The sequence below is a fragment of the Syngnathus typhle genome, linkage group LG11 (assembly GCF_033458585.1).
Source record: "Syngnathus typhle isolate RoL2023-S1 ecotype Sweden linkage group LG11, RoL_Styp_1.0, whole genome shotgun sequence".
In the NCBI taxonomy this organism is placed as follows: domain Eukaryota; kingdom Metazoa; phylum Chordata; class Actinopteri; order Syngnathiformes; family Syngnathidae; genus Syngnathus; species Syngnathus typhle.
The window spans coordinates 7,665,001-7,721,937 of NC_083748.1; the positions used below are offsets into that span (position 1 = coordinate 7,665,001).

At 43.2% G+C, this 56,937-nt stretch overlaps 4 protein-coding genes across 10 annotated transcripts; 3 read left to right on the plus strand and 1 right to left on the minus strand.

The window, feature by feature from the left end:
- Positions 1–1,152: 1,152 nt before the first annotated feature.
- On the plus strand, positions 1,153–3,130 carry myog (myogenin). The gene is made up of 3 exons (XM_061292169.1): positions 1,153–1,862; positions 2,166–2,265; positions 2,412–3,130. Exons 1-3 carry the CDS (start codon positions 1,347–1,349, stop codon positions 2,528–2,530), a joined length of 735 nt encoding a protein of 244 aa, XP_061148153.1. The 5' UTR covers positions 1,153–1,346; the 3' UTR covers positions 2,531–3,130.
- A 2,182-nt stretch (positions 3,131–5,312) lies between these two features.
- Positions 5,313–36,450, minus strand: ppfia4 (PTPRF interacting protein alpha 4). The gene is made up of 29 exons (XM_061292211.1): positions 35,987–36,450; positions 35,533–35,800; positions 18,003–18,104; positions 17,644–17,808; positions 17,396–17,470; positions 17,166–17,237; positions 16,301–16,522; positions 15,737–15,871; positions 15,338–15,472; positions 15,014–15,097; positions 14,331–14,462; positions 14,183–14,245; positions 13,928–14,025; positions 13,674–13,803; positions 13,129–13,325; positions 12,838–13,066; positions 12,733–12,768; positions 12,525–12,646; positions 12,234–12,355; positions 12,086–12,167; positions 11,907–11,988; positions 11,624–11,824; positions 10,774–10,836; positions 9,367–9,542; positions 9,076–9,173; positions 7,909–8,084; positions 7,423–7,491; positions 7,156–7,342; positions 5,313–6,540 (listed from the first exon to the last, which is right to left on the minus strand). The coding sequence occupies exons 2-29, from the start codon at positions 35,788–35,790 to the stop codon at positions 6,497–6,499; spliced, it is 3,555 nt and encodes a 1,184-aa protein (XP_061148195.1). The 5' UTR covers positions 35,791–35,800; positions 35,987–36,450; the 3' UTR covers positions 5,313–6,496.
- A 639-nt stretch (positions 36,451–37,089) lies between these two features.
- tmem183a (transmembrane protein 183A) lies at positions 37,090–39,913 on the plus strand. Its single transcript, XM_061290945.1, has 8 exons — positions 37,090–37,310; positions 37,629–37,718; positions 37,794–37,964; positions 38,039–38,198; positions 38,301–38,481; positions 38,635–38,715; positions 38,789–38,941; positions 39,142–39,913. The coding sequence occupies exons 1-8, from the start codon at positions 37,247–37,249 to the stop codon at positions 39,319–39,321; spliced, it is 1,080 nt and encodes a 359-aa protein (XP_061146929.1). The 5' UTR covers positions 37,090–37,246; the 3' UTR covers positions 39,322–39,913.
- An 824-nt stretch (positions 39,914–40,737) lies between these two features.
- On the plus strand, positions 40,738–56,694 carry tfeb (transcription factor EB). Of its 7 annotated transcripts, none has more exons than XM_061290939.1 (12): positions 40,738–40,966; positions 46,678–46,749; positions 49,127–49,231; positions 49,362–49,529; positions 49,709–49,807; positions 49,897–50,085; positions 50,708–50,797; positions 53,162–53,279; positions 53,404–53,460; positions 53,828–53,903; positions 54,176–54,332; positions 54,397–56,694. In XM_061290939.1, the coding sequence occupies exons 3-12, from the start codon at positions 49,202–49,204 to the stop codon at positions 54,964–54,966; spliced, it is 1,554 nt and encodes a 517-aa protein (XP_061146923.1). In that variant the 5' UTR covers positions 40,738–40,966; positions 46,678–46,749; positions 49,127–49,201; the 3' UTR covers positions 54,967–56,694. The 7 variants fall into 7 exon arrangements, with proteins under 7 accessions (XP_061146923.1, XP_061146925.1, XP_061146921.1 ...); XM_061290937.1 differs by lacking the exon at positions 40,738–40,966 and adding an exon at positions 44,989–45,303; XM_061290943.1 differs by lacking the exon at positions 40,738–40,966 and adding an exon at positions 44,990–45,303 and having other exon boundaries at positions 54,185–54,332.
- The last annotated feature ends 243 nt before the right edge of the window (positions 56,695–56,937 follow it).

The following is a 56,937-nucleotide window of genomic DNA, read 5'->3' on the forward strand; positions in this document are numbered from 1 at the left end:
AAGTTTTTATACTTTGTTACTTTCCACCACAAATCACGCCTCTGCATTAAATATAAAAGGCTAAGTGACTACTGCCATTTGGAACGAGTCCACTCTCCCAGTGAGTGTGTGTGTTTTGGCTGTGTGTCCATGCCAGCGGAAGCTAGTCTGAATTAGCCAGTGAGCCATGAGGTCAGATATCTCCTGGAAGGATCAACTCTCGATAGTGGCAGGAGGAGGTCAGGACAAGGAAGAACATTTCCACCTCTGCATGTTCATTTCATGACTCTTCCCGGATCTCCCGGAGTAAGAGGAGCAGGTGACAACTCCACGTTGAGCTCTGTCGGTTCCTGCACGGACTTGTCTGCTTCTCTCAAGGTCACGACGTCACACTAAGCGGGCAAAAGCAAGACCCAATTATATTTTTATGCGGTTTAGCATTGTTTGATATTGTTTTCATCATGAGGTTATCATCAGATTTTTTTTTTTTTTTAATTCGTTAGTTTGAATTTGTTTTTAGAGCGGGTTTGTTAGTTTTTATTTGTAGTTTGGTTATTTTTGTTTGCCATTGTTTTAGTTTAGCTCAGTGGTAGCTAATTACTTTTCTGCCACCCAAAGATAACCTGGCACTAATTATTAACAAATCTGATCTATTCTGTGCTAACCTGGTCGATCATTCCGATGTCCTGGCCCGAAGTGAAGGATTCATTTGTGACCTAGTTTTTGGAAAACGTCAATCTTCATCTTCATTTCCTCCAACTCTGAGTCAAACAAGTTTTTGTCATTGCATATCATTGGTCCAAGTGACAGCTGCCAGCTCCAGACTGTCCATCTCCAACTCAGCGCCCCTATTGTGCGGGACTTCATATTTAGTGTTATGGATGGAGACGTGAGGCAGGGATTAGCTCATTAAGACGGGCAACTTTGATGCACGGTCCTCTTTCCCATTTCCCCAGCAACTCGATCATATGTTGGGCTCTTGAGACACACGCAAGCAAAAGGACCCCTACTTAACTCACACACACACGCACGGGCCTAGAAAGCTCCAGAGATCAGGCCCTGACTGAGATATGAAGCATAGATGTGCAGCAACAGCTAAACGTCGTGTCAGGTTTCTGGGGGCTCGTGCTAAATTTAACCCGGTGATCCTGCAGCAGGCAGAGGGGTTTAAATGCCAGCCTACAGTTGCTCCACACCAGTTGTTCCCCACACGTCTTCCACTCATCACAAACACAAGCCAAGGACGAAGGCAGGCAGGCACGCACGCGTACACTCCGACACACACGCTCCAGGCGCAGGACTTGAACACTAGCTAGAACGGTTCCGAGGGAAGCCGGGGATCCTCACGCATCACAACGTTGTCCAATATGGAGCTTTTCGAGACCAACCCGTACTTCTTCCCAGACCAACGCTTTTACGAAGGAGGAGACAACTACTTCCCCACTCGTCTGCCCGGGGCGTACGACCAAGCCGGCTTCCAGGACAAGAATTCCGTCATGGGCTTGTGCGGGACTCTCTCCGGGGGCGTCGGGGTGATTCAAACGGAGGAAAAACCTTCACCGTCCGGCCTGTCGTCCCATTCCGAGCCCCACTGCCCGGGTCAGTGCCTGCCGTGGGCCTGTAAGCTGTGCAAACGGAAGACGGTGACCATGGACCGCAGGAGAGCGGCCACGCTGAGGGAAAAGAGACGCCTGAAGAAGGTCAACGAGGCTTTTGAAGCTCTGAAGAGGAGCACCCTGATGAACCCCAACCAGAGGCTGCCCAAAGTGGAGATTTTGAGGAGTGCCATTCAGTACATTGAAAGGCTTCAGGCCCTGGTGTCCTCCTTCAACCAGCAGGACACCGAGATGGGGCACTATCGGGCCGGACAGAACCAGCCTCGAGTAAGTAGCACAGAAAGGGAATGTTACGATCCAAACTGAACGACAAAGTGAAGGATGAGTCACGTAATGGAATATGACATCACAGTTCTAAATTATTCTCTTGATTCATGCTGAGAGGACTTTCAAAACCTTGGAGATTTGGTGTCAGTTAAAAGTTGAAAAAATGTTAAACTCATCATCTCCATTTGCCTTTGTGTGAGGTCTCGTGCGTGTGTGCGGCTCCGGTGTTTCTGTACTGGTGCGCTGTGTCATTACACTGTGACTGACAGCAACTTCTGCTTGTGCTCGTCTCCATGGCAACAGGTGTCGTCGTCAAGCGAACCCAGTTCGGGCAGCACCTGCTGCAGTAGCCCCGAATGGAGCAGCACCCCGGAGCAGTGCACGCAAAGCTACAGCAGCGAGGGTGAGTCCAATTCATGCCAAAACACACACACAAACACACACGCACACACACGGAAAACGGGCTTTATGGGGACCTCCTGATTTTTAGGCTTCAAACCCCAAGACACACAAACAAATGCTTACTCACATTTATTCGACTCTCCCCAGATCTTCTGAGTGCTGCCGATTCTCCCGAGCAGGCCACCATTCAGACCCTGAGCTCCATTGTGGAGGGCATGGCCGCAGCAAACGCGGCAGTGACCTTTCCTATGGACATTCCCAAATAAGAACTTCCACAGAGCAGATCCAGAGGAAGAACCCTGTGCCTCAGATACAAAGCTATGAGACGATTGGAAAAGCGGGCTGTTATTTCCATATTTAACTCACACCTCACCTTGATGGTTACTAATGTTTCAAAGGGTCTGCTAGACAAAATGAATTCCACTTTTGGCCTTATGTCCTTTATTCCCTGCCTTAAACCACAGTCCAAGTTGGAAGCCTGCAGTTGAAAAGACTTTGCATGAACAAGGCCTAGTTTCTTTCCTTACTTAATTTAAGCTTTCCTTTTCCAAACCTTTCCTTGATCTTTCATTCTTGTTTTGTGTGTGTTTTTATGCAAACAAAGAACCATGATTTTATTTGCGGGGCCAACTTGTACCATGGCAGTTTTGACCAAGATCTGCTTAATGTTAAACTGGTTACAAATGCCAGTGATGTAAATATGTTCCCTTTTCTACAGAGTGGTTTTGCCAGTTTATTTTGTATTTCTTTTTTTTGCTAATTTATTTTTGACTTTTATAACTAAGATTGTTGTGTATTTTAGATGTTTGGAAATGTTACGTTTCCTGACCAGTCCTTGCAATAAAGACCATTTTGAATACAACAAATGTAGTATTGATTGATACAGCAGAACCACTGAGGCCAAACATGGTCTATTTTTTTCCTTTACATTAGAAAAAGAAACTAGAATCACAATAGGATATAAGAGAACTAATTTGTTTCAAGGTCAAACTGTTACGATCAGGAAACATGCAGTGAGCCATTTTTGCATTGATGTAATTAACCTCCATGCCACTAGAGGAATTCTCGTGCAGTACCATGTATTATAGTGGGAAGCCAATAAAGTCTGTGGTGAAGTTGACAGGAAGCAAACAGTTTTTACTGTGCCCAATGCTGAGAAAATACCAGTGTTGTGGCAAAAACTACATGTGGTTGTTTTGTTAGCTGTTGACTTGATTGGGTGCTCTCATGGTGCACTGTGATGATGTCATCAGGCAGGATGATTGCATATGTGTGTTGCACCGGCTGAAGTAATGTGAATGTCCTCAATGCAATCCTACGGTGTGCTGTGTGCAATTTTATTCCTCCACAAATAACAAGTTTATCCAGCCCAGAAAAATGCAACATTAGATTTATGTTATGAGTTATTTACCCTATTGATCATTAAGGAAAATAAACCTGCAAGTATGTTTTAGACCTTCACCAACAGAACTCTCAATCTGTTTACTTTAGATAGGGTTTAGTCACTTCAACCGGTTGAAAAGTTCTTCATTTTTGGATTATTGTTCGTGGCGTTTGTGTGGAAACTCCGGATGTGAGTCCAAATGTTTGGGGGTTGCCGAAGACTGGAGTGGCATCAGCTGCAGAGAAAATCCAAAGGAATACCAGCATCAGCACACCGGGAAAGACACTGGCCAACGCTCAATTGGGGTAAGGTTTGATCAGCCCTTGTTTGTTTGTTTTTGAATGGTCTTTTTTTGGGGGGGTGTGCACACATTTACAAAAACCCAATGCATTGGTAAGACTAAAAAAAAAATCACTTTGCTCCCAGATACAAGTTTGCGGAACACTGCACCTAAAAAATAATTTTCATCGATTGATACGAAGTGTCGGGGGTGACAAAGTTTGGCAATTTTAATGGGTTTTGTGAAAACAGGTCTACATGTCTTTGTTGGGGTTATTGGCTGCTGATGAAGCAAGCAAACATGATATTTGGTATCACGCTGAGTGTCATTGAATTTATTGCAGCTGTAATCCAATGACTGTTTAATGCTAAAGCAGACTCAACCACCAGAGTCTGTGGTGACTTAAGTCAAAATGATGATTTGTCAGGTCAAACTCAAACGGCGGCAAAGAAAGTTAATGACAGCAATGAGAAAGAAGCTACGTTTGGAAGGAAAGAAGAGGACGATGACATTTGACTATAAGACAGCGTCTCAAATGTGCAGTCACATCACTATGGCTCAAGTCAAGTCCACTTATTCAGCTGCTTGGTGCAAGGCGGAGCCACGATGAGATGCACTCTTGGCTCTGGGTTGCTGCTTTGAAGTAGAAATACACATTGGAGGAGCAGGAGCTTATCTTGAAGAGAAAGAAGGAACAACTAGAGTTGAAGACTGGGTTAGCCCAAGTGACAGCTAAGCTAGAAGTGCTAGAGATTGGTAGCAGTACTCATTCAATGTGATCTGATGGAATGGATTCTTACAAGAGGCTAGGCTGAGATCATGCATACCTCGCTGAACCCGCACGTTCCAATATTTGTGAATCCACCAGCACATCCGAATGCACCTCAACCTTTGGAAAGTATTGCCTCGACGTTTGGACTGGTCATGTCAACCTTTGTTATTGCAGCAAGATACATCACGACAGCAATACAATGCCTCCTTTGGACTGCCACCTATCATACAAACTTTTGGAAACAATGAATGTGCAGCTTCAGCCTCGTCATCGATTCATCAAGAACTCAAGGCTGGCTGAAAAGAAGCTGCTCACTCGACGTAGGCCACGCAGGAGCACTTACCCCAAGTGCAGAGTGAAGGCAAGTTGCTACGGCAACAGCTGGAGGAGGCTCAAAACAAGAGTGCTGCAAAGGGGAATGCCGGGACAGACGCTCAAAAGTCTTTCGGTGACATTTTGTCCAAGCTTCATTCAAACTGTGAGGAAACAACTGCAACTGGTGCATGACAACAATCAGGATTTGGCCATGAAAGCCGCAGACTACATAGGGTTTAGTCACTTCATTCCTCTTTAAGCAAAGAAACTTTGAAAAGTCAAAATAAATACAATAAATACTCTTTTAAAAAACAGCTTTACTCATGTCTATATATTGTCATCGATACAGTACTTTTTTTTTGAATAGCCAAATAATAAAATCTTGATATGTCAGCAATATTTCACTCCTGGAATAAAGACACAGTACTCATAGCTGCCACATAGCACATTACACCTTTTAGACACCTCGGAAAAAAATAGAAATAAAAAAAATAAATAAAGAAAAAATCTTACACCCATTCTGCACTTCACTTGGTTCATACGTTGTGTTCTTACTGAATGAGGGCAGCCGAAAGTACTGACTGGCACGTCTCTATGGCAACTAAACAGGAAGCGATTGGACATGAATTGCCAATCGGTCGGCGCAATTTCACATCATCGCGTGATATCACTGAAATGATGCAGAGCAGCAGCAGAGAGGAGCTACAGTGTTTACACCCAACAGCCACATAGCACGGATCAGATGATCGTATCATTCAAACACACACACACACACGCGGACGCTCTTCATATAACATCATACTCTCTACTCTAGGCGACACAGTGTCATACAGGAAAGGAGGCATGTTGTCAAAAGAGGAGGGAAGCAAGGGAAATTCTGAAATTGGACCCATGAACCTGTGAGGCCTTGTAAGCTCCGCCCACTGATAATTCACACACTTACATCAACCAGCAAAAGACACACAAGGTCCGACACTAAGACAAAGAAAAAGTGAGAGAACAGTCACTATTGAATACAGGGCGATAGGTTTCATACAGCCATTATATCGCTTTTCCATATATATTTCCAATATATATATTTATATACTTTATAGAAAATGTAGTCATCCATTTTATATACAGTCCAGATACGATCATTGAGTAATACCTTGCATAACCGATAGAAGGGTAACGTGTAGCGGTGAGTCGGCCATGTTGAGACTTCGGGAACGGGAGGACGACGGCTCACAGCTGAGATTTGGGGGGGGCACAACATCCACAATGACAAGGCTACTGGGAGCACTGGGTTCAACCGGGAAAGTCCAGAGGCGAGTCTCCTTAACAGCAGCGAGAGCGACGCCAACGGCCGCTCTTAAGAGTTCAAGGGTCAGACCTGGCCTCGGTATTGCACGTGTCCGAAGGAAAGGTGCGAGCTGGGGCCGGAAGCCCCGTACCTCACTGGCACCCCAGGTAGCACTCTCTTCAAATTTGGCATTTGACTCTCAAAAGGCCGCAAGCATGTGTCCGTACAGGTAATGACAATGCACTGGGGGACAAAAGATTGGTAAAGAAAGTCAGACTCATCGTCGAGGGCGGAATACAATACCACACAAATTCAAGAATGATCTATTGTTTTATTATTATAAAATGTTTAAATGGACTGCAATTTAATTAGTGCGGTCATGCTTTTTATTCAATACATTTACCATCATATAAATAAGTTAGTATTTCAAAGGGAAAATATTTTTCATTCTATTTAGGGTTCATGGTTATGCTGTAGTAAATGAAACTATATACTTAATGATATTTGGCTCTTTTTTTGGATTTTTTGGGGATTAAGCCTTATACTGACAAACAAATATTTAGCACAAAAGTTATCGTGCATTGTTCAAGAGCGAAATATTGAAAAATTAATGACCCGCACATATGATACATTTTGCACTTTCCCTTAATTTGAAGCTTACCTGTTAGCATCAGGGCTCCAGTTAGTAAGCCAAAGTGAGTTAGCATGAGTAGGTCCGCACTGTTGAGGGGTCAAGCCTCGGGGATGCCGGGGGCGGAGCTTGGCATAAAGTGGTTATCAAGAGAACATAGCATGCAGTTAGTAGAGACAACATGCACACTCCCGTCCCAAAGTTTGTCTCTTGTGCTCAGTCCGCACCTTCAGGCTGGAGCTGCTTTTTGGGCATGAGGTTCATTGAGGGCGGCATGGACATGGAGGGCATGCGGAAGCCAGCGGGCAGCGTTTCCATGGAGCCCGCCATCATCCCCAGCCCCGCCCCTCCCTCTCGGGCCCGAAACCTCTTCCGCCACGATGGAGAGCGGCGAAACGACTTGTCGTCTCCGCTCTGCGGGACCCGAAGAAGACGAGGCTAGGCAATCGTAAACAACATTTGAATCGAATCAGCGACAAGGCATGTTATGTGACCTCCTCGAGTCGTCGGTCAGTCCCCAAGGCTAGCAGGTTGTTGAACTCCCTGTCCAGAACCTGCCGTGCCTGAAAAACAAAACAACACAGTGACATCAGATATACTCAACAGCGACTTTTTCTTTCTGTGAATCAAAGCCACAAAGAATCTCCTGAAAAGACAGCGCACCCTTACATAAGTTATTTTTGACGCCACTCCTGTGAGTCATTTGTTCTACAGCGTGCGATTGGGGAATCATTTAAGGTGAATTCACTGTGGATCAGAGAGCAATTGGAGCAGAAGGAAATTCTGGCAGAATGAAGCCAGCAAGGGGGGCGGGGGGTCTGGTTTCAAACATACTGCTGCTTCATCCAGGCTTGTTTCACTCAAAGTAATGTGGGATTCAACTCATCATTACAACTTGCGTTCTTCCATGATCTGTAAGAACGACACGTATTTTCCTTCTCCGTGCGCTGATTCATAAAGTATGTTTTGTCTGTCAGCACCTGTGTGTTCTGCATGGGAATTTGGAGGATGAGGGCCAGGCTGCTGTAGTCGAAGGTCTCGTCCAGAGAGACGAGCGCTCCGTGAACGCCGCTCTCCAACAGGTTGCCGCAGTACTCCCTCAAACCGATGGACTGGACCCAATGGATCACTTGCTCGTTGGTCCACACCAACACATCTAAAGTGAATAAGAGTGACTCCATTGTACTTACGTACTGGAACAGGATCATACAGAGAGGTTTTGGCAAATGCGCTCGGGCGCCACGATAAAGAGGGAGAGAGCTTAGAGGGAGACGGCGAGAGAAAGCGGGCGAGCGAGATAAAGAGATAATTTGCGTGTCCGTGCAGTGTCAAGTGCCTGGCACACTCCCTTTGTTGGTTTGCAGGCCAGCTGTCGGTAAACTTTCCACGCTGGAACAGGCGGCGTGTGTGTGTGCGTGTCCAAACAGGCCAGAGGTCTGATTTGAACGACAGCTGAATCAAGTTCATGTCCACGGTTTAAGGTCAAAAGGGTGAGAGGGCAGGCTTTGTGACTCTGTGTGTTTTGTGTCTTGTGGACAGCAGCATTTAATTTGTGATATATTCAAGTTAACAGATAAACTTGTGTCACCTGTTGATTGTTCTATTTGGATTAAAATGGCTTTTTTGTGATAGCCCCATTTTAACATTATTAGAATACTTCTGGCATCACAACTCTGTCTGTGTGTGGATTTTTGGCCTTCTTTGGCTTGACTATGTGACAGATGTAAAGCGCAGCTGTTACCATGCTTTGGTCCAGAGGCGTAGCCAGGAATTTTTCTAGTAGGGGCGCACGCCCACAGGAAAAAAAATCTAACATCACCCACGCCGTTCGCTGATCGCTAAAACAACATCCGGGTCAGGGAGGCAAACGGTGAATGGGTAACATCGCGCACATAGATTAGCGCAAGCACATTCGCGCAAGACCGAAAGAAAAAAACGGCATGAAAATGAAGAATCGAAAAAGCTCGATTTTTTTTTCAATCGTGGCGCAGGGAGTCCGAACAGGGGCGCCGCCCCGGCTCGCCCCGGCTTGGCTACGCCTCTGCTTTGGTCTGTATATCTTCCACTAGGTGGTACACTGGCAGCCAGAAGGCTGTCAACGTGCGAAAACGTGTTTGCTTTATTCCTCTCTTTGATGCAAAGTTTACCTTTCATTTCATGTTGGCTGTCCTCTCTCCGGCGCTCCAATTCTTTCCTGTCATAATTGAGTCTCTTCAAGCACATGATCCCATACTGCAGACTCGCCCTTGTGAACACACAAGCAGATGGAAGGGGGGCGGGGTCACATAGTCAGAAGTCAAGTCGACACCCTCGTGAGGATAAGTGGTTCGGAAGAAATTCATAATTTACATGAATTTCGTAAATCTACAAGTCGGGTCATGTGATTGAGTCTCTGACCTCCTTCTCATGTTAAAAAGCTACATATTCATGCTCCAGACCTGTGGAAGCTGTCCACCATCTTGAGATGACTCCTCAGGTCTTTTTTGGTCAGGTGGTCCAGCATGCGAGCGTCCACCAGACATTCCATGAAATAGGAGCGATACTGAGGCAAGCCAAGGCTTGGCAACCACTCGTTCCCGATCCACTCGTGATTCATGTCTCCATATGCCAGCGTCTGCGAGGAGAAGAGTGTTATTGATTTTTTTACAATTAAAGACTTCAACATGATTAATAAATCACAACCTGTGTGCTTGGCAACAGATGCTTGAGGGGATTCACCTCAAAATGTGGGTTATATCGCACCATGTGCTTTTTCTTTGTTTTATTATTTACAGTCACAAACATTTTTGCACGCCGGCAGAGGTAATGCAAGCGTAGCAAATGCCATTATGCATGCTTGCAATCCATTTAGCTATTACAGGTTCAAGGTCCAGATAGCGTGGGTGCTGACTCGACTGAGAAACCCCCCCAAAAACAACAAAACTATTAATAACGTTGCTGTCGGAACTTGGGCGCTTTATTAAAACGATTTGCTTTTAAAAGTTATATGAACACACAAAGACTTAGTGAAGGGATTTTTTTTTCCTGTTGGACCAATAAAAACATTTCTAGATTTCTGTCTTCATTCAATTGAAATTTGAATGGTGTATAAAATTTGACAAAACGATTTTGGGAAAATTTAAAAAATGTTATTTAATTTAACATGTAAATCATTCTCTTTCATTAATTGTTAACCTTTTTAGTTTCGATGTCTGAATATTAACTTGGTGGTTAACTTATTTTTTGCATATTCTCACTCAAAACATTACGAAAAGAGCTTTTCCAGTTGGACGAGGAAACCGATTCATTAAACTTCCAACTTGCTGGAAGACATTTTGCTCCAGCTTAGAGCTGCCCCTGCATTTAGAAACAAATTATAAATTGCACAGCAGAGTGGGTTGGCAACTATCACTCCCTGAGCTAAGGGGTGCCAAATTGCTTTCATGTGCGGGGGAAGCGGATTTATGTGAAAATGTGATTGGACACATTTTGTCAGAGCAGCAAGCTCACCTGCGCCCAGCTGCCCTCCTCATTCGCCTGAGTGGCAGCATGGCAGGAACAATAAACAAGTTGAAAGAACAAGCTGATTAAGAAGCACATTGTTGCACCAAAATGCTTCATTAAATAACACAAGTGCCACAAACATGGACCCCAGCGCACATATCACGTGAAGCACAGGTTACACGCCACAACCAAACGCACAACACAACTTCCAACACAAGCACAGAGAGGCGTTAGTGTTTTTTTTTTTTTTGTGTACGTTTTTTTAGTGGACATATGCGTGTCGTGGCAGAGACAGTGGGGGTGTGTCAGCGTGTTTGGTTCGAGTGGGGTAGAGGAAGGGGGAGCACCCAGATGGTACTGACCGCTTTGGTGGATGAAGCCAGGTTCTCCATCTCTTCATGAGTCACCCACACATTTCCGGAGGACTGCTCAGAAGACGCACGCACACACAAATACAAACAAACAAACCCACAGCCAGTGTGTATTTTCCCACATGATGACCCCCACCCCGTCCACATGCACACGCAAACAAACACACAACCGCACAAACAAACATTTATTGTGTTGAGTGATGCCAAGGGAGGGTGTGTATTTCAGGCGCCGCTACCACGTGTGTTGTACGAGAAGCCGTTTGAGCATTTATTCAATATCTTTAACATCTAAGTTAAAGTCCATGTACTGGTACAGTCGTCGTAGAATCTAGGACTATTACTAGTAACCTACTGTGCTGCGCTAAAAAGCAGGGATGGGAAAGTACCGATCCATGTATTGGTATTCAGCCTTGTTTTTGAGGTATCGGGCACTCACTGAGGCTGCCGATACCATTCACCGATACTTAAGCAAATCTGACGTCGAGTGCTTCTCAAGGAAAACTCGAGTATGTTGATGTCATCTAGTGAACTATGTTGGGCCTAGTGAAGCCGTAGAGCATCTTCGTCCATGGCGCTAAGATCAATAATATGGAATAAATACTCAAATGGATTTCTATTGTGTTGACTTCTCCATGCGATTCACATTAGCAGAAAAAGACACAACAGGTACAAAAACTAAAAAAGTGAGGCGTTATCAACTTATTACCAAAAGTCCTAAATGGACGGTGACGCTAACCTTTTCTGTGTACATATATCTTGAGAAAATAAAAATTCAGTGTGGTTGTATGCACATTTACTTAAAAACAAATACGCCAGAGATTTGACAGAGATGTGCATTTACCGTTCTGGAGGTGAGAGGTGCAGAAGGGCTAGTTAGGGAGACCATCTCCTGGATGGCCAAGCGCAGTTTGAGTCGATGCAGCGGGTTGCTGATGCCGATCTCCCTCTGGATCTCTGTGTCTGACAGGGCGGACATGATGGCTCCACTCTTCACGTTAGCGCGACATGCTGCCACATACCAAGCTGGCATGCCCACCCACAACTGGAGAAGGAACGGACCAGTCAAGCGGTGTCTACGTAACAGGAGAAATGTCTCCCTATTATAGAAGAAGTGAAATCAGAACCTCTAGCCAGGAAACAACCGTCGGGCCGTCCCACTGCGCAAACGGTAGACCTCTTTTCCTGGCGTCTTCCAGGAGCTCATGTCTGGGATTTAAGACAAAGGGGAAAAAAAAAGGATTATCAAACATGTACATGTTGAAATGAAATTCTACAATGTCAGGAGATTAACGTAAGCGTTTACTTTTTCTTCATCCTGCGATCCCGTTCCGCTTGGGTACCCAGTTTTCCCAGCGTCATAGTGTCTCCAACAGCCATGTCAAAGTCTGAAAGACATTTACAGACAAAAATGATCAAAGTTGACAAATAATTAGGTCAAGGTGTGAGCCTACCTGTTAACGCTGGTAGAGGTTGTCCATCCCTGGCAAAATCCCTGGTCTGCTCCATTCGACCCCCCTTCTCCTTCTTCCCAAACAATCGGCCAATCGATGACTTTATACCTTTCTTCTGCTTTCTGCAATTAGTTCAAATGAGGCATGATAACGTTAGCTCGGATTTAGCTTGGCCTTAGTGTTTTTCTGGATATCGAACATCGAGATTCAGAGTCCTCCGAGAATCGGAATTAAACATGATCGTGAATTAGCTAATCGTCATCACTTGGTGTTGAGTGAACGTGTTTGTACCCTCGTCCATCTTCCAGACTGCCGGTGAATTGGGCGAAATTGGTTTCTAGACGTAAACTGCGCGGCGAGGAAGGAGGCGAGGTTTCACACTTGATTGTCGCCTTGTCCACCTCCACCGGAGACTAAGAAAAAAAAATTATAAATTGGATGTTTATTTATGGATGTGGTGAGAGGGCAGGAAAGAGACAAAATGTTCAAGTTGACTCACTGCAACTTTTCTCCGGTGTTTCCTCAAGTCGCTTGGCTACCGGTAAATAAAACACATGATTAAAAAATAATAATTATTCTTTCTCAGGAACTGTGTGATTCTTACCAGAGTCATGATGCCTAGATGGTGACTGGTGTTGCGTGCGTGATGTTTAGGCGTTGAGTGGCCGCTAGTCGGCGGCGAGGAAGACGACGCCAAGGACTGGGCCGTGGCCGACGTGGGCAACGCCCGTGGCCGAAGCGTCACGTTGAGGCCGTCCATGCTGCCGCTGTTCATGCGGGACTCGATCTCGTCCGAGCGCAGGTCAGTCGACTCTCTCTCCACTTGGATCATCCTGCGGGTCCCACACGAGAAATATTAGCTGAGTGTCTCCTCTCCATCACTGCATAATGTCACCTTATCTCTTCGTTGATGGCGTCAAGCTGCTCCTGCAGCATCAGAGCGAGGGTCTGAGCGTCCGATTGACCGCTTGGGGAGAGCATGGCCGAGCTCACGTCGTCGTCCAGGTCGGACTCGGCCTCCATGTCGCTGCCGAGGAGGTGGCTGACGCTCCCTCGCAGCGAAGGGTAATCCTGTTCGAACATGCCACAAACCTACACACACACACATTGAGCAAATAAACACACTAACATGGATGAATAATGATGCAACAAAACAAAAAAATGAACTGGTACATTCGAGGGTAGTTACTGTATGAATATGAATGAACCAAGGGACTTACATTAGAGAGCATGTCCATGTCAGCAGGTGAGGGACAGATAAAGAGAGGTTAGTAGAGAATGAAGTTAGGCATGAAGATCCCTGCGTGGAGCTCCTCATCAAAGACCAGGCAGTACGCAGAAACGTAAACGCAAAACAAAATGTGGTCAGAGCTGTTTGGGCCACCCTGCTTAGAGTGTGGATCATGATGCTTTGGGCAAAATACCAAATGTTATTTGCACCTTGTTTGGGTCATCTCGTAGCGCCGAGAGTCTTCCCTTTTGGGCCCGCCTGATCACAGTCGTGCTGTAGTGGCCATCTTGGCCTTCCACCACAGAGAAGCGAAGGTCGCTTGCACTGCCCAAATGAGACCTGAGGTGATATTAGACAAAAATCAATCATGTTTCAGAATAAAGTCACCAAAGTAGTGTAAAACTATTTGGCTACACCAAGTGACATTAGATTGTCCAACTAATCACTGCTTAAGATTGCGTACCGAGGGTGACTTGAACTTCCGTCTCCGAATGCCCCACTGCGACGTTTCAAATGGTCAATCTCGTTTCTCAGTTTCTCAATCTCGCCAATCAGACGTTCCTGCACGGAAAGAGAATTCTTAAAAAAGGAAATACAATACAATAAATACAAAATAGAAAAAAAAGAATCATATGTGGTATTTGATTCCTTTCTGTGACTAAATGATGAATTATTCCAATACGTACATTATTTCCAGATTTGATTCAAGAGCACTGACCCGTGTGTGATGGAATTCCTCCAATTGTTTCTGACAATTCTCGAGATCTTGAATAAGAGAGTTCTAGACACAAAGATGATGACGTTTTGTCAAAATCAAGTGTAAAAAAAAAAAAAAAGACATTCATAACAACGTGCATGGGCCTCACCTTGTCCTCCAGTGCAGCCATGCGTTCTTTCAAATGGAGCTGCAGTCGTTCGTTGGACTCGGTGAGAAGACGGTCAACAGTGTCGGATAAACGTTTGTTGTGTTCTTCATTCATCTTCTCCCGTTGACGAGCCTGATGAGCGCAGACAAGACCACGCTTTATTCTCTTTGAATTGTTTACGCTTTTATTTATTTATTTATTTATTTATTTATTTATTTAAAATTACAACCATTTTTGTGTGGCAGTGAAAAGGATTTTGAAGTAAATCAAGTGAGACTTACAAAAGAGAAATTCTCAGAGAGCGCCACTGACTAAATATAGATGAACAATGGCAGTGAGAGGGAAAAATTAGCCTAGCGTGAATTCATCTAAAGATAGCAGCAAATCACTCATATTTGGGGGGGAGGGGGGCGGGCGAGCAAGTCGCAGGGACAATATGTGGATTTGGTTCAAATTCATGCAACAATGAACCAGGAAAATGATGTGTGTGTGTTAGTGTATGCATGAGGGAGCACAGAGGCGAGGCATCCCACTAATATGAAGCATCAGTCAACACGCATGCACGCACGCACACACACACACACACACACACACACACACACACACACACACACACACTAAGAGGTCAGAGAGATCCTGCAGGGCACGCACACACATTCTTTTACACAAACACACATACAGACCCTTCCTAGTTCTTGGTTCTTCTCCTCCAGTTGTGATTCCAGCTGTCTGAGCCGCTCTTCCACGTTGCCATGACGCTCCTCAGCCTAAAAGGGAAGACATTTATTCATTGCATCTGCACACGGGTCATTCTCGAAAGGCCTTGCAAAGAGAAATTGTCGAACAAACACTCTTCGCTGTGGCGTGTCAAATTGACAACACATCTTTGACTGCTCCACTGCAATACGTTTTACCTTTGCAAATTGCTGACTCTTTACGTTCTTGTACTTATCATGTTTCAATGACCGTGCATTGATGTATACAGTATGTGTGTATGTGTGTGTAACCTTGGACAGTGCTGCTACTCGCTGTGCCAGCTCAGCCTCCACCTCTGGCAACGTCTCAGCCTTCCTCATAGTTTGAGCCAACCTCTGCTCAGCCATTTCCAGCATCTCCTGCAGCTGGCGCACTTTCTCTTCACTCTGACTCACAAACACACACACGCGCGCACACGCACACAGGAGACAGTTGTGCAGAGTGAGGGCAAGGATGTGGAGGATGTTGCTTGAATTCCCGATTGGGACGTGAACTCAGATTCACCCAACACTTTACATGAACCTCCTACGCTATGAACTCCCCCCAACCCCTCGCCATTAGCTATAAGTGTGTTTTTCTTATGATTGTCAACTTTGACCATGTGTATATTTTATTCATATTAAGCAGACGGTCCTTGTCCATTACGCTACCTGTCTGTGCAGGGAGTCCTTGGTGGCCAGCTCGTTCTCCAGCTTGTCATTGAGATCGTGGATGTGTGTGGTTTCTCGCTGGGCGGCAAGGTAACGTTTTTCCAACGTTGTTATTCTTTCCTCCATGTCTTCTCTCTGCAAGCCGAGGCAACCACAAACCCAAAAGGGCTTTTAGTGTAATATGTGGGTCGAATACAAGTAGGATTGACAGCATGATCATTTCAGATGTACAAATTTCCAACATCCACTTTTAATTAATTATACATGAATCGTATTTTAATTATTTTCATAGGCTACCTTGTATCAATTGATCCTCCTTATTGGCAGGAGTTCATCTAAATGATGTGTAATATCCATTGCGTAAGATTAATGAGACCTTCAAGGTCAGAAAATCAAGGTTCAACATTCATTATTCACAACTTAAGTGGGATTGATTGCTATTAGCCTCCCGTGAAGCATCATGAACAATGTTTTATTAACCTTTTATCTTGTTTGGCTTCACCTCGCATCGTACCTCGTTTCCAAGACAACACCATTCTCGATTTTTACGTTGATGCTTCTCACCTCTCTCTGTTCCCTCTGCTGTTTGATGGACAGCTCCTCACTGCGACTCAGCTCCCGCCGCGCGCTCGCCAGCTCGGCCTCCAGCTCGGCCACGCGACCGTTAAGGGAGGAGGAGTGCTCGCGGGTCTGTGCCAGTTCCTTACTGGTTCTGTCCAGGAGCTCCTGAAGCTCAGATACCCGGTTGCCATCTTCGTGAACATCTATGGAGCCGTTGGGGAGTCTCTGCAAGGTAAACCCACGCAATTAATGGAAATGCGAGCGCATTCGGGTGGTAGAAAAAGGTTCTGGTCTGTGTGGTGCAATTTTGAACATGTTAATGTTGACAACAAATATACTTGATAAAAAGGGATGGCCTAGATTTGACTGTGGCGAGTTTATGCAAAGATGAGTGTTTGAGGTTACGCTGCCATGTTGTTGTTTTGATGTTTCTTTGCTCTTCACAGCTCAAAGAGAAGTTGATGAATTGAGCAGACCTTAAGGGACACATCTTCAGACAGGCAACACAGTGGGCGGCCCAAATTATTTGGACTCTCATGAACACAAAAACAGACAGGGAAAAAAAAAAAAGTACTACAAGCAGGTGATTCTCTCACTAGTTTGTTTCGGGAGAATCAAACCTTCCAAACCGACTCAAAGCGCCCATGATGTTTTTTTTTGTTTTTTTTTTGCTCAGCTTGTATTTTACGCTCGTGTATATATATTTTTTTAATGACAAATCACCCTGCTGTTGAAGCAGAAGGCCAAAGCTTTTAAAAAAAACAGCCTGTCCGAATACAAACAATTTGAAGGTAAATCACCTTGAAGTCATGAATGTTTGGACAAAATCAAGCACAGAGCAGAAAAACAATCACACAGTCAGGAAGACCTTCCATGGAGGTTTGGATCCATCTGTCCCTTCCAACGAGTCACCATCCTTCCTTTGTCTCACCATGCTCAACTGTAATGTAAAATCACAAAAGTCACATTTCATTCTCCTCTGAGTGAATGCATGAAGTGAACGCTCGAGAACTGCAAGTGCCAAAAATTCTAATCAGCATCAAAGGTGACATCGAGACACACAATTCCCGTGTACTAAATTTGTGTAGAGATTTTCACCTCTTGTGTGGTAGCTGACAGCTGTCCCTCCAGGGTGGACACCCGCTCCAGAGCCACGCGAAGCCTCTCACGCACCTGACCAGCACACACGCATCATTTTTAACATTGTGTTATTGAGTTTGGCTCATAATTTATTTTACCAAGACTGGCATACGTGTTGTAACCAGTCTGGGAATGTACTGGAGTACAAATACTTAAGTACGATCATTTTTCCACTTCATGTTACAGTGTCCTTTGAAATGGTTCACCTTTTCATCCAGAGCTTTGTGATGCTCAAACAACGACTTGAGGGCTTTGAGGACCTCGACCTCACTGGAGACTCCAGATGGTGGGGGGGGCTGCCTCTTCACAACCGTCATCCTGAGACTACGCTCGTGGCGAGACACCAAACACTCAAGGTGCTCCAGAAGCAGCTACATGCACACACACGCACACAGTAAATCCACGTTAAACCTTTTTTTTTTTTATCCTCACAATACGCATGGAAGCACACACATAAGAGTATTGTGGATTAAAATCAAAGCGAATATTATGTTCAATCTGACATGTGCTGACATAAGCACACGCACACAGACACAATCACACAAAACCACTCATGCACACGTACCCTGGTGTTGTTCCTTTCGGCTTTCAGCTCCGATATTTCCTCTTCTTTCTCCAGCAGCTGCTCTCGACAAATGTTCAGCTCCTTGGTAAGTGTGGCAAACTCCTACATAACACACGTGCATCGGAGGTTAAGATTGTTTCACCTCTCAACATCTTGTGACAATATTCTTTAGTGCTATGACCATCTACGTACATTTGCATACAAGATTGTTACTTATAGTTTGAGAAGGCAGCCAGAATTATTTCTATTGTTTGATCCCACCCATCCAGATTGGGCCTATTGATTCAAATGCGACACAAATGGAAAATACACTCATGACCTTCTATTTGTTTCAGTGTTTTGTTTCTTGCTGTGCTTTTGTGGCTTGAGCACAATGCAACACTCACACTGATTTTCCTTCCATGTCTCAGGAAGCACACACACGTGCACAGACACACACACACACACACACACACACATCTTTGCATATACAAAATCAATTCCTGGAGTTTACCCAGACCTTAAATTACCTCTAACCTTCCTTAACCTTACAGTTCATACACCTTCACCCTCTATGGTAATGATTTATTTTAATGTGACCTGCCTTCCTGCCAAGGTCATGAAGTCATCCAGAATCAGCTATAAATATAGTTTTATGTCTCCCATTTGAACTCTATGCATTATGATTTTTTTTTTGTATTTTCTCCAATAGTAGCCTGGAGCTTTTATTTACTCATATCCACAGAGCAGGTGTTTTGCTGAGCTTTATTTGTACAAATGATAATACGCTGGCAGAACTAAACACACATGGCATGTGTAGCATTAGTAGTTTCTATTTGTATATTATTTATTATTATGCATAAACATATGTGCTATTAAATTCATATGTAAATGTGATAAAAGGAGGAGTAGCAGAATGTATCCTGCACTCTCGCTATGCTTAAATTTGGATAATGAATCTGTCAAAAGCCTCTTTGACATTTCTACGCCCATCTAATCCATCCAGCTATCAGTCGAAAGGTCACGCCTAACCCCTTTTCTTAGATTCATGAAGCTACATCGTAATTCAGTCCAAAAGGGGACACACATGGATGAGGTGACTGAGGGGATGGAGGTGGGGAAAGGGAAAACAGGTCAGCATGTTTGAGTGACTTTGTGTTATTCCACAGGGGTGCGCAGCAGCTCAGGCCAAATCCACCAACAGATGTTGGCGCTCACCGTCTCTTTCAATCACTGCAAAAAGGCTCGACAGGCCACTGACTCGCTAGTTCATCCCCTCATCCGGTTGCTTTTTGGGAGCACTCCACATGTGCTCTCCCAATACACAAATAAGCACAGAAAGGTATGAACAATTCATTTTGTCGGGAGTCTTGCATAATTGAATATCTATCCCGCTATATAACATAAAACAATGCATCACTGTCCGGAGGAATAAAAATCTCCATTTAATTTCACAAGAGGGTTTTTCCCTTCGGCAAAAAGATGCATCATTGTGCGTACGATACAATCGGAACCCCTTCGAAGCAAGTGCGCTCCAATGATATTTTCTCTACTTCACAAGAAGCGTAGCTGGCTGACAAGGCGACGTCGACATCTGTCAGAAGCTATATCACACCGAGCCGAGAGAAGGTTCTGGGCTTCAGCCTCCAACCACATTGTGAGATAGCAAGCAGGGAGCGAACACTGCTGAGCCCAGACATTGTAAAAGGATTGCTCGCTTTCGCTTCCTTAAGCAGTTTGGGATTAAAGGATGACAAAAAAAAGTGTGTGTCAGAGGGTGTGTGTGTGTAGCAAGGGAGAGAGAGAGAGAGAAATTGGAGTGCAGCTGGATAAAAAAAAAAGCTTCAATCAGGCACATGCAATCCCCAAAATATATAAATATATATATATATATATATCTTCATAATAGTGCTTATCCTTTGTGTGTGTGTGTGTGTTTGTGTATTCAGTGAATTGATGTTTTTCCTCATTTGCTGAGAGGTTGCTAATGTGGGGAGTTTAACCTGCATCACCAAACTCACCCATTCAGTATTTCCTGAAAAGTCCAGAATATTCAGTTTTAAATTGACCTTCATTCCACATATCAACAATTTGAGCGCTTTGATGTGCTTATGTAAACTTAAAAGGAAAAGTCTGCAATTTCAAAAAAAAAAAGTGCTAAGATTGGCTTCATCATAATGGCAAAATATATAATAAATATGATGTCTGCAGCACTTTCAGGGTCTCCAAAACCTTACATTTGACTTCAGACTAGAATGAGAAAAGAAATGGGAATCCCCCACTAACTTGAATGAAGGAAGAGAAAAATAAAGGTCAAGAGATGATTCATACAACCTACGTAAATAAATTAGAATCTTCTCTCTCACAGCATTTCAGAAACAACAAATTGCCCCTAACACTTTTCCTGGGTGTGAATAGGTAGTGAGTTATCTGCTGCTATGACGCCGCTGCCTTGCACACTTCCATTACCATGGCAACAGGGCATCGAAAAAAGTGTTTGAGCAGGATACCAACAGCAAGTTTTATCAAACGACTGCAGATGTTCACACATGCAAAAAATGCACAAGGCCACTGAGACACTTTCTATGCAAGAAGGAGAAATTGGATGCAACATTTCAAATTTTCACAAAAAAATGTAACGTTTAAAAGTTCTCCTTTGGTACTCCGGCTTCCAACATGTTGGATGAATTGGAGGCATTATTGCCTGAAAAATGTGACTGTGAGTGCTTATCAGTCAGAGTATAAAGGTTTTAATTTGTTGATGAATGAGGACTAGTAAGTGGTGTCTTGCAGGGATCCCATTTAAGGCCTCATAGTTTTAACCTGATGAACTAGTCACAAAAAGCCAAATGTCAAAACGAGTCAACTTACTATTAAACCATTGTATTGTTCCAAAGTCTATTGAAATGCTGAATTAAGTTACTTGAGAAACTTAAATTGACTTAAAAGAACTCTGAGAGTATATGCAACAAACTGCATGTGAGGATAATACTTTGTGTCAAATGAAAATCTTTCTTCTCCTTGGAACAACATTGCTTTACTCAAGTACAGCATGTGCAGAAGTTATCGAGTCGTCAAAGCCTCACCTTTCATTGAAGGCCTGAGACCAGAATAGAATCCATTCATGTGTCCCAGCGCTCCTTCATTAAACAAAACCGACAGCGTAAAGAAGGACAGGGAAAGAGAGGTCACGAGCGGAAGTCTTCCTCTCCTCGGCCGAGAGGAGAAACACAAAGACTTTTTGTTGTGCATCAGTTTGTGTGCAACAAAAACGTAGGCAGAAAGAATCCCACTCGTTGCGCGACATATTGAGTTTGTCGTTTTGTTGAAGCGGAACACGACAAGATACAAGCACCCACATCAACTAGAGAGAAGCCTTAGTGGAGCAACTTCTTTGAAACTTCCATCATTTCATGGCAGGCTGACTAAAGCATGCAGTGGAAATTGGGAAAGGGAGAAAAGGACAAAAAGAGGCCATGTGACAGTCCTAAATAAAGAGTCATCAGCAGTACATCAATAAAGCCAACGACATGTGACTTCTTTCCATTGGAGATCATCCTTCACTGCTCCATATCCAAACGTTGCACGCCATTCCCTACCTGGTACATGTAGGTATTAAAGCGGGTCCCATTCTGAAGGTGGATCTTCACCGTTGGCTTCATGATGGAGGCTCAACATAGCAGATCGCTCAAACACAACCCCCATGAAAAGAGAGAGAAAGAGCGAGAGAGGATGGCGGAAAGTAGATTCACAAGCTGTTCCCTAACGTTATTCCCTCTGCCCTCCGACACGGCTACGACATTCTTGTTGGCTGCCCTGAGAGCGGGTGAGCGAGAAAGAGCGAGAGGGAGGAGAGAGAGTGAAACAAGGGCAGGCTGAGTCAAAGGGGATTGAGGTACATTTAGGTTTTTTGATCAGAGAGAAAGACAAAATTGAAAGGGGGGTTGGGGTGGGGGGGGGGTCTGGTCGTGATCAGCTGATGGAGGAAAGCACCAGCCACCTGTTCTGCCACACACACAAGCACCAATGCTTGCACACATAAACGGGTACAATCGAAGCGCCAAATGGTGCAATTTGATTAGAATTGCACAAAAATTAGAGTAGGGAAGGCAAAAAAAATATGTGATTGTTGGAGCTAATTTAATTTCCTCTGCTCAAACTCTAATTTTGGTTAAGATTGGCTTGCCTTGGGTGGTAGACTTTTATTTTGACACAGCCTTTTGTCACCTGGTCAGTCACCTGATCAGGTAAAGATCGCTGCTCAGTCAGTCTCAGTTAGGCAAAGGTAGATAGTAGTGATATAGTTGTTTTTATTTTACCACTTCAAACTTGTATCTTTTGGAATTTAGGAGTTTTTGACTTGGAAAACAAGCTTGAGTTTACTTCTTAGAACCTTTTATGTTGAAATTCAGATTACTTATCTTTAGTTGGATTACAAACAATTTGGATTGGCTGCATCTGTTTTCCACCCGCTTGCCTGACATCGCCTCGCTACCTCTGCCTGCTTGCCTCCATGTTGGACATTCTTCCTCCATCTTCAACAAGGTAAGAGCAACAGCTGTATACAACGTTTTAAGATAAGTGTGCGACAACAACTATACAACATCTACCCTTTAATAATAACTGAATTGAAACTGACACTCCTAATGATCATGATTTATTCCTCATAATAAAAAGCCAAGTCACTGCTGCCTTAACCCAAATTGAAGAGCTCTATTTTCATCCATTATGACACTGCTGTGCCTCCTGATTTTTGTCTATTTCTAAATGTCCCTCCGCTCCCAGTGGAGTTTCAAAGTGCTTGACTGCAGTCTGAAAGCGCTTGCGGAGTTGTTCAACAATAATCAGCCAATGTCTGCAAACAACGCGTGTCACTTTGAGCCAGAGTTAGAAGGGAACTCGGGCTAGTTGGGGCTGCTGCGTTGGGTGTACTTCAAGTTCAAACAGGGTTCATCTTAAAATACTACCTCAATTGCAACAAGCTGGAGTCCACAATGATACTGAGAACCAAGCAAACGGACCATTTCTGCTCAACATTTGGCTCATGTTAACATGCACAGCCTTTATGGCTTCCAATCTGATAAACACACAATATGGCTATTTCAATTACTCCTTAGCTAGACGCAAGGGATATAATCGACAGCCTGAGTACAAACAATAGCAGTAAAATGAATTAAATGATGTAAGAAGCGTATTGTCCACATTCTTAGTAAAATGACATTGTGATAAAAACAGGATCAATTTGTATAACTGACATTGCTGTCTTTTGATTCATATTGTGTTCATTTCAAAACTATATCCAATTGTTAGTACCATCCAAGCTTTTAATGAAATACTCATCAAGACATAACTAATAATATGCTGCTGTTCTGTAGAAAAAGAAACAAAAATTGTTCCTGACAACAAGTCGACTTGCTTGCACCTTGCACGGAAACAAGGGTCCTCCGCTGAGAAAGCGGTATGTGATTGTGCAAGACAGGGTGAATTAGTGAGACAGACAAGTCGCAGCACAGCATAACGTCCTTTAGTGATCGTGCTGACTTCCACCGTGGGCTGACAGCATCACAGTGTACCCCGGAGCCTCAGTGTGGTTCCACTCTGCAACTAAATGGACCAGGAACTTCTCCTGTCTAGCTTTGTAGGGAGACAGTGGCTCCTACTGGCCGCAAGGTACTCACAAGCCACACTTTAAAACAGCATGTGTAAAAAGGATGATGGTTTGGGGAAAAAAATACATGCAATTCTGCACACCTGCTTGTGACAAAACAACAACAAAAGTTAACAGATTTGAGAATTCACCAAAATGGAAGTACTCTGCTTCTCTTTTATTCTAGCCTGTCATTCGTTCACACAATATTGTCTTTATCTCATGTCTTTCTCCTCTAAACCAAACAACTCTTCCTTTCTCACTTGATCCACTCCAGAGACCCTTTTTTCATGCAGTCAAAATCTCATCTGAACCTTCACTCCATGGAAAGCAGCCATTTTATGTATAGAGAGCATGGGAGTCAGAGGACAAGCCCACAAACCCTTCCCCCATCATCTTCATCATCTCCACCCCATCGACCACATGGTATAATGCATTGGCATGCCAATAGATAAATAAATAAAAAGATAAATAGATAAATAAATAGATGCAACACAAATAGAAAAATATTTTACTAAACATGTAAGAATAAATATTCATATGTCTATATATATAAAATAAACATAAACATATAAAATAAATACTCACAGGCATGTGTATTCTTTATCCTCTGCAAAGAACAACTATGAATAATAGCTAATAAAGTAGCTACATTACCATTATCACCATTAAAGCGCTATAAAGTAATGCAGTGCATTAAAAAGAAAAGCCCAAGGTAATGTTCCCTGCGTAGTGGTTGTTGCTTTCATCCTTCTGCCATGCAGAATGATTTGTTTCCAGAGCCATCCCGCCAGTTTAAAGCAGCCATGTCAGCTTTGTTTCCCTCCCCTGTCGCCCTCACCGCTCAGTTCACTCAGTCTCTCTTTTTCCGCGTTCTGCTCCATCCCAGCGTGGCGTTGGGACCGTACAGCCATTGCAACAGATGCACACAAGCAAAATCTGTGCCAAGAAGTTCAACAAATAGTCTGTCCCAGAAATGTTTCTATTTATAACCACCTTTCATTGTTGTGCATCTAAATAAAACGACATCATTTAGGCCCTGTTAATTTACAAACAAACGGTTCCTGCTCGCCACCCAGTTGCATCCAAACAAGTCTGGCTGATCGCTTAAATATGCAGTAGCACCGCACCCGAGGAACAGCAACCGCCGAAGACTCCACAAAAAGACACATGTACACATGAGACTGACTCGCTCAATCTGAGAGCTTTGCAGATGAAAGTGAATCATGTCAGACAAAGGAAACAGCAGACAGCCGTTTACATATTAATGGGAATTATATTGAATCAAAGAGTAAATAAGGCAAACTCCTCCAAATGTGTCTCCTCTCTTGTATCATTCTTAATGATCGACTCTCACACACTGCAACAACAGGAAGAGGTGTGTTTGTGTGTGTGTGTGGAGGTCAGGCAGGCTGCCCTTGACCTTCACACTGTAAAACTGCAAAGGCAGGATGTATCTCAACACAAATGTGTGTGTGAGTCACCAGTAAGCCTTCAATGGCTAAACTGTAGCGACAAAGGTAAGGGACAGAAAAAATATACTCAAAACCCAGCTTTGCTTATTAACACACATTTTCAATGTGTTGCATTCCCCTCTTGGGGTGTGATAGGCCCTCAGTTTAATGAATTATTCTGCCTTACCCATCCATCACATATTCCCCGATATTACTTCATTTTGCTCTGCCTCTTCTCAAAATATATGGCGTGTCAGTGGAACCTCATAAATGTGCACATTCAACATCACAGCCTTTAGGGAGTGTCAGCGAGCGTGCGACAGACGTGTGTGTGTGTTGCAATACTTTCCTATCACACACAGGTTCCTAAAATACTCACTCGTCTTTGTATGGCTCAGGAAATGAATGCACACGCACACAAACATACACAGCGGGACGCCTGACTCAAATATAGAAGCCAAAAGGAGGGATGCATATTAAACTGGGACTTGGGTAACATTTCATATTAATATAGTCTTATACATTTACAATAAGAAACTTTTTTTGTTTCTGAATGTCAACTTTACAGATGGAGTTTGAGTCAAGATATTTTCAAGTGCTGGTATCAGTCACAGGAAAGTCAATTTGCAACCTCGTGACAGTGACATCACGTATCTTGCTCGAAGGGAAATAAAAAGGATGTTTCAATATGAGGCGATTATTTGCGTCATGAAGCTGGCAATTATTTGGGGCTTGGCGGCTGCTATTGTGGGTCGTACTATGTGTCTACAGAACCAGTACGTTTGGAGCACAACCACACACACAGACAGACAGAATGGCCGTCATACTATGAACCAGATTAGAGGCAAATCGTTTTTTTTTTTGGGTGTGTGCGCGTGCATGTGAGTTATAAGGCAAGAAAGCAGCAGAAGAAAAATCACATCTCATAAATAAATCATCTGGGTCCTTGTGATCTGGTGATGGATTCCACACATGCATATACACACTCACACACTGTCCCATGGAGATGATTTTGTTTATTTTGAGAAATGGGGATTTAAAGCCTGTGAGAGTGGTACGCACATGTTTAGGGGGAACGAGGTCATTTCAGTGTGCATGTGTTTGCATAAATGTGTTGTGTGTAGTTCCTGTAGCGGCCCCTTATTTTCCCGCTGGTTTAATCCCTCACTAAGAACCAGTATGAGTCCTTATGACTCATGCGGTGGCAGCTCATTTTCTCTGGGTATATAAATGTTTGTGTGTCTTATATTTTCATTTCAATAATCCCCCAACTGCACGGAACTGTTCCATCCTCAGAGTTTGTTTCGTGCATATAAGCATGATGCACCTGAACTCATACTAAGGGTGGCAAATTTAGGTGTGGCTTAGCTTGCGTGATGACTTTGCTTGGCCACTTTGCTGGTCGTAGATATGCCAAGCCGCGCCAGTCACACAGTAACGGAGTGAGCTCATCTGTACTAAGGGAAGGTCTATAAATATTGTAGATGCCTGCAGTCGAACCTCTCAGCAAGCTACTGTATGATGTCATCCAGGAACACTACTCACGAGGACGGACACACACACACACACGCACACTGCTGCCAAGGGCCGACAACCATGGCAACAATGGGTGTGGTATGTTGTGATGCAGGGACTCAAAGTTGCATTCTGGTCCATCATTGTCTTTAGTTGGTAATGATCTTGTTAGCCATCTTGACCCCAGAAGCACACACACCAGATTACCGCCATTGAAGTTCCTGCCTCCCTCACCGAGTGAGACAAATGAAACAAACGATACAGAAGCTTTTCATTCTTGTCTTTGGTTCAGCACGTCTTTCATCCTTCCTACTGCATTGAACAGGGAATTCCTTCACACTGATTTCCAGCCAGACACACTAACACACTGAGTAGGCTCAGCTTTGGCAGCCGATCAGAACCAACCGCCAAGGTTGAAGCTGCATGTGCCAGATACACACGCAAGCGCACACTAAAATATGTGAAAAAATGAGAGCATCTTTGAAACAGACACGTTTGCTGTGTGTTACCTCATCACATGCCGTCTAGCTTAAATTAACTGCACGGTGTTGCTGACAGTTGGCATCCCATGAGATAGAAGGTGTCAGGAAGTCAACATTCACCCCCAGCCTCCCGTTTCTATGGAAACCAAATGTGCAGCGCTTTGAGAGGTTGAGGTGGTAAGAGAAAGGTCTGCACATGGACACACACGAATTGACGGATGGAGCCTGATTGACAGTTTGATGTTACGGGAGGTGTGAGGCCAGATGATTCGACATGTATTGTGTGTGCTTAATGTGTGTGATTGCGGAAGACGACCCCACGGTGCCCTTGGGTGAGGCAGGGGGGGAATTCTGAAGGGACTTGTATCCCACTGGGTCAGCATTAAACATGCTCTAACTGGATGACGGGTGTATTCCTATTGGGATCTCGTGCGCTCGTGTGTAAGATAACATACGGTAAATCGGTGTAATTTGAGACAGAGGGGAAAGAAGAGTTGATTATGACAAATGAGGGGATTAAAAATAACCTGACAATACTGACAAATGATGGAATATGCTGTTTGTGCTGACTTGGCACAAATGAGCAAGAACACCTTTTATTATTCTTGATCACATACTAATGTTAGTAAAATCTGATTTTAATTTTTATTTAAAAAAAAAAAAGAGATTTGAATCACACATGCAGAGTTGTACCCAGGGTTTGTCGCTTTAAGCACACTAAATAAGACAAACTAGACAGACGTAAGCGGCTCTTACAAGAGAGGTTTGCAAGCAGCATTAAGTGTAAATGTGAAAAGGCTCAGGTTGATTGTTAGTTTAAATGGGAGAATCTGCTGCAACAATTTACTCCATGCATATCAACAGTGTGATGTCGCTATGCGGTTACAGACAAATACATTTTCACATTTCATGTCAGAATCCAGACCAGAGCAATTAAAACACAAGATTGCAGTGACTGAGTGTGTGCGCTCCCTCGAGGGTACCCACCCCCCCATTACTCTTCTCACGGAAAGGAGAAAGACTAGAGTGGTTATCCGGGGAGTGACACAAGATGCGGAAATGTTAGTATTTGCAGACTGAGAGCTGAGAAGCGCAGAAACTGGAGTAAGCAAAAAGGAATTCACAATGAGGGTGCAAGGGGAAACTGGATATGGACGAGGAGGAAACATGGAAGATGCCTGCGGAAGTGTGTGTGTTGGAAAGAGCTTGGATAGGAGGGTCGGTGGGTGATAGGAGATGCCAGCTTCAAGTGACCTTTATGTAACGCAACTACAGGCTCCTCCCCTTCATCGCTCATTTACAATTGAGCTCTTTTGCAAGTGGACACACTGATGGAGTCAAACTTTGAGATTCACACGCAGAGATGAATACGAAAGCCACTTGGACACACTGTTATGCTAAATGTGTCAGCCCGAGTGCTAACTTGACTATCTTGGTTTGGTTTATAACCAAGGGAAAGTAAAATCACTTTCCCTGTTCCATCGAGAGAAAGTGTTTGTTTGCAAAACATACATCCAGAAATTCATTTGAAAATCATGCTCTCAGGCTATGATGGAGACATGGCGCTTAGTGTAATGAGCTGATTTGGGTCGATTCATTGCACACTGGCAATAGCTAAAGGACATCTTTGCGCACGTTGACACACGAACGTACACTGCCCACCTTATGGAGTCGGAGCAAAGCCGTGTGAGTGAGCAAAGAGATATGCAGCTTTATCTGACAGACCGATAGCTAACTAATAGGCCTCTCAGCGCTCACGCTTACAGCCAACGCCGCTGATAAGACAGAGAGCGAGAGAAACCGAGAGTGCGAGCTTGCATGCTTGCGAGAGGACACAGCACTGTTGGTTGACGAGGAGATTTGATTTTCGCAGAGTCTGTGTGTGTTTACCAAAAGGAGCTAGAGAGTACTGATATTTTCCTACCTCGATTCACTCGTGGTACTGTGAGGTTTATATTGAGAGTTTTAACAAATATCACAAAATGTGCTTTTCAGGAAATGTGACTTGAGTGCACACAAGGTTGTTTTCAAATAAAACCATAGCGAGGTCTTTGCAGCAAACTCAGCTCATGTCATCTTCTATTTATCACACACGACCCTCAGAACATGGATTAATTTGGTGTGTGACCGGCCATGACTCTACTTTCAAGTCGCTAATATCTCATTCGCATCACTTTAGTGTGCAAGCAGCAAGTCATCGTGCGAGTTCATCCCCATGCGGCTTGTGTGTGAAGGATGCACCAAGCCAGTTGCACACAAATTGCAATCCAAAATGTCCGCTGTGATGTATTTATCATACAATCAGACATGGAACATAATGTAATGTGGGAAAAACAATGTTTGTCCGTTTACATCCACCAACGAAAGATGTTCAATGTCAGCCTTTCGCTAACTAGCTAAACTGTATATCTTGTAACTCTGTGTCCTTCTCCTAAATCCTCTATTTAACTTGCATGTCACGCTCTCACAGAGTGGTTTGTGTGTGGGAGCAGAATGGGGGCTAGTCGGTGGGCAGGGCTGGTGGTGCTTCATCTCTGACAAACTGTATTTCATGGAGCGCATTTAGCATTATGAAGATCTTGAAATCCCTTTAACGGTTCAACTACGGTCTTTAGCCTCTGATGCCACATTTTACTGGTTACAAAAATGTTGGGTCTTAAAGATGTCCTCGTGTGTGTGTGTGCATGTACCGTAGATGCATTTTATGAACTGTATATTTCGGTATGCAGAAGACATGGCAGTTGTCGTCAGCGTAATTAGAGCACGTCTCATTTCTACGGAGCCTGTTTCCATTTAACTTACAGTATTACTGTTCAGCGGTTTTTAAATCTATATTGTTTATCATTCTCCCACGGTCCTCACTTCTCCCTTGATCTCCTATGATGCAGAGGGGACAAATTGGCACCCCACTGATTTAAATGTGCCTGGTGCTGAGAGCCAGATGGCACTGGCGCAGGGACGGAAGGAATGAAGGATGGATGCAACTAAAAGATGGCGTGCCGAAGTCATGGTGCGACAGGGCCAGCATGGCGGTGATAGCAATCCACAATTATAATCCGTTAGCACTCAGGGGCGCTAAAGGCCGCGTGACCTGGTCGGACAGAGCTTCAAGGAGGTCCTGAATCAAACTGAATAGCTCGCAATCAGAGAAAAAAATTGTGAGCTGCAGAGAAGAAGCGAGTGACACATTATGTAAAGCTGTCAAGATCCTAGCGAGAGAAGAATGTGACGTTAGTCGACTGTTGCTGCTGGAGGTACAAAGATTTTGGAGTCTCATCACGAGTTGTGAGTGAGTGTCAATGATACCCCTGCTTAAGTGGAATACAAATAAATGGAGCCATTAAGGTACTGCGATGCCCTCTCGGCACTTTCAGCCATTTATTGAACAATAAACACAAAAATACAAAATGAGAATGATGTCAAGGCGCTGCTGTTGGCCACTACTCACACCAAGACACTCACGGACTAAGCACAGTTACAAGTTTACTACCAACCACAGGGGGGGGGGGGGGGGGGTTTGTCAGGGAGCACAGAATGCAAACTATACATTGTGTCTGACAAGTACCAAAAGTCCCAATTCAAAACACTGATGTTAGAATAGCCTAAAAATGCAAAATGAAGACCCTTGAGAACATTTTCATGTCCCTTTGTCTTGACTTCTCACGTTCTGTCCGTTCTCTGTCGCTGTCTCCCTCTCTTCCTCTAACAGGGTTTCTTGGTGGCATTCAGCTGTTCACTTTACGCTCCACTTTGCTCCACATCAACCCAAATTCCCCTGTTTGGTGCTTATGTAACACAGCAAAAAGATTGGGAATCGGCAGCTCACCAATGAGGACAAACCCGTTTTTGGAGTGACTTCACTTAGCCTCCCCAATATTGTCCCAGGCTACGTCTACCAATCAAGTGTAAACAACACTTGCTGTAGGCATGCTCGCTCGCTCACAAAATCTGACATATCAATATTACATTGTAACATTTGGAAACAGAGAATGTTTCTGGGACGTGAGTTCACGTGGTGGCCAGAGGCTCCCAAACGTGCATCTCTTTGGGGGTCGTGTCTCTTCTGCCAATCAGTCAATCAACATCCACGTCCGATTTCCAAAAATACACCAAATAGATATTACACCTCTGAGGGTTTGAGAATACTGCCATTCATTTAGCACTATTTAAAAAGAAAAACTAATTCTCTTAAGCTGTCAAGCGTATTGGCAGCCTTACCAAGCACCGCCATGTGTGTTTGTTTCCCTGTTAGCCAAACGTCGCTTCTAGCTGTTAGTTGCCTGCCAGTACTACTGTGGGAATCAAAATGACAGAGTCTGGATAATGTACAGCAAAACAAAGTCTTAGAGCAATAGGAGGAACTGCATTGCAGAGCCAAATGAGAAGCCTATGATTTTCCCTTGCCACACACATTTTAACACTTTATCCTGTGCCATCTTTATATATACGTATATAGTATGTATATGTGTGTGTGCCTGTACAATTGCAGTCGAGGCTATATCAATTATTTCATAGAGTCTATTGCTATTATTGTTGCTTCACAGTAGCCTGTAGCTAAGTTCACCAGAAAACAAGGCCGATATTAAACCTGCTAAACGCATTACTCAGAATTAAAACGACAAAATTACGTGGGTTAATGGTAATTTATAGTGGCCTAAACATTTTAGATCCGGATACTAAACCTCTTGTGACGTCTGGATTGTGTCACTGACGCATCAGCGAGCCTCTCGTCTCATGTCAATGCAGCCGGGGCCAATGTGCCTCCTGTCTGCCAGCTCAAAACGCTACCGGCAAGTGGAAAATCAGGGCTAAAATGCTGTAATTCGAATTAGCTCTGACTCAGTACGCTCTGAGCACAGTTAAGGTATAAAATAAATGCACCTCATTTACCAGCCTAACCATCATAAAAATAGTACGCTTAGGGGGTGCATTGGTTTTTTTCAAATTTCCATCGTCACGGCAACAGCTATGCATGCTTTTCCTCCAGGTGAGAGATGATGCTTCATTGCAAACTAGGGAATTTATTTGCAGCTCATATTTAATATTTATAATAAATAAACAGAACCACTTTTTGTCGCTCCGGGACCAATGTTATAATTTTCCAATTGGAATGCACCACATCATCGTGCAATATGTACATTATATAATTTTTCACCAACCTTAGTCAAGCAAATAGACACTGCACGGTCCTCACTTGGCTTGATGTAGATCTACTTGCTATTTGTGTGTTATTAATGATACACAGGCAAACTAAAATTCAATACAAGAGGTGGTTGTTGTTTTGGAATGGCAGCAACGTATGTGTGTGTCCTCTTTGTATGCTGGCAAAAAATAGCCAGTGTTGCATCTGACCGGAACAGGTGTCACAACACACAAACACACGGCTGAACACTGCAAACTTTTTATAACCTTGTGTGGTTAGCCGTTCTCGGAATAAAGGTGAAAACGGAACCGCCTCCTTCATAAATCTTCGCTCTGGAGCCGTGAAAGATTTGGCGTTGTAAAACTAACGGCAAAGAGTGTGAACTACAGGCCGCAGGATTCCCTTCAAATTCTGTCATCACTCTGAAGTTGCCTGGCAAAAAAACTAACTATAGATGGTGACAAACGAAAGACAAAACAACCCAGTGATCCAAAGTCACCCTGCCGCTACCGTATTTGGCAACACAGCTTTTAACAATACAAGTTGCCTTCTATACCAAAGCTAAAAATTGTGCTACTGCGGTATGAAAACTGGATTGAAGACTCTTCTAAAATCAGGATGTGGGCTTTAAATATTTGGAAAAGCAGCCTTACCGTTTCTTGCTAATTCCTATCTCAAGGCTACCCACAGGGCTCCACACTTGAAAACCAGCGAATGCCACATAATCAACACTCCAAACTAATATCAAACCATTAAAAAATTCATTTTGGGTTACGTGGAAAAACCAATTCAGCACACATATCTGCAAGTGCAATTTTGCAATTTCTGCATCAATTTTTGATGCAGCCACACATTTGAATGCTCTCCTTTTTCACACTTGTTTTTTTTTTCAGCACAGAACCGTAAATAGCCATATTTTCAAATGTTTCCATGTTCTCAATGTTGCCATGGAAACAAACAATCTACCAAAAACACCCCAATATCATTGTGTTAAAAACAGTGAAAATCAAAACAATTAAAAATGGGTGCAATCAGAGCAAGGGCGTCAACCTCAATCTCAGCAGGCACACCGGTTGGCTTGTTGGTTGGAATATTTTCAACTCAAATGAGAAACTTTAAGGAGGACCAAAACCGAATGATACAGCACATGAAACATTTTAGTCAGGGCTATCATTTTTATTTATATAGCCTGATCTCAAGAGAGCGGGAATTCGTGTAGCTTGCGTAACGTGTTTAAAGAATGAATAACTATAAATGAGGCACGCTGAACTAATGAACTTAGCACGTCTGCCTCACAGTTGGGTGATCAGTCTTTACCAAAGGTATTGATCTAACAAAATATTTTTGTCCCCTGTATTATGTCTGTGTAATGTTCTGCCTTCAGCGTTTCTTGACTCTTTTGGAGCACACTGGCCCAGAAATGTCAACACACACACACGTGTAGGTGTAGATGATGCATGTTAGAAGACAAAGTGGTGAATATAGAAGAGGAGAATCACATCGAGACACTTCCGACCGAAAGGTTACACGGCATCGTCGGCTGCGGCGAGGAGCACAACGCCGCTTTAATACATTCAGTGTTTCCAAAGCTGTGATCCGATTCTTTTTTTTTTTTTTTACACCATTTAAATGTGTTAAGGCTAGGCATGCCCCTGCTCCAACAAAGCAGAGCAAACCTGGAATAAATTCCAAAAGATTTGCATCACTTATTATTTAGAAGACGTAAATTCATCAGCAAACATGGACAAAGAAATACGTTTGCCAAAAAAGTGCTTGATGATCAAAAAATATCTTCCTACAAATCACGACCCAATAAAAACTGACCCATTTTTTCCGCTGAACCTGATGTTTGAGAAACTTACCTGCCGTCATCTTTACGCTGGTGCTTTCAAGTCCTGGTTTTGAAGTGTGTGTGTGCACAGTCAGCTTATAAGCAAGCATACCAGTTGCAATGTATGTGTAATGTCCCCGAGGTGAATGACATCATAACTAATACTTGCGTTATTGCTACAATTACACATCACATTAAAGCAAGATTAGGAAACAGGCATGACAGCCTCTTCCCATCCCCTTTCTCTCTATCTCTGGTACACACAAAAACACATTCTCTTTCACACAAACACACACACGTATAAGTGCATGTGTGGAAGCAAGCAGCCCAGGGCGATGTACACTAGCAAGCAGCCATGTTTCTCCCACAAGCGACTGCAGCGATGCTGTCATCTCCAGCATGGTTCTTTCTCGCTCTCTCTCTATCACACGTACACACACTCAGCACAGCGTCATGCTCGGCGTGACCTCACGCCACACGTTTAGACCTGAGGGTTGGAGAGGATAACACAATATTTTGTGCTGAGGCCTCATTGTCGCCATGCTAGGTGGCTGCAACATCGCTTATTCAGCTCTACCGTCAAAGATATGCCAGGTCACCGTAGGCGCTCATTCACTGCCATCGACGGCTATAGACGTCAAGGTTTCATTTTAACTGGGGTGACAGTAAATGTGATAATGATGAGGTGGGCCTTGGTCTCTTCTCTGCAGGGGTTCCATGCAAAATGTGGGCCAAAGCCTGATAGTAGCAAACCCGCTTTTCTATATTTCTTGTTAGTTAAGCTTGGCTGCATATGCAGGAAAGTATGATCAAGAGCTGAAAAACAGCAACCCATTAAAGAGGCAACATGATGCCAGTCACGACCTACATCGGCAACATCACAAGAAGTAACTCAGAGATTTAGCTGACATAATACAGTTATATACTAGATGTCTCATTGGTAGACTCGATTGTAAATTGAATAACTTTTATTCTTTCTGAGAAAGACCATTTTCTGCAAGTTTTTCCAGACCTTTTCATTTGTCATTGTAAATATGGTTTACTTATTCCCTGTATGCTTTATTTGCTAAGGGTTAAAACCACAATGTTAGTGAATATATTACATTATGATAAGCTACGGTACATTTATAATTTCAACATGCGCTTAAATTTCTAACATGTACCCCAGTCCTAAATGGTGACCAGAGGGAAGTCAATTTGTCTCTGCAGAAGAACTCCACTCATTCCCTCTGACCTATTTTCATACATCTTGATCACAGGCCTTGGATAGTTCACGCAATCCTTTAAAAGCAGGGCTACCATGATAGTGATCTTTCTTCACAATATGATGACTGCCACTCATCTGTAGTTATATCACCTCTCTGATCCAAATCTCCCAATAACTGGACTTTTGACAGTTACCTATCCAAACAAGATATACCATGCAATATAAATGTGAGGAACCTGGACCCTTCCATGCAGAGACCGTCTGCTCCTCACCTGAGGCAAGGCTGCGTTGATCTGACGCTGCAGCACGTCCCTCTCGTGCAGCGCCGCCTGCAGTTTGGTCTGCGACTGGATGAGGGTCTCCTGGGTCTCCCTGAGGGACTCTAGTAGCTTGTCTCTCTCGTCCAACATGTTGACCATCAGCTGCTCGAAGTTGGCCTCCTGCTCGGAACCATTCGGCACGCTGCCGGGTCCTCTCGGGGGACCGGCCGAGTCCCCCTCGTTGATGGTCGGCATCACTTCGCACATCATCTCTGCTGCGCTGGATGAAGAGGCGACGTGATTGTCGGTTCAAGACGCGTGCGTGTGTTACATATGAATTAAGCATTAAGCATCTGAGTGGAGGCCATAAGCAAAAAAAAAAAAGAAAGGCAGCATGCATTTGTGGAGGCGCGCCTTTATATTCACGCGCCAAGTGTCTTCTTTCAATCATGCATTTAATTCTTACCTATTCAGTGTGAGCCAAATGACGCGATAACTGGCGACCTTCCATCCTCGTTAACACATCTACCGTCGTTTCTCCCCGTGTGCAGATCCGCCCTTACCGGCGCGCCATGCACTCCCTCGCTCACATGTACCAAACCCGGCGTGACGTGATTGACAGGTCAGGCGCGCCGCCGCTCGGAGGGGCGGCGTCTGCGAGCACGGCAGCGATCATCGGAACAATTCCAAAATACCAGAATAGAACCGTGACAGAACGTCTGATGTGCTCTCGGAGCCAGTCAATGTGTGTGTCTGTATGTGTGTGTCCGTGTGTGTGACAGAGAGTGATCGAGTCTTACTGTATCTGCATCCGCCTTCTCTGCTTCCACCCCCTCCCACCACACACGCAGCATCACCGCTTAAACACACACATCACTTGTAACAAAACCCGTCTACCTTACATGATGTATTGCACGCTTACAAGGTCACATTTGTCTACTGCTTCATGGGTGAATGTATACTCATATAGCGCTATTTGCATGATTATGACCCAGTAGCTCCATCACCGCCACACGCTCATTAATTACCACTGTCCATGATTGCACACTTGGATGCACAGCGCTCCCTGCAGGATTACCTATGAAAATGGAATTCTGTCATGCGGAAGACATAAAACGACAATATTGCAAGTCTTAACTGCTTTTTCAACTTGTGCCATATATTTCATATAGTATACAGTGTTGTGGGAAATGTCGACAACCTCAGATTGTTGTCTTTACTAGAATACAACTATAAAACACAATAAAACAGCTCCTCTAGGCTAAAGTTGTGTAAAGTGTTTATTGCGTGATAAGCGAGAGCCTGCCTCTCTTAAACTTAAATGGGATGGAACCCTAATAAAAGACATTGTTAGGACTTTCATCCATCAATCCATCAACCATTTTCTGCACCGCTTATCTTCGCAAGCGAGATAATGTTTGCGTATCCACTGGGACTAAACGTCGACAAACAATGCAAAAAGGTTCATTAAATAAACAGAGATAATAATGAACAACGTCTGAATTTGTGGGTACTGTATTTCAGGAAAAAAAAACACTACCAGAATTAGGCAACTGTACTCTCGCGATATTTACTAGATTACGTCATTCCATGATGGCTGAAGATCCTGGCGGGGTTATTTTCAATATCTCTCTCATTTGTTTTAATTTTTCCTTATTCCAGCTTGCCATAGAGCCATGGCTGGATTCGCAGCCACGTTAAGCGTCCACGGAACATTAGTGACGACATGCCCAAGAAAGGGAACCGAAAACGGCTGAAATTTCGGGCTGTGGACGTCTGCTCGGAATCGGGTAGGTCGGGTTTGTATTGACTTTTCCAATAGCCAACAAAGCTAGCTCGTCCGCCGCTACAACGCTGGTTCAGAAATAACGATCTTAACTTCAGCACTTCGGAGTTTTGTAATTTAGTTTAGAATTTACAGTGTATGCAAACGTTAATGATTTAGTTTTAGGAAGTTGGCCAAATTGGATGGCGTAAGATAGATAATGTGTGTTCTAACATGTATTAGATCTAAAGTGGCTAATAGGTTAAATATAGCTCAGAGGTCTTGTGCATGTTATCTTTAAGAAATATGCAGCGTGACTATGCAGTTTTTCCTCCCCCTTCAGTGACTGTGGCCGATTATGCTGATTCTGATCCGGCCGTTGTGAAGTCTGGGAGGGTGAAAAAGGCCGTTGCAAATGCAATTGAAAAAGAAGGTAATTATACAGTGCTGCACACATTTTTTCTCCTTTTACATATGAACTAATCGGCTTCACCACTTTACCTTTCAGTCAAATTACTCTGTGGCCTGGAAGCATCTCACGGTGCTGTGGAAGAAGTCCTTTCGTCTGCTGGGAACATTAAAATAGATGGTTTGGACAGCAGCGATGACCTGGACGCAGAGGAAGGTGCCATTGGTGAAACTAAAGTAATCCACAAGAAGAAGAGCAAGAGGAGAAAGGGTATAATCTCACAATATGTGTGAGGATAAGTGGGAAGCGGCTTTGTTTTACTCACACTGTTTGCGCACTTCCAGAGAGCCGTGAAAGCAGCGATGGCCAGGACTATCCGGTGGATATCTGGCTGATGCTTTCTTCTTATATTCGACCTGAAGATGTATGCAGATTCTCACTCATCTGTAGGAATGCATGGATGGTCACATGCACCACAGTTTTTTGGACCAGGCTGTACAGAAGGTAAGATTGACCTTAACATTCAAAAATGTATTTCTGGAGTATTGGCTGTGTTATGGTCCAGGTATAACACATTTGATGTTCTATTTCTCCTCCCATTTAAAGACACTACCGGATGGATGTTGACCTGCCGTTTTGGCTCCAGCCCGACTGCATTGACAGGACATGCAGCCTCAGGGCTCGTGTGATTCGCTCCCTTTTCCATTTGTATGAGCCGTTCAGCTCACGTGTCTCCAAAATTCCTGCTTTCCCGGAATCTACCCCCACATCTTTGCTCAATTCCAAGGTAAGCCTGCTCATAGATGCTAAAGACCGTTCTGATTTTGCAATTTTTGTTTTTAGTTTAGTTGAATGATCAATCCCTCAAATGTGCTCCTCCCTCTTTAGCATCTACAGCTTCTCATTGCAGTGAATATATGACTTTGTTTTTCTTTTGCAGTGTTTATTGTTCTGGATAAAAAAGATGACTGGGACTCGACCAGAAGGATTGTGGGAGTTCAACTTCAAGTTCTTAAAGCAGGTAAAGGGCTTTGTCAAAAACAGCCACACTGAAGCTTGGCAGTTTACTTCATCTCATCTTTGGTCCCGAGCAGCAAAACAAGAAGAATGGCCGCGCCAAGTCTTTGCGCATGCCCAAGCAGTATGAAGACGTCCACACCAATTCGAACACGGACTGTTACATGCTCCAAGTCTCAACGTTCAACTTCATTTTCACTCCTGTAGTCATGGGCATGACACTTACCCTGGTGGGTCTGATAATCGCGTGTCTTTTATATTTGCCTTGATATTTAGATTTTGCTGTAGCTATTAGAATTTTTTGCTACAGAAAATGGGAAAGTGTTACACCGCAAATGTGACATTTATCTCTGTGTATTCTTTTTCTCCATTATATTTGATTTATTCTCATTTTATCTCATAAAGTCTGCTCTGTTTGCTGTTTTTGTAGTTCACAATCAATGTCAGCACGGACATGCGCCATCACCGCGTTCGTCTCGTGTTCCAGGACTCGCCGATCCAAAGAGGAAGGAAAAGAGGCGATTATGGCAGCACACAGGTTGTGCTGGATCCAGTCCACAGTGTGAGGCTTCTGGACTGGTGGCATCCACAGTACCCTTTGTCACAGTAAAAGGCTTGCACCCAGAATCTTGATCGTTATCTTGCTGTTTGCCCAAGAGAAATTTGTTCCAAACTCCTTACTACATACGCTGACTTCTAAAGAGGGAAGTACTTCGAGCATTTCTGCTCTGGACCATTTAAGTGAAGTTCACTGTCACTTCATAGCTATATGCTTGCTAATCAGGCCTCACAATTTAAGCATTAAAAAAATATGCCTGTTCGTTAAAAAAATATTTAGCTGAATCTGAGTCAAATGATTACCGTATAATAATCAGTGAATTTTTTTGCGATATGATTATTGGATGAAATTGTAATGTGGCATTTGACTGGTCAAATTTTATTTTCTTAACAGACTTAACTATCATTGCAATTCCTGCCTATCCTTCCAATTAATTTGTCCCTCCTCATTTTTTTGCATTTGTTTCACAAGTTACTGCCATCTGAATGTGTATTGAATGCAGATTATTTTCAGCCACAATTATGGATTTTTCTGTCTAACCAAAATTTGGATCTTAAATGATCTAATCAGAGACATACGTGGAATGCATTGTGATAAGTGGCCACTGAGAACAATTACATCCGATATGACTGGTTGTCTTGTATTTCTTGGTGTGACTGAACTTTGTCCCTTCCTTCCACTTCTGCAGTATATGTGCATATTGAATGTTTCATCGTACAAATCACATACTTGATCATGATTGGAAATGGAGAGAAGGTGCTACCTCGGAAAATGTTTATCTCTGATTTTTATTCCCCAGCTTTAATAAGACACGGCATCTCTATCTGATAATGTGCAATGTAGACATGTACAGACAAAAAAAAAATGGTAGATGGCAACTGAGTGCTTTAGTTGTGGATCAACTATTTACTCTCCAATTGGTTAATTGTCCTGGAGTTAATAAAATGGCCCTCTGATTGCCATACTGACTTTTTTTTAATGCAATATTTTGTTTGAAACAGTACTGAACGGGTATTTACCTCCCTCTTGTGGCAACACGTGGTACTGCAAGCGCACCCGATTTCCATATCTTGTGTTTCCCAACCAGCGAGACACGCTTAATTTGTTATCAGTACAATGTGTGCTTCTAACAACATGTACACCACGGTCTGTGAAATATAAAAACACACACTATTTCCCAAAAAGCCACCCATTCATGAGCACCGAGTCTAAATAACCTCAAGTGTAACCTTATATAGAGAAATAATGCATGCTATAAAACGCTTCATTTAAAATGTCCCCGTTAAGGACACGTACAATTGAATCCATAAGTTGATTAATAAACCAAGTTGCGTCTTTGTTTTTGGTCTATTTGGATGACCTATTGCATTGACAACAAACCTCCCGTCACTGTCTAATAATAAGTTCCGGCTGCTTGTTCGTGAGAACTACATCACCCACAATTCTGCACAAACGATGCCATTGGTGACAGCACAGGTGACAGTAGACGCGCCGAGAGGCCACCACAGCTCGTCGGTCACAACATTGCACGCTGCGTAGCAACATGTGGAAGTGGCGAGAAACATAAATATTTTGCAGGCGTTTACTCAGTCACACTCTGCACTTTTTTTTGTGCTGGAGATTTTGCGTCCCCGAGGAGTGCACTAGAGAAGTTGTCGCCAAGCTACTCTGTAACTCTGTCTGACCTTCAGAGCTGGTAAGTGTGACATTTCACCAACACTTCACTCTTAAAACAACACCACTACCATCATAACTCCATCAAAGCGTATTTTACCTTACATTTGAGGTTTTTTTTATAGTGTGGCTTGCGTTTGTATTTAGAACACGTTTTATGGATGTTATTTGCGCATAGAAAAGTTCAATAATTTTAAGTTGCCCTTCAGTTTCAGGCATTGCATATTTAAAAAAAAAAAAAATTACAAATATAAATGTATTGCCATAGTCTGTTATAATAATATAAAATATTATAGATAATTTGTCTTGTGAAAATGCTCGACTTGCTCCCTCCCGTTGAGAGTCAGCCGCGCTTGCCATTTCTGAGCTGAAGCCAGGCCAGTATCAGTAACAACACCTCAGCCCCGGGCTATGTATAAGCTGTGACTACATACTACGTTAACTGTATTGCCTATTCAAGAACAGCACTTCAACATATAGTCAATTGCGCACGGTGCCAACATCACATGTTGAAGGTACCACACAGGTCTCCTCTTTAGCTTAAGCCTTCAATCACGGTCCATAGTGGGGGAATCATTTGTCATCCTGGTTGTTATCACTCTTATGATACATTTTTAGAGGTGATTTAAATTGGAAATGATTGCAATTAATTGAAAATTAAAAAAAAAACAGTTGGGATGATGTGTCATCTGTTATGCATTCCCATGGTGTTCATCAGCGGTCCAACTATATCCAGCCTTCAACAGCTCATGTGTGCTGACCTAACACCAACAATACTTTTGACATTACACTTTGTTCCGTGACTGTTAAACTCTGCGAACATCTTTGCCAGTCTCTGTAGACTCCCGAGAATACGATATGGTTAACATTATGGTGAAAATGTCATGACATTCTCCTTTAAAACAAGGGCAAAAGTGGAGTTGTACTTAATATGTGGAATGCCGTAGATTAAAAAAACAAAAAACAGATGGATGAAAGCAGTGTTTGAATACAGAACAGAGTCTACATAGTCTAATTCTATAATATGGAAGCTTTTTGCCAACTGCTATTTAATCTTCCATCAAACCCTTTGCATGCGAACAGCACCACATTACTTTCATCTCATACTCACATGTTTTGGTATGTATCATTGCTAAGCACTGGCTCATAATATGACTCATGTCAAAAGTGTGCAATACATATGGAAAAGCGTGTGCGTGTGAGTGCTCATATTTCAGCCTCATTGGCTTTGTGTTTGCCAGTAAGTGTTGGTGATGGGGCTAATTTTCCTCAAGTAAACAGAAGCATCCGTGCAAACACACAGAGGCCAGCTTAGTCCGATGTACTCGAGTGTGAAAGAGCATCAGGTGTGTGTAAATACAACTCCGTCCGCCATATGGATAGGGAGTGTCTTCTTTGGCGTCGTGACCGTGGCGAGGAAGCGCCTCCGCTATTTACGGGGTTTTACTGAAGCAAAACATTGAGAATGTCTCGAAACGGTGCATCTTAGACACTCGTGTAACGACAGCTTGGCATGTGATATTTGACAAGACGACCCATGATCTAACAGAGGTGAGTGTGGGTGGGATATTTTGGGGCATGTGCTGAATGTGTGACTCCACTTCCCCATCTTAGCTCATTTCTACTGTCTCATATCCTCTTTTGACTTGCAGTCTGTAGCTTCGCTCTTACACAACCTGTTTTCTTTTTTCCTTTTTTCTTTTTCGTGTGTGTGTGAGCGATGAATGGGGTCTGAGATACATTTGAGGGACACCCGCACACACACATTTTGCAGCTGGCTTGTTGTTTGGATGAACTGCAGGGGTCGTCTGTTACGTGCTCTTTAATTTAATTCAAGGCCCACAATATAGAACTGCACTTATTTTCTCTAAATGCCAAATATGCTACCCTGCCATTCCTGAGTCTCCTCAAACAGATATCAACAGGGGGAAAAAAATCATTTTTCTTATTTTTGACTAACAGTAGTTGAAGAAAGTCCCCTCTTAACAGCTAATCCATCAGAATCAGCTCTTTTCAAATGGTCCACTGATGAATCATGGGTGTGTGTCGCTAGATCAGGAAATACTTGGTTTCACTTATCGTGTGTCCCAGACTTATCGTCTACAATGACTGAGATGACAAGGCCAATGAACATTGATTGGAAGCCATCACTGAAAAGCACTCATGTTTCCAAAAAAGTTGTGATGTAATGATTGGCTTTCCCATTACCAAAAATCCGATAAAACCAAGTTCCTGGAAATGGCGATCGTGCATCACCCGTTAGTAATCCTCAAAACTGTAACTCTGTGAATGAGTGATTTAGTCATTTAAAAATGCCTTTTGTCAGACACCCCCACGCTTTGAAAGGCTTTGTGTCTGTGACTAGCATGCAAATTATTCAGTTATTTGTTTTTTATCGGTTCAAGAGTGTAACAGTGTGTTTGCGCTAAACGGTTGAGGAAGAAAGCAGCAGCCGAGAGAGAGAGAGAGAGACGGGCATTAATTTTGTGTGACTTATCTGGCAACTGATCTCACAAATGCCTCCCATTCCATGTTGCTGTGCATTGTGACGCTCAGCCATGCAGAGAGAAATGCTGCAGGGTGGCTTTGCTCCTTCTTGCGCGTGGTCTCCTTCATTTGTGGCTCATTTATCGTTCTCCATTTGTTTACATAGCCAGTTAATAATGGACACGAGATGGAAAAATATTTTTTGGCAGCAAACGTCAATTGGGGACTTATTACGAGCCCGTGTTCTTATTAGTCCTTTTATTTGTTGTGAAATTTCCATCAAACAGCCACGAAATTAGAATTGATACCGTCGGTTAATATCATAACGGATAATGCAGCATGAAATCTTGATGTTGTGGGTGAAATTGCTCAGGGCAAGCACCCATTTGCCAAAGAGACTCAAACGTCCTTCTTGTGGCTTCATTCTTCCACCTATGAGTAATTTGTCTCCCTCCGCTTTCTTTTTCGGATTGGCTGGTCTTGAAAGGAATGTAGGTTTCCCAGCCAATAAACCGAGGGCCGAGAGGGGTCCTGCCCCTCGACCAAAATAACCCTGTAAATACACTGCGGGCACTATGAGAACTGGAGCCGGCCCAGCTGATGACTGCTTTGTGTACAAACAAGGCATGTTTGTCAGCCGTGTACCGCTGAACCATGAGGGCCGGCCTATAAATGTTGGTCTTTGTTGTGATAGGCGCCAATCTCTCGTGGAGGGGCACTTTGATACCCATGTTTGTGTGCATTCAAGGGAACTAATGGCGTGGGCAGGTTACGTGCAGTTTTGTTGTCAGTATTTATGAGCATGGCACTCAGCTAGCCATCCTGCGTAGATGTGCGAAGGGCAAATTCAACATTGTTGTGTTTTGACTCATTCACTGCCATTGACGGCTATAGACGTCAAATAATTAATAGGTACGGGTTGCTTTCACCATCACCTCGTCTCGTCACATGAGTTGAACTCTAGGTTAGTTGATTCCAAACATTTCTTGGGGAAATCATAACCCGAATAATTCTCATACTTTTCTAACCCTTCACTGTGTTGCTTTAAATGGTGTGTCCAATTAAAATGTCATTGTTTGTTTGGTTACTGGTGCTATTGGTTTTTGTTATTCTGATCAAACCGAAGATCTCTGGTCAACTATTTACACGTGACATGATCTATATCTGCGGGTTCCATGCGCCACTGTGAATTAAAACAGCCATTTTTCAGACAAATAAAATTCAGATTGAACCATATACTTGACATAGGAATATAGTGTGAACCCGAATGAATTTCTTTTCGATTCTACCTTTTTATTTGTGATTTTCTTTATCTATACGGAGCACCTCATTCCCTTTAGTCACTCTTCATTTCATTCTAATCAGAATACAAGGCTCTGTAAACCAGACGTATCAGTTCACCTTTGTTATTAAATACCACTATTGTCTTAAAAAAATCAATTTGAACTCTTAAATGTACAGGAAGTGTCGTTAAATAAATCTGCTGAATCACTTTGTGTGCACGTCGTATGTGAGGCGTGTCCTATATATTATGTCATATGCATATAAGGAAGGGAGTTGAAGTTTCTGTAGTCGCAAGAAGGGAATGAATTCTCAAGACAAGGTTCCTCTTGTTGCCGTTGTTGACTCCAGCTATCAGACTAATTTAGGGGAATAGTAAGAGTGGGAGGAGGAAGCTGAGCCAGTGTTTCGAGAGAGGGATGAGGGAAAATGATGAATCGTGACTGTAACTCCTCCAGTTGAAGGAGGGGTGGCCACACGAGCGCCCAACTTGCTTTTGTAAGCAGTCGTTTGTGAGGCTCGGCAAGCCCGCACGTGGAGGAGAGGCTTTCACATGGATGTGTTGACTCGGAGCTAGTTGGAGAGTTGCCGGTAAGTATTTGAGATCCTACATTCTGTAGTTGACATGAAAGTTGATTTTGTCCTACTAGTGAAGTTAATCAGGCATTTTGAAACTGCCATACCGTTATCCATTGTTATTTGGTAATGCTAGGTGGACACATATAATTGTGTAGGATTTTCACTTGAATATGTCAACCTGCCCTCTGAGACCAATATGTATTTTTTTTTCTCCCAGATATTGTACTGTAAATTTTGTCATACTCAAATGTACAACATGAGAGCATTTATGCAACAGCAGGTTGTGTATCTACAGATCTATGTGCAAATACCTGTGCGCAAGGTGTTTGCAAAATGATTTTTGTCCAACCAGTTTGGTTAGCCTCGAGCAATAGTTGTTTCCTCTTTAAGGATTCAAATTGGACACAATTCCATTTAAATCATACACTTGGTCAAAAAGTAAAAATAATTCCAATCTTACCGGTTTTAAACAAAAATGATTGGAGAAGGGGATAAAAAGTATACAAATGGTGTTTGTTTTACTGTGTTGTCTGGAAGGAAGTTGCTTCATCTTTGACAAAAGTAGGAGTTGTGATACCTGAAGGGAAGAAAAGGGAAGTGATGCACTTTGTTTAGTTGATGATGATCATCTTTGTCTTTCCTGTGCCTTCATGGTGACCAATGTTTACACATTCAACTGTGGTGGACTAAATATAGACATTTGTTTTGCGTTCAGACAATACGATTCACTGATTGATGTTGGTAGATTAATTTTATTTTTTTGTTATGCTGGCCCTTGGGATGCTTCTTACGTAGCATAAATGCTCATCTGGATAATGAATGTGGAAGTGTGCAGCTATTTGTTATGGTATAGGCGCCATTTTGCAACAAATGTACCACTCATAGGTTATTAGAAGAGCTTGATACTGTGTGTGGACAGTAGATACCCAGTTGAAAATCGTAGTCCATTAATTTGGTGCTTCCACTGCTAACGTGTCACTTGTCGACATCGCTTTTTGCCAATCTGTACTCTTGCATCAGCTCTACTAACCTTTTATTAATACCAATTGTTTTCAGTCTACATGTTTTCAGTTGTGCCTCACCTGGAGGGCACTGGTGGACTTTAGGGGAAGCACAATAAAATAAAATAAAATAAAATAAAATAAAATAAAATAAAATAAAATAAAATAAAATAAAATAAAATAAAATAAAATAAAATAAAATAAAATAAAATAAAATAAAATAAAATAAAATAAAATAAAATAAAATAAAATAAAATAAAATAAAATAAAGACTTATTTATACATTTCCTTGTTATAACCGAACATCTTTTCTGTCCTTTTTTCTCTTTGTTCTCGTTTCATCCCATCAACCCTGTCTTCCATCATGGCCATCATCACGCTGCAGGTTCAAGCCATGTAATCAGCAGCAGAAGCGGAGCACATTCCTGTTTGCAAACAATTTTTCTTCTCAAACAAGGTAAAAGTGTCTGCAATATATATATTTTTTAAATTTAATGGTGAAGTGTGTACAACATGAACATGAGGGTTGTGCCTGTCTGTTTTCATCTAGAATGTTTGGTGTGTTCTTGTCACCAGGGGCTATGGCTGTTTGTGTTTGTGAAGTCATACTTGCCGTGCCAGTCGAGTCAGATAATCTTACCAAACATAACCGGTAACTGAAGACATTTTGTGTTCGTGCTCCAAGGCTCATTTGAAGCCACACACAAACACAGACGTGTGCACAAGACAAGACAAATGCATGTTTCAAAGAGACATTGCGACGTGTTCTTGAAAAGGAGAACAGAGAAATATTGTGATTGTGTGTCTGTGTGCAATGAAGCTGATTGGCTGCCGTTGTCTTTTCTGGGAGCCTTTGTGTCATTCTCTGAAACGACTTGTCAATTTTGATGATTGTATACTTTTACAATTGAGTTTAGTGTGTGCTGCTCGTGCGTCTTTCGAGAGGTTCCACCTTGGTGTGTGTTAGTATCTACACACTCATTCTTTTCCCCCCTGTGCCTTTGGCTGCCAAAAGTCCTTCATTGGCATAGCACACGTCTAAAAATACACACCCACATTAACACCATATCTGTGAGCACAGGTGCTACGGCCCCACACTGCCCCCAAGTGTGTGCCTGTGCACACTTTCAAATACATGTCATGTATTGGTTTGATGGGAGAAAAGCACTCCTTATCAGATATGTCAATGCCTCAAAGGCGTCCATGGTCTGCACACCTCTGTTGACACGCATGTTGGCGACTCATCTGTCGCGTTGACCTCTGTGCCCGGCTTCCTCCCTTCCGCGTCTTCCCACTGGCACTCAATGTCTGAAGTACCGGGGCCTGTGACATCACAGCGTCGGACACACAATAGTCCTGCTGTCCCTGCGCTGCGTCACAGATGCCTGCTTCCCCCGGTGGATGCTTGGCAATGGGAAGGCCTGCGTAGGATGTTTTACTGCCTGGTAGCCGTGTGTCACCATATGAGATAAGGAAGTGAGAGCCCACTCGTGTGTGCGCGGCTACGACGCTACAAGTCGGGATTGTAAGATGAACACAAGTTACATAATGTGTGTTAGGCAGCATTTGGATTACATATAAGGCCTTGGGCTTCTTTTCCTCTCCGGCGTAATTGTTTCTCTTTGTCTTGTTATCCTGTTCTTCAGTTTTGTGTCAAAGGAAAATCCTTGTTTAGATTTTTTTCCATTTTATTTGTTAGATATGTGTGCACAAATACATCATTTCTATAAAATCTATATCTATATATAAAACCCTACTTTGAAACCCTAACTCTAGTATGAAACCCTACTTTGAAGCCTTATTTCATCATTTGATTTTGAATGTGTTTCAATTTGTCGTTCTGCCTTCATGTGGGTGACCCAACAGGCACAAAGCGGGCAGTGTATGCCCCCTCTGGTGCTGAAATGTACACTTTGGACAACAGGCAGCTTCAGCCTTTCTCAATAGGAGCTGCCATTCTTATTGTACCTCACACACAATGACCTTTTCTCTCTGTCTTTGTCCCGTTTCTCCCTGTCTTTCTCCCTGTTTTTCGCCTCTTCGTGACCGCGGACGTCCAATGTCTGAGTCTGGCTCTGATTGGTGGTTTCGAACCTCATTTGACTGCTTCTGTGGCTGTCAAAACAACACGGAGACAAGGAAAACGAAACCATTAGTCACTTCCCAGCACACCGTGTGTTGACAACAGCCGGGCTTAGTCATGCCAAATATGAACACATGTCATTGCAGAAGGGGAACTGGGACTCCCCACTTAGTGTTTGTCTCTGCATGTTGCAAGACTATGCGTGAGAGACAACAGAAGGAGGTGCTTTAAAGAGGTCAGGGTGCTCCCCATCACCCCTTTACTCACATGAGCAAAGTCAACATATCATCATCAACCACACTTAGAGGCACATCTACACAAAGTTGAGAACGTCTTCATTGAATCTAACAAGCAGGTTTTTGGAATATGGTAAGAAGCAGGTATACCTGGAGAAAAGGAACAAGCACAGGAAGCTGCAAGAGCTCATATTTGAACTTCAGAAGTGTGAGGAAGATGTGCTGACCGGCAATAATGGCACACTGCTGGGGAAATGATGAATCATTCTCGGGGGCGGGGGGGAAAAGGAAGTGAAACTTTCTTGGTCACACCCGATGCCACGTGATTTGCCTCGTGGAGGTGGGTGCGTGTCAACAAAAACTTTGTGATTACTTTTGTTTAAACACAATCCCTTATGGATTGCTTTGTCAAATGAATAAAGCCGTGGTTTTTACGACACACTACTGTTGCCATCCAATCTACACAGCTGCATTGGAATTTACCCCGTTTTTCCTCACCCTGCATGTCCTCACAGCTTCATCCACCTCTCGGACTGGACTGCGGTGCGTTGACTTCGTCTCGCCCTCCCCTGCCCCCTCGCCCCCCAGCAATGGCCTCACGCATCGGTTTGCGTATGCAGGTAAACGACACGGCCGTTGTCTGTCACCCATTGTTTTCCATTGGAACAAACTCGAAGAATGGCTCACTTCGTAAATTAGCAAGTTATCAATGATTTCAATCTCGGTGATTGTACATATCTACTTCCTCAGCTGATGCGAGACCAGCTGCAGCAGGAGGAGCAGCGTGAGCGGCAGCAGCAGCAAAATGCGGCCCTGCACCACATGCAACGCCGCATGGCCGGACCGTCCGCCCCCACTGCAGCCATTAGTACCCCCCAGAATTACCAAAGCATGCAGGTGCCCGTGGAAATTCTTAAGGTCAGTAGGACTGCAGCATATGATCATTTTCATCGAAGATACTGTACATCAGCTCGCAGTAATACCATAGTTGTTAAAAATCAAAAGGTTCTGCTTGCTTGCTATTTTGCTGCTTGGTCACTCTGCATTTGCCAATCCAATCAAAATTGATCAAAAAGAGACTTTCCTTTTCTTTCCAGGTCCAGACCCACCTTGAGAATCCCACAGACTACCACATCCGTCAGTCTCAGAGGCAGCAGGTGAAAGAGTACCTCTCCACTACCTTTGCCACCAAACAGGTATCTCTCAATCATCATCATAAATAATATTACAAAGCTACGTATGAAGGAAGTTGCTCATCCACTCTTGTTGTTCTCGCCGTCTCAAGATGGTTCACGCCGTAGCGGGTCCGATGCCACCGTCTCCCCCTGCGGCCATTGGCCCCACTGGGGGTTCGGCGTCTCTACCGCCACCGCTCCACTCTCCACACAGGCGCGCCGAGCAGCTCATGACTGGCAATAGTGCACCCAACAGCCCCATGGCCATGCTCAACATTGGATCCAACCCTGAGCAAGAGGTGGGAAGGGGCGAGAATGTTGCGTAAGCTTGCAGTCATTTGTTGTAGGTCGTGTCATTCACAAATACTACTGAAAAATGACCTTACTGCATCCATATAACATTACGAGGATTGAATATTATCCCCATTATCGTCACATTTTACTGACTCCTCGTAATGATTTCATTGGTAAGCCGAAGCGGCATTCCGTTTGTGTCGTGCGCACAGTAGGTGAATAAACGTGTTGACTAACTGACACTGTTTTTTATTGAACTTTAAATGCTCCATTATGGCCTTGTAGCGTCCAATTACGACTTAACAAGTGACAGTTTAGTATGCCAAGGCCCTTTGAACCTGGCAGACTTTGACCAAATTCTCTCTTAGCGGAACTTTTGGCTTCTGTTTTGTCAGTCTCACTGAGAGCAAATAGTCTAAGCAGTTAACCTCTATGGAGAAGTCATCTTTGAAGTCGACTCTAGAATGAAACATGCGCCCGCAGGTGAGTTCACCTCAACATGTCAACGGGACTGAAGGACTTTAGTATAAGAGCGTTACAAACATGGCTCCGATGCAGGACTTGTCTAAAGTTAGACCGTTACAGGCTGTAATGATACTGACATAGGTTGTCCCACCTTTTTTTCAGATGGATGAGGTCATTGATGACATCATCAGCATGCAGTCCAGTTACGATGATATTCAGGCTTACATAGACCCCGTCCAGATGCCTAACACAGTAAGTCGGCCCAAAACTAACTAGTGAATGATGAGTCTGAATGACATATAATTGCATGCAATCTTATTGCATTCATCAATTAGTGCTGAGTTCATCTACAGTCATTCATTTTCTCAGAATTTTCATTCTTCAGCTCCTCCTTGGAAATGTCCTTGCATCTGGACAAAAAAATAAAAAATCGTCTTAGACTGGACTCATTTAAACATTCAGAGATTCAATGTTATTGTCCTGTATGCATAATAATTCAATTATTATAATTCAATTAAAATGAAATAATCTTAAAATTTATTAGTATTTTAATTTTTATGCAACTATCCCACATTACTACACAGCAACAACAAATGAATCCATTTGAGTATTATTCCTTATATAATTTTGTCCCATATGGTGTCTTGTATTCTTTTATTTTTAAATGATTTTTTTTTTTTTTTATTAAATCAAAATGTAATTTTAGTCAATGCAACTTAAATTTGACTTTTATATTTTGTGTCCAGACCTAAACAACAATTTGAGATGGCACAAGCATTTTCTCGCGTAAACACAAAACAGTCATATTGATCGTAACGTGCTGAGCAAGGTTATACACGCCAACAAAAACATGTCAATTGAAAACTGGGGGGCTGGGTCAAAGTAAGAATTAACAATTAAACTGCCAGCAGTTAGAGTTCAACTTGTTCACAAGATATTTGGAAAAGGGGGGAGAGGAGGAGGAGGAGGGTGGGGTGGGGTGGGGGGGCAATCTGTGCAAAAGGAAAACAGGCTGAAAGTCCAGTTAGGGGAAAGTTCACTCATGTTTGGTGGTGGGGAGAGGAGTATCTCCACGTAAATTGGATCAGTGCTGCTGAGGTAGTGTTCCGACACAGTCTGCCTTGTAGCGAGGAGGAAGGACCCCTCCGACCTTGCCGGCGGATTAGAGGATGAAGGAGATGAGTACGACGTATGCCATTGTGGAAGTTATTGAAGGAGAACAAATTCAGTTGGTAAGATATTGATTTGAACTGTTGCGATGGAGTTTGTCAGCGCTCGTGGTGAAAGAAGACGTTTGGGACCAATGTCTCTAATTACCGGCCACAGGCTGCTGATTACGCTCAGAGTGTGGGGGTGGAAGGCGTTTTTGGGTTTGATTTAATCCCACGATAAAGTTTTTTGGTGGTTGAAAATTCCTCTGACCTAAATCGGTTTAATCTGAGCGAGCCACATTTGTCTGTGTGCATTTGTGTAGTCTAACGTCACAACCATAGATTGATTGTATTAGGACACTGTTCAACACTGATGTGTCTAGTGGGGTGAAACCCGTGCACTCAATGAACTGCTGCAAACAGATAAAGACTATGTAGGAATGTGTGCGGACGTGTGTCTATGCAAGTGTGCGTGTGTTTGTGTGTGTGTACGTGTATCTCTCTCTATATATTTATTTATGTATTTATTTATTATAGAAATGCAGTTCTTTTCATTCTTTTATGTTCTTTTAACTGGCGAACCTCTGAATCACCTGCTAATCCTGATGGGGATTAAAGAGGCATACATTTGGAATTCTTGGAATCTCAAACTTTAGTATGAGCCATGAAACATGAAAACCACTGAATAAGAGGAAGTTGCTCTGGGCTGGATGTTAAGACCAGTACACTGAAACACTGATCCATGTAGTGCCCCTTTTTCAATACAATTTCTGGAATCTGGAGTTTGATTGGTCACTGCTTATTTTCATTTTTTTTTCTATTTCACATCCTGCAATTTCCATGCAGAGTAATTTGTGTTTGTGTGTGTTTGTACACTCGTGTAATGTTATGATGTGCGAACTCGCACAGTAGCCACTCGATAAGTTATTGCTTCCTTTTGACTTCTTTATCTTGCAGGCCTCATTAGCGCTGGCCTATCTGCCCTCAGGCCAGGGTGTAAAACGCAATAGGCAACAAGACATTAAGAAGTAAATCAATAGATGAATCGATTCAAATAAAATGTGGTCTTTTGGTTCCTCCATCGCAATGTTAATGTTGCGACCTTTATGAGCGTTTGGGAGGGGGGGGGGGGGTTCTCCTCGCAGAGTTGAGGAGGGAATAAAGGCAGCGAGGCAGATAAGATACTTGCCAGAGGATGGCAGTCAATCATTGCTGGTTGCTTGTCAGGGAGTTCTTAAGGTGTGATATTATGGCATGGTCTCTTCTTTACAACACACTAAACATGGACACTGACTTTATAAAGGTACTTAAACTGGGATGTAGAGTTGAGAGAAATAACCTGGAGTTATAGGTATGACCTGTGTTTGACTTTCCTATTGTCGCAATTGACCTGATGCGACAGTGCATTTACGAAGGTTTTCTGACATTATGTTTTTTCACGATTGTTTCGATTATGTTTCCTCAGCTCCCTCTGTCCAGCAGCCACCTGGATGTGTACACGGGTCCAGGGATGAAGGGGCCGGCCATTGCAATGACCAGCAATTCCTGCCCTGCCAACTTGACCGTCAAACGGGAAATTTCAGGTGCGTCTGTTTTACATGCATGTTTATGAATATAAATTATTTTTCTCTGCGAGCAAGATATACCTATCAATCTCATATAGTGTTTGTGTCAGCCACTCGTTGATGACTTTTTGTTGTTGCAAAGTCACAGAAGCCCGAGCTCTGGCCAAGGAGAGACAAAAGAAAGACAACCACAATCTCAGTAAGTATTTTCCGATTCCAGCTCCCCAAATGTAATAATCTTGTTATTTTGTGCATTGCATAACTTTACACACGCATGCGCACGGACATAAACTATAATGTTGTACAGTTATATATCCAGTTTTGCTGATTTAGCAGACATAGTGCAATGAATGGGTGAATGGATAAGCCATATATATATATTTATTTTTGCTGCACTGGCACTGAAGAACATTTAATTGCCCATGACTGTGTGAGCTTATGTGATTACAGGCAAATGTGTATCTGTTTACAAGTGTGACTCTCTCTTGGTGATCCTTTCTTTTTCTCCATTGTGTCTTTTTAGTCATCCTCTTTTGTCTTTCCTTCTTTTGTTCATTCATTTGCAGTTGAAAGGAGACGGCGGTTCAACATCAATGATCGTATTAAAGAGCTTGGCACAATGATTCCCAAAACCAATGATCTGTAAGTATTTTTTGCTATAATATGAGGGGAAGGGGGGGTTGCCTGTGTTGTAATTAGCGTAAAGTAGAAAAATATCTTTAGAAGAGCAATTAAATGTTTGTCCGTTTCTCTTTAAGCTAATTAGATCATGTTTGAGGTTAATCACATGTGGTTAACTTAATTAAAGATAATCATCATTTTACAAGCCCCGTTACTTGATGAAATGAAATAGTTTCAGGCACTACATTACAATAGCGCTGGAAGCTACTTCAACATTTACTTTGCGTCTACGGGTGTCATAGCGATGTTCGCTGGAACAAGGGCACCATCCTGAGAGCGTCGGTGGACTACATCAAACGTATGCAGAAGGATGTTCAGAGGACCAGAGAGGCGGAGACGAACTTCAGAAGGATGGAAATGGCCAACAAACAGTTGATGCATCGCATTCAGGTAATTCGCTCAATTCTATTGCCGACACTGTACGCAGTATAATTAATACTGATGGCGTTAACAGGAGTTGGAGATGCAAGCTCATATGCATGGCTTACCCAGCAACTCTCCATCTGGCTTGAACCCGGTTGACTTGATGGCCCCATATGTAAAACAAGAGACCAGCCCTGAGGCGAACATTTCCCACACTCAGACACAAGCCCCCCACCACCAGCTAAGCCAGAGTCAGGCTCCGCCCCCACCGCAGCAGCATCACTTCCTCCCACAGAACCACCTGCACCCTCAAAGCCAGGCTCAGCTTCAGCAGCCCAGGCAGCTGGCCATGCTCCCGCAGCACCTCCAGGCCCAGCCGCCCATCCAGTACCCGGCCGTAGGCAGCTCCCAGCCCTTTGACTTTGCCCAGTCGCTGGACTTGTGCGACGGGATGTCGGCGTTCTCGGACGCCATGTCGGGGCTGGGCGATCTGGGAGGACTGGATGTGCAAAGCCGTAGAAGCGATATGGGCTTCCTTATGATGGATGAGCCCCTGTCCCCCATCGGCGGCGACCCTCTGCTCTCCACGATGTCCCCGGAGGCCTCTGTCGACTCCAGTCGCAGATCCAGTTTCAGCATAGATGATGGTGACATACTGTAGGCACATGCACGCGCACACACAACCTCCACACACATGTAAACACACACGCAAACACGCACACGCACGCACACACACACACACTCCTGCAAGCACACGCTTTGAGAAAAAACGGGGTGTTGGTACCACTATGAACAGCATAAAAAGAAAATCATCACAATGACTGGAACTTATTAAGCACCAGTCTCACAATGTATCCAATAATACAGATATTAGAAAATTCTACAGTATGTTGTTTTTAGGAAGGTGGTAGTCATTTTTATCCACAGGATGAAAACCTTGACCCCATTTCGTCATCACGATGAGCACTATCGGGTTGTTGTCAGCCAGCGGCCGTCGCAAACATGCTAATCTTAGCGCGTCCTTAAAGTGGCCATGTCGACATTTACATTGTGGGCTTTACGGGTGTGACTTTTCTAATCTTCACTTTCGGTGTCCTTTTTTTGGCAACTCACACATCCACAAGTGCCACATTCTACGCCGCCTTCATACTCAGGTATTGTAAGAGAATTTACAAGCAGGGTCAAGTTAAATAAGTGCTGATGGGAACTTTTTTAGGTGGTACCGGCCCTCACACTGGGTGGCTTTGCAATACAGATCACCATTGCTTCATACACACAAAGGTGTTCAGTAAACACAGATGTGAGATCCCCATTACCCACACGCACTCGTGACCACACACTTACACAAAGGACATCTTTTTTGGTCCATTTTGTTATCATGGCAGCCTGAGCATTATGGATGGGAAAGAAATCTCGTTGGGGATATTTTGGATTCTAAATAGGGATGGGCATTTGTCTACATTTGTTTGATTGACGGTGAACGCTCACTTAAAAGATTCTTTGTTCTTTTTGGGGATGGAGAATTGCTCTGTGAATGTTGTAGCCAAGTTGTGCACTCCATATTGTGTCAAAAGCTTCAAGATGTAACAAGTCAACAATCAATTCCACACAATCGACCAAATTCATGATCACGACAACTTTTATGCCCATCCCTAATTATAGCGTCTTTATTGTAGCTTGTTGTTTATTCTATTCCCCAAAGCACTGGAAACTATATTATTGTTTTGACTTTGTACAAAAATGATTATTTTTATTTTGAGGTTTTATGCCATAAGCAGCTTTTAAATATGTTGTTTGTGTTCTTTTCAAGCATTTTTATTTAGTTTTTTTTTGCACCCAAAACAATTCTGTCACCTTTCAAGCCAGTTAAAGCCACCCATGCATTACTTGAGATGAAGCCAAGAGCCATTTGGGAACTTTTACTGACAAGGAAGGTTTGTAGTCTGATACCTTTATTTCGTTCTTCTTTTTTTAATATGCACAATTGGGCTTTTATTGTTCTTATTGTTATCTTTTGAAGCCAAATATTAGATGAAAGGTGATTCTGATTGAATTAAAATTTCTCACATTGTGAATGTAAAGTTTACCAGTGTTTCTGGTCAGCGGGAAGTCAGTTTTGCTGTGCCTTTACTTTACCCTTTCTTTGTAGCTGTGGTTTCCATGGAAACTGCAAGACTGACTTCACCTCAACTCTGTGCTGAATGCCTTACCATTTTTGTTTTTCCACCGGAGGTGTGCCTTGTCCCATTTCAACCACAGTTTGACTGTTGTTGACAACCTTGCCAACACTCCAAAGAATATTTCCACTAGAGGGCGCTCTGTTGCGCAACATACACAGCGGGCATGTCCTGATTTGAAATAAGTTATAAAAAGGTTTTACCAGAATCCATTCATTTGCTTCAATTGTTTTATTTGTGTGGTGACATAGTCTGCGTGTTTGTGTCTGGTTTTGTTTTGTGCGCATGGCATGAAGTGGAGCGCACGTATTTATTCTATTCTATTCTATTCTATTCTATTCTATTCTATTCTATTCTACAAATATACATCTCGACCCTTGATCAATGAGACTCCCCAAAACTGGATGTCTCTTTTAGTACTTAGACTGTCCTGTGAGTGGTAGCACAGTGCTACA

Bases quoted from the DNA above. Each gene is read 5' to 3' on its own strand.
- tmem183a (XM_061290945.1), top strand. From the start codon at position 37,247: ATGCCCAAGAAAGGGAACCGAAAACGGCTGAAATTTCGGGCTGTGGAC. The intron at 38,199-38,300 runs GTAAGATTGACC...TCCCATTTAAAG, and splicing joins TGGACCAGGCTGTACAGAAG to ACACTACCGGATGGATGTTG. The intron at 38,716-38,788 runs GTAAAGGGCTTT...GGTCCCGAGCAG, and splicing joins ACTTCAAGTTCTTAAAGCAG to CAAAACAAGAAGAATGGCCG.
- ppfia4 (XM_061292211.1), bottom strand. From the start codon at position 35,790: ATGATGTGCGAAGTGATGCCGACCATCAACGAGGGGGACTCGGCCGGT. The intron at 12,168-12,233 runs GTAGGCTCACAC...AATGTCTTTCAG, and splicing joins ACCTCTACCAGCGTTAACAG to ACTTTGACATGGCTGTTGGA. The intron at 9,174-9,366 runs GTCTGGAGCATG...TGTGTTCACAAG, and splicing joins ATGGTGGACAGCTTCCACAG to GGCGAGTCTGCAGTATGGGA.
- tfeb (XM_061290939.1), top strand. From the start codon at position 49,202: ATGGCCTCACGCATCGGTTTGCGTATGCAG. The intron at 53,280-53,403 runs GTGCGTCTGTTT...GTTGTTGCAAAG, and splicing joins CGTCAAACGGGAAATTTCAG to TCACAGAAGCCCGAGCTCTG. The intron at 53,461-53,827 runs GTAAGTATTTTC...ATTCATTTGCAG, and splicing joins GAAAGACAACCACAATCTCA to TTGAAAGGAGACGGCGGTTC.
- myog (XM_061292169.1), top strand. From the start codon at position 1,347: ATGGAGCTTTTCGAGACCAACCCGTACTTCTTCCCAGACCAACGCTTT. The intron at 1,863-2,165 runs GTAAGTAGCACA...CCATGGCAACAG, and splicing joins CCGGACAGAACCAGCCTCGA to GTGTCGTCGTCAAGCGAACC. The intron at 2,266-2,411 runs GTGAGTCCAATT...GACTCTCCCCAG, and splicing joins GCAAAGCTACAGCAGCGAGG to ATCTTCTGAGTGCTGCCGAT.